This window comes from Actinia tenebrosa, unplaced genomic scaffold (assembly GCF_029948245.1).
Source record: "Actinia tenebrosa isolate PJP-AT-01 unplaced genomic scaffold, QUT_ActTen_1.0 PGA_scaffold7__59_contigs__length_16204524, whole genome shotgun sequence".
In the NCBI taxonomy this organism is placed as follows: Eukaryota; Metazoa; Cnidaria; class Anthozoa; order Actiniaria; family Actiniidae; genus Actinia; species Actinia tenebrosa.
Genome location: NW_028292584.1, coordinates 1,511,504 through 1,582,928, shown reverse-complemented (window position 1 = coordinate 1,582,928; position 71,425 = coordinate 1,511,504). Strand labels below are relative to the sequence as shown.

The window sequence follows — 71,425 nt, the reverse complement described above, 5'->3', positions numbered from 1 at the left end:
AAAGATTCTTTAAGTTTCGAGATCTGTGAATTAGTTTTCTTCTTTGACTAATACCCTATAGAAATGCGCCAGACGTAGCGTCGTATGATTATCGATTGTCATTGAATTTAAATTTAATTTCGTTCAGAAACAACTCTCCTAAAACGTCACTGGAAAACTCCACCTAGGGGGCTGGCAGTTACGTTACTTTGAAAGTCGTACCAAAAAAAATCCTAAAAGAATACTACCAGTTATGTTATCCCAAAGAAAATTGAAATTCTACCAGTCATTAATGATACTAAGCTATCTGTACACTTGTGTTATTTATATTATTCAAAATAAAAGAGTTGAATAGGCTAGGACTAACATTCTCACATAACCGTATATCCATTCCGTAACGTATGAAGTCGTTCTAGAAGTATTAATCTTCGTTGTCTTTCAAGTTCTTTATCTGCGCACAATCGTTGTTCTTCTAGAATGAGCTGGTGCACAAACTCTCGGGATTTTTTAAGTATTGCCACTTTTGGAGCGCGTTCGTTCTCTTCCAGTTCTGGAATACAGTCTCTAAGAAGCTGAAAACGGCATTTCAGATCTTCACGCCTCTGACGTTCAAGAACGTTATGAGTTGCCCGACTTATTTCGCTGTCCTCCGAGTCTTCGTTTTCGATGCTTTCTCGCCGCTGAGGAGAGTTGCGACTGCCGCGTCTTGTTTTTCGGGGTCTTTTACAGTTTATGTTTTCAATTCTTGGAGGCGCGAACTCTTCTTGCTGTGGTGGCCTTGCACAATTTACTGCTTGTGAAGAATTAGCCTCAACTGGAAAAAAAAGAAAAAGAATAAGTTTTTCTTTTTTTTATTATGATTATTAATATTTCCCAAGTTGTTTGAATTTCTCAGTAATTAAATGAACAAAACTAACGTTTACCGTGAAGATCAAAAATTAATTTTTTGATCATTTTGAGAAGAAATCTTTCTGTTTTAATTCGTAGTCTTAACGCAATTTCACTGTTTTCGTATAATTACTATTTTCCAAATAGTAATTTCCAAAGCACAGTTGTCAATATATAAGGTAATTGGTAGCACACACTGAGATTATCTGTTTTTTACTGCACAAAAAATTAAGAGCTTCTCAATTTGATTTCAACGTCATCCTAAAACCTCCAAAAATGGCAGTAAATTCTGCGAATCTTTTATTTTACTCAAGTCTAGCTCATAGATTAGGGATTTAGTTTGTTAGTTATTGCAATACTATTGAAACTACGAAAGGCTTCTTGAACACAATGGAAACGTAGCTCAAACAACCATCAAAATACAGCAGAAGATAAGTGCGTTAAATCTGGAATATTGAAGGTCTTGCCACTCCTTAGTACTTAAAAAAATCATTTCTTCAAAGACACTTGTATTTAGAAATAAAACGCTAAACGAATTGGATAAGCCATATAGTAAAAAAATCCTTTAAACTTATAGTTACAGATGTGAAATAGAAGTAAAGAGTTCTGCGTCATGCGACGACAACTTGTTGCATGTGTCTGTGTTTCAAGCTCCCAAAACCATTGAATAATAAAGCTGTTTAGTGGTATGAAACAAGTCTAGACAATAAAAAAGACCCACCAAGAAAATACTGCTTGCTCTCCATTTTACGTGAACTATCATGTTTTGGAGTTGTAAATATCACTGCTGTCTAAAAGTATGCTCTGCTAGAAAAAGCTGTGCAAATACGTAGACATTCATCTAAAGAGTTGCCAAGCTCTCCATCAATGACGTGAGCACCTTAATTTTGATGTTCTACACACCAAGCCGCGAAATTCGTACAATTATTCCGCGCTCAAGCAAATAAACACTATATCTCTTTCGAAAGTAAGAGAGAACAGAAGCGAAAGTTCGTTACCTGCGTAAGGTGCCCAGTTTTGAGGAGGTTGTTGTTGGTGTTGTTGATTCATACAGCTCTTTTGTACTGGTAGACCTTGTGGGAATGTATGGTACTCTCTGAAATGCTTTTCAGGCTGGGAGTATAATGTTTGAGACTCCCTCATGCTATCTAGCTGGCAGACTGGAGCTCGGATCTGTGGAATAGTAGTATTTGGGTCCAACTCATGTTCACTCCATACACAGTCATTACCTAAGGTACTGGAGGTAAGACGTTCCATTTCAGCATCAGAAAGAACCATAGGTAGATCAGATGAAAGGTCTTCAGGAAAATCGTCCGGGACTACTTGGAGGTTGTTCTGAGGGTGTTGAGAGAAGACGTGGGTTTTGGAAGTGTTGGAATACGTCTCGGGTGAATACGGCGGTGTCGGTAGGGCAAAACGTTTCCACATGTCTTCGCTTTGAATGGAGGGATTGTAGAGATCCTCGTTGATGGTATCCGAAATAAGTTCTTGATTTGTAGTGTCTGCCATGGTTGCCCCTCGTTGTATGATGTTATTATCGAAAAACATGTTGCAGCACAATCTAGAAACAAGGAAGAATCAAAGTCAATGACCTAAAGTCCAAAAGAAAGAGTCTCGTAGTAAATGTACACTTGTAAAAACCAAAAATCAAAGATAGAAAAGTTAGAGGTTACCTAATCTAAGACTATCCTGCTTCAAATAGCTGTGTACTAGGCTAGAAAGGGCGCGAAACGTAAGACGAATGAATTTGACTGCGCCTTGCTTGGTACTACGGAGGTAGTATAGTAACAACCTTACTGGGTGCTTTCTGAGCACTCTCTCATCAATGAAGACTATACGAGTTCTCAATGAATGAATATGAATATGCGATGCTATCACAATGGACTAATTTGCATATTCAAACATGAATAATAATTATTGCGTGGGGTCTTTACTTCGTCTCGAGATCAACGAATGTATTACTAATTGATTATAGCAAGCAGATTTAAGAGTTATCTTAGGCAGTAATATTTGATCCAAACTAATGAACCTGATTAAAAACAACTGTGTTGTTTGTTAGTATCAAAGAGTTAGAGTCACTGAAGCCGAGGATCTAGAGGGTTACAAGATTGTTGAATATTAATAAATAGCCACAAACAGAACAAGAGAAAACCTGTAAGATTTTTAGTACCCGTGAACCGTATTGTGTTTAGCGCATAGGTATTTTGCTTCTAACGAAGCTACCTGTTTTTTGCAATCGAACAAAACGAACTTTCATTTTCCTCGACACTTTCATTTTGCCTTCAAAACAAAGTCCTGCGTCAATTCAAAATGTTCCCTTTGCAAGCGTTAACTCAATTGCAGAGAAGCAACTCCAGATTTTAAAGTCCATTAAGTGCGTCGGAATTCTAAGTTTTGGAAACTCTACTCAGCTGTGTTTATAATAAAGATTTGTCTGCAGTGATACGGGTTAGTGAAAGAGTTGAAGAACACAGCTGTCGGGATCTTCAAACTGGTCCTTTGACAATATCATTATCAAGAATAAAGAAATGGAAAAATTTGAATAGCCCGTATCAGCAAATAGTTTCAGGTATTAGTTTCTAAGCAACAAGCCTACAAAATTCATCACCAGCCAATTTATTCGATAAATGCAATAAAATTGTTGGGATTGTAATTTCATTAGTTGCACAGTTCGACTCTCTTGTTCACTCTGGGGAAAAGAGCAGTGCTTGGGAGCGCGCGCGCGTTCATTAAGCGAATTACTTCTACGACCGTGAAATAAAATCCCTTTCAGAATGGCACCCGTTGGATTTCCTACTTTTTGGTTTACAAAGAAATTTTGATACTTGAATTTTTAGATAGCACAGATAACTAGAGGACTTGTTTTATATTTAGCAGCAACAACATTGTCCATAGTATCGGCACGCGCGGTAAATAAAATACTAATACTTACAATGACGCACTTGTAAGCATTTCCTCAACTGGATTGTCCTTCGCTTAAACCTTCTAAGTTTTCTTCGTAAAGGATTTTTTTCAGTAGCTAAATGCTTCTGGATGCAGTAGCTTGGTTGGGAACGGTATAGACCTTAGCTGTGCTTGGTATGTATGAAGTCTTAGAGCACACAAATGCCTGGATCACCGCTGCATTGATCTTAAATTATGCAGCCGTTTACAATGGATACATAATTAGTATATCGAAAGACCAAGCCGCACCCAAAGGAATTGAATGAAAGCGAAATAAAACAGTGTTAGCTCACGGAATCCTTGTATAATAGTCTACCGAGGAAACACAGAACACACACAACAGTATTTTCGGTTTTATTTTCGAAAACGGATCATGAAAAAATGAGTTATAAACACTGACAAGTTTGAAGACTTTTTGATTTTTGGATATTTTTACTTAATTAGAACTCTGAGGGTTCCAAGGTCATTACAGAGTAATTCAATGCTATTGTTAACCTAAACCCGCAGTAATAGAGCTATGCATATCATAAGGCATGATAGAAACCCTCTGCACAAGTTGAATTTAAAAATTAAAGCTTTGGACCACAGTTAGCTCATTGTAGCTTTCTTCTTTATTAAAAGCAGTAAGTCATACTGGTAAATAAGCTGATGCACTTTTGAAGAGGTTGTCGCGTGGCTAGTCTAATTACTGACGTTATCTGGGTTGATTTTCGCTCACTTGGCACGCGCGCCTTCAAATAATTCTTTTTCCACCCTCTGTAGTCTTTTTCCATCATCCCCATAACTGTCCAATTTGGAGATGTTCGCACTCATTTTAAACATTGTTGACGCATTTTGAGGTTTTTCAGTCTGCAGGATGTATCGGCATTTTTGATGGGAGAAAAAGGCATAGTTTCGTGTTGTGGCAGCAAGGATCCCTGCAGAGAAGCATCAATATTTTTTGCAAGCAAACAATCGGCCCGCGCATCAAACTTTCCGTGACAACAACAATCTCTTAAAATCTTAATGCAGCGCTATTCATTTTTCTTTTTTACAAAAATTAAACCCAATTAAGCTCTTAAAATAAACCTCTCTTACATTTCTTCTAGCAATTAGACCTCATTTTCAATGCTTAGTAAATCAACAGCAAAGGAGTTAATCCCGGGGCAGAAGAATATTTAGGAATCTCAAGAAGTTTTTAATTGTTTTACGTGCTTAAGTGCGAATATGGCACGCGCAGAGATGAGTCTGTCAGTCATTGAAGTAACGCCACATAATCCTGCCTTTTATGATGCAGATCAAGACTAGAGGCTTTTATTAGCGCGATTGTCAATGTTTACTCGACCCTTGGTAAATCATATCCCTAGAGTAATTGACAGTTGGTATGGGGTTTGGAGGCAAGCCACTTCAGTGCCAGCTGGCCTTAGAGTTATTCGACTTGAAACTTGCGTAAGATACTAGGAATTTGACGCAATTAAATTGATGTAACATTGATTTTTCACGTTATTTGTGAAGTGTGCAAAGAAATGTCATCGCGAATATCAAACACACTTTCAAACAAAAACCCGGTTATTTATAAAGAAACAAAAGCGCCTTCTCTTCAGTAAAGTTTAATGAAACTATGATTAAAACTCCTGCAATCTCGGCCAAGAATCAAAATTTCACTAAGTTTTTAAATAAACTATTAAAGTTTTAAGAAATATAGTCTAAACTCTCAAATATCAAAATAGATTTCAGATAGCGTAGCTATCAGTGTGGTTACCAGTTAATTATAAGTTGGTTTGCGTATCTTTTTCAACATATTTGCTTCGTTTTTGATTCATTCAGTCGTTGAAGATAGAAATGAGATTCATCTTTAATTGAAAGCATCAATTGTACTCTGCAAGTTAATTACCGAACAGAAAAATTAACAAAAAGCAAAAACTTACTAAAAGTTTATGGAACAAGTACAGAAGATTTTTTATTGCACTTCAAATCAGCCTGAGTCTTCCAACATTAAGCATAAGTAAATATTTCAGTATATCTAGGTTGTTTTTGTTATGCTATCTCTTACTGTTTTCCTTTTTTTCAATATCTTTTAATTGGCCTGTTGTGAAAAAGACATTCTAGCGCTTCAAAACTCGAAAAAGTATAGAACAATGGTAACGTCAGGCCTGGAACCGTTTGTCAAAGGTTTTCCATACGAATACATCGTCAAATTTCAACCCGAAAGCAAAAGTTTTAAACAAGCGTTCTCTTTTAAACAACACATAAAAACACAATTAAAGTGTTTTCTGATAAGAAACCAAAATCAATGAAAACATTTGCATCTAAATCTATATACATTTGTTAAGATTCGAGATGCTTTTGAAGCATTTGAAGTCTTTTTAATGAAGAAAAATAGACTCCGAAGTTAAATCAAAGTTTGACAAGAAGAATTATGACAACAGCTACAGTTAATCTTCTGAGCATTAAGCTAATTTGTATAATAAGCGACAGAAATGTTTAGGCCAGCTGCAGAGAACAAAGGCTCTATTTTTGAGCCATTGATTTACCACCTGCCCATAGCTTTATTGTAGAACATTACCATAACAATCACAAATTCTCGCATATGTAAACACTAAAAATCACTGAACCGGAAGTCGTTTGAAAACTGGACGCGTGGTTGTGGCGCGTGGAGATAGTTTGCTTTAATCGTAGTGTAAACGCTAAGAAGCTTAATGTTTTAAAAAACTTTATGGATCTGAGATGGTCAAGTTTTCCCCCCTTGTCACCTACATGCAAACTCGGAAACCTCTACTAAAATCTTCTTGCACGTTTGCAAACACGTTCGTAGTCTTCATCATTTAGTTTCACATTTGCAGAACTCGAACTACGGCATGAAGTCTTTTGAAGCAATTTTTGCTACGCATCAACAATCATAAAAGCTAAACGGCAACTTAATTTGCGGAGTTTCCTATACAAGGAAATTGCGTAACTCTTAAAATATCCACACAAAAATCATATGAAAAATTCCTCGGGGAGAGCTCAGACCATTACAAATTAAATTGGACGCTTTCAAGATATAATTTATCATTTGAAAATAAATGCAGATGAATTCTAGGGTATGCAAGATTACGAGTCAATTTAACCAATGACTACATGTCAATCATGTCGTGGTATATAAAACTGAAGAGGCTGGCTTTACATCATACAATTGACTTTTACGACTTTACTTGCTAGATACAATTTTCCCTCGAATGTTTTTTTGTTTTTTTTTTTTTTTTTGTTTGTTTGTTTGGAGAGTTCAATTAGTAAAAACCTAAAAACTTTTAAGGCTTTTTCAGAGCAGAGTAATAACCAAGCCTATTTGTTAATTTAGAGACATCATTTTGCGTCAAATGTTTTTTTACTATTGCAAGCGCTGAAGCTAGTCAATGTGTATTCTGCATCTATGTAACTAACATTCATTCTCCACTCTCAAAAAAAACTGAAAAAATAAATGATAAATTTGAATTTTTCCTCATTGAGCATTTCCCTTACAAACTTTTTACTTTCCTTTTTAAAATTTTTAATAAATTGGTTAAATAGAATGGTTAATTATTCTGAAATATCCAAGATAAAAAATAACCTGCCAAATAATACCCTTGACATTTCAATATTTCCTCGTTTTTATTCTTATTAAAACCAGTTTAGTTTGTTAGATGCCACTTATTTTAATTTGGGTAATAAATCAAGATTAATATATTCGTTATTCATGTATTTAAGATAAAACATTAGTATGTAAGGGTGAAATTTCATTGATCGGGTATTGCATTGTTAGTTGAATGGATGTTAGTGAAACAAAGCATCTTTTCAATGAAAGACTCTGATAAACTATGTTCTTATGAATTACCTCAACTACACCCAGTTTTTAAAAAAATAACACAGTTTACTTCTTTTGATTCCTTTCTTTTTCATTTCCTTTCATTTATTTGCTTTTCATAGCGAAAAAGTGCGTATAAAAATTGAAATTCTAATAACAATTTTACCAGTTGAGCAAGCCATTCATTTTACGGCTTTTTGCTTGGCTATTCATTGTAGTCTATTGAATTGCTAGAGATGTAGCTAAAATTCTCTTAACTTTATCGATTTCTAAATAGTGTGAGCTTTACAAGTGCTTGGGTTGCTTTGTGTATGTACAAATTTCTTATTGAAGCTTGTGCGCTGATCTCTTTTTACAGACATGCTATAATTATTTCAATTTGATGATTTTCTAACTAACTGACACCAAAGACTACGGGTCAACGCAGCCCTCCTACGCCTGCTAAGCAAATGATGATTCAGCTAAACTTGAGCGTCAGTTAGATCTACAATTACATGAAAATATATAAATCCATGATATAAAGCCTTCTAAATATTACAATTTCAAAACTAGTACTCTAATGCTTAGCTAGTGGATTATTTATTTAGTTGTTCAATTGTTCATTGCTGTTGACTAGCCGTGTTTAATAATAGCAGTTTTTTCAACAGTTGAGTATTAGCTTTCTTTTGCTTTTCGAGTTCTCCTACGAGGCGAACCTCTTCTCTTTTTAAGAAGCTAATGTGTTCCCATGATTTTCGAAGAATTGATACCTTAGGGGCTCGATCGTTGTCTTTCAGTTCAGGAACAGCATCACGCAGTCTTTGAAACTTTAGCTTTAGATCATTACGTCTCTTTCTTTCCAAAACATTATGCGTAGCCCGCGTGTACTCACTGTCGTTTTCAGATTCATCGCTTTCTCCAGAACCAACGCTACTATTTTTCGATGCTTTTCTTCCCTGCTTGTAAAACGTAAGTTCATGCGAGTATGTTTTTCGAGATCGTCTTGCGCGTATTTTTCCATTTAATTCCGTTTTTTCGTCTTCAAAATCCTCAAAACGCGACCCGTCTGATGGGGTAGGACTTGGGACTTCAGCTCCATCGAATGAATCGGCATCGTCAGCTAGAGCACTGATATTAGGATGTATTTTACCCTCCACATTGTCGGTTTTGGAACTGTTTTCAATTGTAACGACATCTACTTCAACTTCCTCTTCTTCTGATAAAGCAAATGTACACAAATAAGTTAGGTGATTCTGAATTGAGAAAATTTACATCTCGATCTATGAGCTAGCGACCGGGGCAATGAATTTATTTGAATCCATTTCCTGCAGGAACTAAATGGTCTACTCGATGTGAACAAAACACTTTGATGTAATTTACACTCCAATTTCAATTACAGCTTATTGCCGCACAGCGACGCTCACTACTTACTCAGAAAAAATACTGTTACGAACCCTCTGCTCAGTCACGCGCTAGTTTACACACTTCACTGACTTTTATGAATGGATCAATGAACGGTCTTGGAAAATCAAGACTGAGTATTTCTAGTAATCATTGATCTTCAGACGGGCATGGAAAATATATTATCTGATGAATTATTACTTATTAAACACAAACACTTACCAGAATCACTAGCTGCCATTTCGCTGTGATCGTTGACTGTCTCTGAAGAAACAGGAAAAGGGAAGATTTCAGCAGGATCCACGCTTAAGACTCTCGCAGTGTACTCAGTGATCGGCGGTGTCTGACATAGAAGTCGGATCTTTTCGAACCGGCTTTGCTGTTGTCTGGATTTTTGCTGCAAGGTTTTGTCCTTATCTTTCTCAATTCCTTCAAAAACAGCGCCGTTCCACATACAATCTTTTATGAGTATTTCCTTCAAGTTGTCTTCTTGGAAATAGAGCGATTTTTCGTCTGCAAAACTGAGTTCGTCATCGAATTCATCACAAATCGGATGTAAACGCTCCAAGTCCCCTGTCTCAGAAGCAAGTGGCGAGCATCCAGGCGAAATTGGCGGAGTAGGTGGAAAAGCATAGATCCTTAAGTCCTCATCTTCAGTCTTTGTTACAGATTTATCCTTCATATCGTAACAATCTGCGTGAAAGTCTTTGAAGAGTGAAGACGGAAGGGATTCAAAGTCGGTCCCAAAAGTATCCAGTACGATCTGTTCAGCGGCAAGAGTCATCTGTGATGCGGAACAAGAATCAATCAGTAAAACGTAAAAGTTGACTTACGACATGATTCACACGTTTTTTCCTGTCTAGTAAAACGTGAATAAAATATAAACATCTCTAAGAAGTGTCGGCCTAGTAAAAATCAAGTGCTTTATACCTTTTTGAGTTTTGTTAAGGTGATATTACTCTGATTACGATCGACCTAGCCTGGGTTGGCCAATCTTTGCTCCGCGGGCAATTTCGAATGTACTCAAGCCGGCGTACACCGAAAATGTGAAAAACTCCTAGCTTACTCAGATTCAAATTCATTCATTCAAAGGCCGAAGACAATACCCGCCTACGTAACCGAGATGAATATATATATAAGCGTCTCGCGCTTGGTCAAGTGTGACTGCGCGCGGACGCCGTCCACCCTCGCGGATACCAGTCAAGTAGCTAGTTAGTTTGGTTAATGATTTGATCGTTTGCTTATGAGAGAGATATAGTTAATGCGATGTAATGGATCGATTGTCGTTCTGTAGAAGTCTTTAAAATTCTTTAATCAATAGTCACACCAACAGTACTGCCTGAATATGCATGATTGATTTCAGCCTGTTTCACTGTTGGATATTTTCTCTCTCTCTCTCACTATCTCTATCTCTCTCTCTCTCTCTCTCTCTCTCTCTCTCTCGTGGAGCCCTTTGACATTGACGTGCAGCTGTATTCACACGCAAGGAATTATGGGAGCTTTGTACACATTCTATAAAACCACACGTTTTGGGATTTTTTGAATACAATAACGAACCAATCATCCCTTTCTCAATGGATCATTGCGTTTTCCTATTTGCCACCTGCAGACTTGCCATCTGTCGTCCATAGAAATCACTTAATACTTCACTCATCCTTTTGTTCTTGGAAAGAGCTCTTCAAAACCGTGCAAAGAATTGCACAATTTTATATCTGCTCGCCAAATTTATCCTCAACTAACGCAAAGCCTTTCGGACTTATGTAAAATACAAGCAGAAGTTTATTTTGCTTTGTGAGTCTGTTTACACAGCATTTGTTGTATGCTCAACGTTCTAGAGTCTGACATCCAACCTTTAAAATCCGACACACAGTTATTGCTTTGCCTTAGTAATTTACTTAATGAACTTTCTATGAGTAAATTAATTGCCATTCACTCGTCTTTAGTTTTGTTTTTTCTGGGTCTGCTGTGAGTCGAAAAAAGAAATTTACTCATTCAATGGACTTTAAATTAGGAGAAATGTCAACTTGCCTGAAAGAGCAACTCGATACACTAAAAAGCTGTCACTACTAGTTGAAGTCTTAATCAAAGTTTAGACTGTGGAAATCACTTGAATCTTATGCTTACGTGAAATGAAACTTAAACTGAAGATAGCTAAACGAGGCTTTAATGATTGAAAACAGGGCGTCTTCAAGGCATTCAAATCAACGATCAAATCGAGATTCAACCAAAGTCACTGATAAACATAACAACGTTGAATCAAATTTTAATTCCTAGACAACTTACAGATTATAAGTCAGCCTGACCGACACATGCATCCAATATCAATTAATGGATTATTTTTCGCACAAACCAATATTTTATGTGCTTGTCCGTTACTACATACCAAAAAGAACACGAAAGAGTGAACCTTTTTGAATCTTACGCGCTTCAAGCACAGTGGGAGACTGCTCATTCTTGAAGACCTGATGAGTGAAAGTTTAAAAACTTTTCCAACTTTGCCCTCGGAGCAATCAAAATACAATCAATGACAAACAAAATACAATACACAATGTGCAGATTAAATTGTAAAAATTAGCTTTAGATAACGCAAGGGAATATCGATATTAACACTTTTAAACATTGTATCATCTTTGACAAAGAGTTAACTTGCGAGTTATGGTTTGCTGGGCATTATTCAAAGTCAGCCATATTAAAATAGAATTTGTAGTGAGTTCAGTCGTTTGGTTATAGTTTTAGACCAATGATTGGCAATATTCCAGTTGGATACAAGAAAGTACTAGTAGGTATTGATAAAGGTGTTAGCGAATGTAAATGTCATACTGTGGACTCGCACCTGTGTTTACAGTCGCTACGTCCAACCCAGCTGGGAGCTTGTGGTACTTCAGGTTCTTTGTGAAATAAAATGAAGTGAACACCACTATTATAAGACCAAAAAATGCAACTGTCGTACTATTCTTTCAAGCATTTTAAAATCCAGCTCATTGTACAGATTGAGATCTAACTACATCATAGTCTTTTCTCTTTTGAAGACCCTTTAAAAACTGTTGATGACTATGAGTGCAGTTGCATACTTTTGGAACTGCAAAGCCTTAGTTAAAAGATCAAGAAGTGCCGCTTTGTTTTTCAATGCGCTTTTTATTCAAATCTTTAATGACATGAAATGAGCAGTGTTCGCTGTAAAGACACAACCCTAGCTACAATAAGAACTATCTTCTACGTTGCCGATCATTGTATTTTCTGCTCCCCTGGGTTTTGAAACCTAGGAAGTCTAAAGCCTACAAAATACAAGGTTCGCGATTCGTTGCACCATAAATTTTAAACTATGGCTGCAAAGTCAAATCAGTCAATATTTTTCAACCACATATCTTTTGTTCCATCTTTTGTTAGTCCAAACGGTTGTGCTTTTGACGGACAAATAATTGAAATCTACATCTCCTGATTTAGGGTTCAATTTTCTAGGTCTTGTTAAGGATTACCCTGGAAATTGTGTCTTGAATCAAAGGGTTTTATTCTAGAATAACTAGATTAAGCTAGAGCGAAGACTGTCAGCTGCAGGAGGAGATCAGTTAATTAAGCCGTATCCATAAAGGCATAATCATTAACACAGCTACGACTATCAATTATTCAAAAATAAAATACCGAGATTGTAATGATTTCGAAATAAGCTTAAATAAATGAGTTGATTAGTTTCAAATATCACAATCAGTTATTTAAAAAAATCAAAATTTTAAAGAAAAAACTGGAATTGTTTTGCTGCTGTTGATTCGCTCACTCACTATTTCAATCAACGGATTTTTAGTTTCAGTTAAAGTTTTAAAATATTGCTCTTTTTTCTGAGGTTACAAAATCAAAATAAACAAGGTTTGAGTTTTCGTGAATAAATCAAAAAGAGCGTCAGTTTTCAGTTGCACAATTTTTGATTTATTGTATTGTGTAAGAATATGAATGAGTAGTTTTGAATACAATCCCGGTCCAGTTGGTTTCATTCCAATGTAGCCACCAGCTAATGCCAAAAGACAAGCCTCCCGTCAGAAAGATTGACTGTCAGGTGTTGAAAACAATAGTAGCACCAGGGTAAATCAAGACATTATAATGTATCAAAATTTCATTTAGAAATTTAGTGCATATTTCAGCTTGAAACAAGGCAACCAGGCGACGAGCTATTTCATAAATGAAAAAGAAATAGCTTAGGGAAATATCGTCAGTTTCGCAATGAATGATATGAAGGAATGAATTTTAAAAAGTTGAGCTTCATTAATCATTGTTGTTTGTTATAGCTATCTTGCCTTTTTTGTTTTCTTCGTCTACTCTTGGAGAAAAAATATTAACCTTGGGTTTTTGGGGGTAATATTGTTTTTATTTTTATTTATTTATTTATTTATTTATTTATTTATTTTTTTGCAGAAAGTTTGGGCAAAGCTTTTGACATTCTAATTGATGTAGGACTAAATTCAGAAAAATTTCATTTCATGATCTAGTGATAAACGATGAAAACAAAAATTTAAAAAAAAAATAATTATCGTCGATAAGCATTTTTGCTCTGGCTGTGTTATCTTTGTTCCTACTCAGTTCTGCTGATTGACAACAGCAAGAATCTTCAAAACAATCTTAAACCCTAAGTAGCCTCAAAACAAAATGGAAATACATCATGTTTTAATGTTAGTGAACATTACAGCCATCTTTAAAAGTCTGCAAGTTTACAGGTCCTTTTTGGCAAGCCATTATCTTCTCGGAAAATGTTGATTAATATTAATTCTTAAAATGGATTTTTGCTAATGTTTGAAAATGAAACAAAAACAGAACGAAAAAGGTTGAATCTTGTAATATTGCCTTATATTACATCATCTATTATCTATATCTAATTTATCGTTTAAATTGTTATTACAACTTTTCGTCGACATTTTTCCTACTAAATTTAACCAATATTTGTAATAATTATAAATTTTTTTTTTAATGGTGTAAAAGAGACTTGATAAAATACTACATTTGCTACAAATCAGCAGCCGCGCTTGAATCCAGGCAAAAATGCTACTTTTTTTCGAACCGGCCGTACTGCTTCTTTTAAAATTTTGACCGTTTTCCCGAAAAGGGAACTAAACCTGTCTGGATTCACGCCTGATAAGCGAAGTTTTTTCAATTCTGCACTGCTTTCAGGGAGGGGCTGTGAAACAAAGCCAGTTGATGAAGTTGAAAATTGGTGTCAAAGCAAAAAAAGACAGTTCTCGCTGATGACCGTGAATGCGAGTTAGGTTACTGGTTACTTTTCATTTCTGAACTGCGATTATTTACGGTGTCTTCATCTCTGACTGAAAAACAAAGTAAACATTATAGAGTTTATGTATGTTTTCAAATTAGAAAATATAACGAATCAAAAGGCTTTTAGAGATTTTATTCGTACTGGTGTATGGGCCGAAGACCTCCAAACTCAACTGAGGAGAATCGATTTATTATTGGAAACAATTACGGTAAACAATGTATTTGTTATTTGTTTTTTGTTTTTTGTTTTCTTTTTCTTTTTTTATGCTCGAAAGCTTGGCTTGATTCATAATTAAAAAGCTGATGAATCATAACTATCATGAATGTATTTGTTGATCAAGGTGTTATTGATTCATTTGGGCAACGGGTCTAATGACAAGTTGCTTTGATGAAAAACAACCAATGAAGGCGTGGTTTTGATTCATCACAACGCTAACTAGAAGATGACTTACAAAAACAAGCCTGCTGTTACATGGCTTTTTAGACATCAGACATTGTTCATGAATAAAGTATCGACTGAAATACATTCTTAGCTGTGTATAATCTCATTGTTAATGTTATAACCACAACCACCCCCAAAACTCCAACTCTTCTATGACGGGGTCAGCAAGTAAGATGCTGTGGATCTTAGAGAATAAAATACTTATTAATCAAATTGAATAGACTTTAATTTTTTTTTAAACTGTCTTTCTTACTCTGAATTATTCATATGGCACTCTAGACCTCTAACAGTATAAAGAGAACTACAAGTGAATCAAATTGAATCAGAAATCTTACATGCAATACTGAACTTTCATACCTCAACTGCTTGACTATTATGCGTTGGGACGTCTAACGACAAGTTATTTTGACTGCACAACAATCCGTGAAGACGGGGTAATAATTCAAGGCATCTAATTGCGTGAAAATTGCAATGTAAAAAAGGAACAATACTCCAGTTTTCAGTTCTCTTTGCTCAGCCTTAGCCTCAATTGTACTTTATAATATTAAGCTATTCAACAAAAACCCGTTGCATTTCAATCAACTTGTATTGTTCCGTAGTGCTTACATTCCTTACTATACAATGGACCTTAATAAGAGAAATGAACAAATTTGTACAAAAGCGAGGCTGAGCAAAGGCTTCCATGGCATCATCTATTTTGTAATAACTTTTAATGCAATTTAGTTCTGATGGAGACACGTTTCAAAGGATTTTTGATTTTGGTTTCAATTCGTTAATAATAATAAATTACAGAGACTGTGGTAAATGGTGAGTTGTGTTGTTAATTAGTGTAATGGTTAAACATGAACATAGTAGCCTTTATCTGTTTTGGCCGCGATATTGTTGGTTTTTGAGACTTGCATATGGAACTAGCTTGAGGAGTGGTTTTTATTTTTTCCGGCAAACTAGTTTCACCGGTAGTTAGTGGTCAAGAGTAGAAACCTGTATTGTGGTATTACCATTTTTGCACCATAATTTGAGTTCATAAATTCAGAATGTTAGGAACGTTTTCTACTTGTCATTATATGCTAAGTGAGCTCAAGCTATTTTATACTATAATACTAATAATAAAACGACAACTGACATCTATGTTACCTGTGAAAGGCCAAATGCCAGCTTTACTGTTGTTGTTAACAATAAAAGGAATTGCTATTGGCTTGCTAAACTAAACACTGAAACACCTTGAACCAACAATGAAATTAGAATGATTCAATTATCTATCGTCAAGTGTAAAAGTGTCAACACTAAGAACTGTTTCAAGTAAGAATATTGCTAATAGACCCCTTGCAGAACGTCGGAATGGACTTATTTTGAGGCCATAACAATAGGTTTCCAATTCTCAGACAATTGATTATTTTGTTTTGTCTTCCAATTCAAATTGAGCTGCTTTTGGGTGCTAATCGTCGTGGATCCACACTACTTTGACAATATGATAGCGCAATTTATTTTCAATAGGAGGACTATCACATTAAAAAACTGATGTAAATTTGTTGAGTCGATGAAATGTGATAATTTCTAAGAATTCTTACCAATGCTGTTATTTCCAGATGTGAAAATATTATGTAATACCTTCACATGTGAAGATATCACTTTTAGTAATAGAGAAAAATAGATATTTCATCGATGAATATAAAGTTTTTATCTTTGTAAAAATGGCCTCATGTGATAAAGGTCCTTGCTTAAAAGTGAAAAATGAGAAGAGGAAAGAGGTTACACATTGAAAACAATTACAAGGTTTTAAAACATTTCATTAGCATAATATTAGAATCAAGAAGGTCGAAATTTCGATAAGGTCTTTATATTGCTATGACAACGTTCAACGCTTTCTAAATATTGTTAAATATTGTTCAAATAATCAATATTTTTCAAATAGCCTAAAGATTCTATTTGATGTGTAGGGATTTTGGAATAAAACTGTTTCTCCATTGTATAACGGTTAAATAAGAACTCTTTGGGTTCGTGTTGCGTCATAGCCGCCATTTTGGTTGACTTTTGACAAATTTGGTCTTGGTGTTTGTTTGTCATGTAAAACAATATGACGGCTACCTCTTTTGTCCTTTTATTCCATGGAAAGGGATGCAAACCACCAGTAAGAAAGAAAGAAGAAAGAAAGAAAGAGGGTAAACACAAACCGAAACCACAAGAAAACGAGAGAGAGAGAGACTGAGAAAGAAACAAAAACAAACAAACAATCTTTGCTTTGCACCATTTTAAAACAAACTTAATATTAGTTGTGGCAGCTTTTTATTGTAATGGAAACCAGAGGTAAAAACTACAATATCTTTGTAATCAAAATTTCAGTAGATGCCAAATATCATTGAATGGAGTAGTATTGAAAACTTCTTAGATTTTTGTCATTTGTTTCATACACAAGCTTCTAAATGAGTCCTTGTCCACTAAAACTCTCCAGCAAGAATAATTTGAAAAACTTCTCAATGCGGAACCAGAAAGGTTTTTTTTTTTTTTTTTTTTTTTTTTCTTCTAGAATAAGTTCTTCAAAAAGGTGAAATCTATTCTTTAAGTTATAGTGCAGTTCAGACACCAAAAATTAAGGGGATCTTGGTCAGAGGTTTCCATGGAAACGAGTCGCTTTCGGTGTCATCTCAAGAGGGAGAAAGTGTTCACAATTACTATTCAAAAGTCTTTTTAAGCATTTCAAAACAAATTTCTAATTTTCGGCTTTTAGCAAGACATACCATTTCATCTCTGCCCGGAAGAAATTGTGTAGATATATAGTTTTTGTTTTAATTCTTTTGTTACCATTGAATTAAACAATCAAACATTCCTTTCTAAGGAGGATGGTTACCAAGGTATGCCTGCCCATCTGATATCCAAACTGAGTGCTTGAGCTTTTATTTCTTAAAAAAGGTTTTAATATAGAGGAAAGAGAGGTGTTGATGGATACGTGTTAATATTGTATGTTGGTATATGTAAAGTTGATTGATATAACCGAATATTCCCGCTCATTATTGACGAGGATAGATAAGTCAGAAGTCGAAGCTGTATGGAGCCAGTTGAAGAGTTGTCCACTGAAAAAAGTTAAATGTATGAATTGCCCTGAGTGGGTAACGTATGATGTTTTATTCATATTTCTCGTGCGCTATCCTCGAGCCTCGTCTGAAACAAACTATGAGAAAGAAAGGAAGGAAGGAAGGAAGGAAGAAAGAAAGACTTGCATGCGTTGACAACACTACTGAAGTTAGCAATCATTTGAGCAATTATTTATATGAAAGCTTTTGCTCGTTAAAGTCCTCGGCCGGCTTTGTACGAAAGGTGGATAGCGCTATCCGACGGACAAATCTTATCCAGTGGATAAATTTATTGGATATCAGCATTGACTTATCCACCCTTCGGATGACCGCGGGACCTGATTTTTTCCATCACATAATTTATTCTTTATTTGTACTCGATCTTTTCTTAACGCGGAATTAAATCCTTTTTTCTTTTCAATAAGCTGATAGTTTTCATAATGATCTACTCGGTAAGCAGGTCACCTGAGCCAACTTAGTGCTATTGATGGAGGCTTATTGTTTGACCAGGTGCTATACGCTTTACAGAGATTCCATCGTAATATAGAATAATATGTCCATGCAGGATGTGAATGATCTAATAGAGCTGATTGTTTGTCTGGGATTAGCTAAACCGAAAAGCGTCAATTAATTAAACCTGTAAACGGTAAAAAGTTTAATGAACAGCTAGCTACGCGATGAACGTAAACCTGCAAACCTGATTAAAGCTTCGATTCTATTTTAAAATATTTTAAGCAAAGTAAACTTATATTTTTGAGAGTTGAGATATCAATTTTGTAATATTTATGAATGTATTTGTTGTTTAGCTTAAACTAAACATTAAACTTTCATGTCTTTTTCTTTGGAAGCACGAAGCTGCTCTACTCATGATACAATTTGGATCGAAAGTAATTCAAAACTAAGACATTGAGTAGACAGTCAAAATATAAATCTCATAGAAGTGTAACAAGCCCAGAAAGAAATGTTTTTTTAGGTGATATGTATATATCAAATATTATATTGAATTCGAAAGCCTTATGAATTTTTAAAAAATCTTTTGATAAGTCGATCGGCCAGACAACAAAGAAGAACTATTATTTTGTTATGTTATAATGTTTTCGAGTGATCATTGTAAATGCATTTTGGAATTATTAGCAAGCACTTTGGGACTTGCATCAATCAATATGGTTGATATTTTTCTTAACTTTTTTTGTATTTATTAGGAATTTGGTTTCTCAAAGTGTTTTAGTAAAAAGTCAGTCGGGAAACTTTGTTGAATTCTGCAAGATGATCAGACCTTCTGCACACGAATAGCTTCGTGTTGGCTACTAAAAATATTTTGACTTCTTTACTGGGTTGAATGACTTGAATAAATCTGTAAGATTCTTTCTTTATGGCAGAACGGACCTAGACGTTTTCCTTTTTCTTTTTTTTTTTTTTTTTTTTTTTTTTTTTTTTTTTTTTTTTTTCATTCAACCAGTTACTCTTTCGATTACCAGGCTGTGGGACAAGGGAATCGCAGCTAAGAATTAATGAGTTCTGAGAAATAAGGATATAACTTAACAGGGAATCCACTGTCAAATCTTCATCATCATTATTATTATCATTTTATTTCAACCTCGGGATTATTAATAATATTACAATTATTAATTTCCTGGTAAAAATATTTGCCAGGTGACCTATCCGCCCACCTACTGCAGTTGCGTTACTATATTTTTATCAACTTTCCTTGATATTCTGGCACTTCATAAGATTGCATGCAGTTTGGTGAAGTGTTGCTCTCCTGTTCCTGTTGCTTATATCATATCCAGTACCTAACGAACTTGCATAATTCTTTAAGGCACAATTACACATAGCAAGTCTCTGCAGCTTGACTCGCAACGGTGTTGCGACACAAGTTGCATGGAGCATTGCAGCGTGTAACCTACAGCACAATTTTAAAAATGCGAGGCAAGCTGCAGCAATTGTTTGCGTCTCCGTTGCACCGTTTAAACAGTCAACGTTACAATTTTATGTAATATTTCAAAGCCGGCAATGAGGATTGGATGGATTTCAAGTGCAAGCACTAATTATGGAACTAATTATGCGGACTTGAATTCTCGTCCAGTCCGATATTGGAGGCTTTGAAATGACTTCTCATGCTCATTAATTATTCGACTTGGAGTAGCTGGAACAAAATTAATTCAGTCCTAGGACTGAATTAATTTTGTTCCAGTTACTACAGACTGAATTCAGTCGTTTCACATAAGTTTACCAGATTTCAAGTAACATCATATGACCCAAAAATAGCCCATTGATTGGCTGGTTTCCTCATGAACTATTAATGAGTATTAGAAATTAATTTTTCATAACTGACTGTGACACTGAACCTCAGCTTCCTACTACCACTGGTACTATATCAACATTTGTCTTCTATAACGTCTTTAATTCTATCGCGAGGTTCTGGTATTTTGCTATATTTTCAACCTCTTTGACTTCAATCCTTCAGTCAGAAGGCAGAGCTACATCGATAATGCAGGTCTTGTTTGAATCCTTTTTAACCAGCAATATATGTAGACATCGAAGCTCGGATTATCCTATATGACCTTTATCTATTTGAATGGTCAAATCCCACAGCACTTCCACTTCATGGTCCTCCATCACACTATCAGGAACATCATACCATTTGTCATGACATTTAATATTTTTTGCACTTTACTCATTTTTGCACAGCTTCCAGTGCAAAAGTACAGAAGTGAATCATGCCCACGCTTGTACTTCTTCTGTGCAATTTCTGATTCTAGACTATAATTTTCTGACATTAGTGCTTAGCATCATCATCACCACCATCATCATCACCACCACCATCATCACCATCATCCTATCATCAGCACAGCAGCACAGCGCAGCAGCACAGCACACACACACCACCACCAGCACCAACAAACAGCAGCAGCACCAGCAGCAGCAGCAGCGCACCGAGCAGCACCACCACCAAACAGCAGGAGCAGCGGCACCAGAGCAGAAGCACCAGCACCAGCACCAACAAACAGCAGAACAACACAGCCACCAGCAGCGCACCAGCAGCAGCAGCACCATCATCACACCAACATAGACCACATCATCACCACCATCATCAGCATCTGCTCTTCTTCACCATCATCATCACATCATCATCACCATCACTACCACTACCACCACCATCATCATCATCATCATCATCATCATCATCACCAACAACATCATCATCACCACCACCATCACCATCACCAACATCATCATCATCAACACCACCATCACCATCGCCATCACCAACATCATCATCATAACCATCATCAGAGAGTACTAGTAATCCATGGTCATAATAAAAAGGGGCCCTTTCGAACGGCACTTTTGCTCTGTTCGTCTCTTATTAAGCAAATTTGTAATATCTTTTCATTCAAAACAAATTTCACCAATCGTAGTTAATTGTTTCTCAGAGTTCCAATGTTTTTAGTAGTGGTTGCCCGTGGAAACATCAAAGTATAGTAAATCAATAAGGCGACAAGGGTTTTCCCTGATGTCTAGAATAGGATCTAGAAGAATAACTTTACAATAACCTTCATGTGAACCTAAAATATTGTACCTACGTGCTTGTAATCCCTGAATAAGCAGCGTTTACTTATCGACTTCTTAGCGAAGAATTCGAACAGTGATTTGAAAAAGTTGCAAAATAATGGGCCTTTTTTGCGCTAAAAAAGTTTCATTTCACACCAAAATCTTCAATACTCCCAGTATTTTATAAACCGAGTGGTCATTGGAAATTTGGTGATTGACAAAGAACAAAATATGAATTTTACTCCACAAACGCGATGGCCGCGCGGTCAAACATTCCTTCATCTTCAAGGTCAAAATAACTGGACTTTTTTAAATTTCACAATTGCAAAATATTTACCATTTCTAGATAGCACAATAAATAGATGAATGTAGATTTCATGAAGGTTCAAGTAGAACTGATTTTATTGCTTATTCAGACCCCAGTCCAAGGCTTTTCATTAATTTTTCAAACAGCTTTTAGCGCCAAACTGTCTGTCGCTTGGTAAGATAAACACGTGATTAGACCACGCCCACTACATCTGCTGTAGCTTGGTATGCTTGTATAAGATATTTCCCATGCATGTGAATTTGCTAGCTTTTCCCGCCATCTAATCTGAATCTCAAGGCGTCATGCAGGCAGTCAATATGATGCAAAAGACGCAAAGATCAAGTCATTTAGAATTAGTATTACTAAAATTAGTTTCACAAACGTCACACAAGCCAATATATTATGGAAGAATCAAACATCTTTCATCAAAATTTACAGTCTTTTTAATTCCAGGCTCAGTAATTCCAGGCTCAGTAATTCCAGGCTATGTAATTCCAGGCTCAGTAATTCCAGGCTCAGTAATTCCAGGCTATGTAATTCCAGGCTCAGTAATTCCAGGCTTAGTAATTCCAGGCTTAGTAATTCCAGGCTTAGTAATTCCAGACTCAGTAATTCCAGACTCAGTAATTCCAGGCTCAGTAATTTCGGGTTCAGTCATTCCAGGCTCAGTAATTCCAGGCTCAGTAATTTCGGGTTCAGTCATTCCAGGCTCAGTCATTCCAGGCTCAGTAATTCCAGGCTCAGTAATTCCAGGATCAGTAATTCCAGGCTCAGTAATTCCAGGCTCAGTAATTCCAGGTTCAGTAATTCAAGGTTCAGTAATTCCAGGCTCAGTAATACCAGGCTCAGTAATTCCAGGCTCAGTAATTCCAGGCTCAGTAATTCCAGGCTCAGTAATTCCAGGCTCAGTAATTCCAGGCTCAGTAATTCCAGGCTCAGTAATTCCAGGCTCAGTAATTCCAGGCTCAGTAATTCCAGGTTCAGTAATTCCAGGCTCAGTAATTCCAGGCTCAGTAAAACCAGGCTCAGTAATTCCGGGCTAGAAGGAGAGTGCATGGGCACCCTGTCTGCCACTGATTTATATATATATGAGATCTAGACAAACTCAGATCTAGACCTGCTAAAAAAAGTCCTGAGTGAGGACACTCGAGACTCGGTTATTAGGCAAATTAAGATTCCCGTTTTTCCTTCCCGCAAACGGCAAACGTGACCACGTTTTCATCGCTTTCCTACATTTCACTTTACCTTTTGCAAACCTTCTCGACAAAGACAAGTATTCTTTTGCTTATCCACTACTTGGAGATTTTGCGATTCCTTTTCGTGGCCAAGTGACGTTTCACGTTTTCCGTAAACGAGAATCTTAAACTCTCTATTATTTCCTGAATTTTATAAGGTTTCAAACCCCCGGCTAAGAGGCTAAGAGTTCAAAATACACCAAGTGATCAAAATAAATCTTATTTCACATTTATTGGAATGATTTGCAGTTTGTATTTTTTTTTTTTTTTTTAAAGTGACAGAAAAAATCGAAGTGTTCACGGTTTGTGCCTACTAAAGTCACCGTGATGAGCATTGGCCGGCACTCATTTCAAGTAGTGGACGTTATTAACGACCACTGAAAACCACGCAGTCTTGTATCGTATGTTTATAACACTGATGTCGTTCACCATGATGTATAGTGACGTGATATGATGTAACTGATAAGAAGGGCTGAGAATAATCAGCGGTTGGGGGTTAACTCGCGGGTTCCGAACCTTGGTATCAGAACCTGGTTGGCTAACACTTTTACTTAGATCAGCTGGGTGCAATAAGGGAATTAGTATGATACCTCCAGACGTATTGGTAAATGGAAAATTAAGGCAAGCCATGAGAAATGTTCTTTTGCCACTACTTTATAACACTAAAAATGATAATACAATATAAAGGATAAATAAAAATGAACTATTTGTTTCGCTTTCATTTGCGTCAATTTTTTTTTTTTTTTTTTTTTTTTTTTTTTGATGTGGGCTCCCTGTGTTTAAAATCGCTCGTAATTAAGTCGTTCAAGGAAAGTAGAATCACAAAGAGATCGACCTGGCGAGCACGTGAAGCCCTCGAACCTAGCCACAAGAAAATATCTATATAACAAGCATTTCTCTTACCTAGCCAAAGACTTGACGAATCGAGAAGGGATCCATGCATCTGATGCATATTCGAGAACTCTAACCAATAAGCGCCACCCATCCTTTCACCCGCCGTGTAAGTTAGCTACTTACTCGCAAATTTAAGCACATTCTACGAGTGCTTTATAAAAGTTGTTAATTTTAAGGAAATACTTGTTAAGTAAAGTTAAGTAAACATATCCTGAAGTTTGCCTGGATTATCCATTACGATATCTATGATAAAGTCGCTTAATCTCGGTGCTGAGTTTCAGGGATTTACCGGTCTCACTTTAGGAGATTTACTATATAAAACTATTTTCATTCTGCTTAGTTATCCTTGATCTATCCCGTTTTTCAGTTGGTCCTACAGGAAAAAAATTTCTATCTCGGTGCTAGTTAAAATAATAAATTTCGCAATATTAATCACTAATAGGCCCTTTGCAGTACTGCTGAGCAAAATATTTTCATTTATTTTAAATTAGTGATTCTTTTTAGGTACTTGTAAAGAACTGAATGAAACGATGTGTAACCAGTGTGTTACGAAATGCAATTTTATTTAGATCTCTCGAAACAGGTTGTAGAAAGTTTGTTTGCTCACCAGGATATTTCGCCCATGGGAATCAAGTTGTTCATTCATTTGCTCTCAGTGAATTAATCAGCACGTGATTACTGAGCTGCAAATGGCCTATTCAGTTTTGAAATTTGCGTCTCTTGTCGCTTTTCTCAATAACAAAACTCTGGTATATAACCTTTCAAGTTACAAATTTATTAACCAGATTTTCAGTCATGCAGCCACCGCAAAGATGGGGTGTTCGACGGTGAATGACTGAATATTATTTTAGAAAAAGAGACGAAGAAGAAGGTGAATCTCTCAATATTACATTAGGAAAAGAGCTTTTTTAAACTGAAAAAGATTTTTTTATAAAAGAAATATATATCGTCAATTTTGCTTTAAACTTCAACATGGTTTTCTTCCTCGTTTGTTTATTTATTTCATAATTTGTTAAAGTATTTTGTATAAAAATAAACTTTTTGAAATTCATGAAGTTATATTAAAACTTCACAAATAAAAAGTCATTCTAGTTTAAAGTCATTGATTGCAACCTCGTAATCAAACCTGGAACCGGCACAATCAACCATCAAAGCCAGCTATTTCATTCCGAGACGACGAAAAGACTTCAGCTCATAAATGATGCGTAAACCATAATTAGATTGATGATATTGACCCGCATTTTCGCGGTTTTTCGGACTGTAAATTCAAACCACGGTATGGTTTGTTAATGATATTAGATCTCCATGTTTCACGTTAATCGAACCAAAGTGGCTATCCAATTTGGCGCCAATTTTTCATCTCCGCTAGCGCGCGCTCGCAATAAATATTAATGACCATTAGTTGATGTCTAGCCAGCGTTGAGCTATGACATCGATTAGATCTGACAACCTGTCTTGCCAAAGCACTCGCAAATTAAGTTTGAATCTTTTATAGTCCAAAGATATCATTTGAATATTATCTTCGTAGAACCCTTGAACTGAGCTAACAGTCATATAAGATGATTTTAAATCTCGTTATTAGGCAAGCGTCTTTTTCACTCAAATCATTTTTATGAATGAATCAAATTATGTTACGACTTGGAGTTCGTGATATCTGACCATCTAATCTTGCATTAAATATTCAGCACTATTATTACTTGGCAGAAAATCTGTTTTCATATAAAACGAGTTGCTCCGTAATGTCCGACCAAAAACTACTCTTCCCCTAAGATAACTGGAGAGACAAACCAAACAAACACAAGGCAATTCCTATACTAAATAGAAAAAATAACAAATAATTTAATTGCTAAGAAAGCACAGAATCACGAAAATCAGTAGTTAAAAAATCGCCATTTACTGAAATAACACAGGACTGAGAAGGGCAATGAAAATGTAGGACAGTTGACTGATTGAACAATAAGGTCGTCATTCACTGTCTTGAAAATATTTTCATACTACAAAACTGAAGGTTTGATTCAGTATTTCGAATCCATACACCTCTTGTTTATTTTACCAAAATAACTAAATATTTATACGGAAATACACTGAACGTAGTCAGAAAAATAAATCATGCAGTATTTCATGTTAAGTATTTTATTCCTTCGTTTCTGTGTTTATTTTATTTCAAGTCTGATGATCTAGCGTCTATTAGTAATAAGAAAAGAATTTGTGCCCCGCAGCACCAACTCAATCTAGAAGCGGATCTTTCTCGTGATCACAGTTTACAACACTGATACTATGAGCGTCGCTTGAATATAGTAAACAGAAAGTAGTTTCTACATTGTTTCATGCTTTGGCGCCTTTTTACACGAACACCTGCTTTCATTCACTTAACTGATGTTCATTCATAAGACATTTTCGCGCGTTTTCTAAATGGGCGCGCCCGCGTCTATTTTCCCGCGCTTTTATCAACACACCTGCATGATATTGTAAACATTATTTCAAGTCATGAAACGGCGTCTCATAAATATTTCATTCTTGCCGTCACTCTCTTTGAAGTTGATAATCAACATAAAAAATACATTTGAAATAAGGCGTTAATTCCCAGAAATTCCATCCTTACCTAAAAAAAATTATAATTTCAAAAATATTAAGTCATAAGATAAACAAAGAGAAAAAATTTCCTCGCGCGAATAGTGAGGTGATCGACACGTTGTCAAGGGCTTCCCGCCGCGTACGCTTTCTCTTTGGCGGGCTTTTATCTTACCAGATGTTAGCATTTGTAGTCTGTTTATTGGCGATGAATTAAGGAGTTCTACTACTAAGACTTTTTCATATCTTGGATCTTTGTTTCGAGATTAAAAAACTAATCTCGATAGATTTTATCGTTAATACGTTAATTGAAATTTCTTCATTGACTGCTTTTTTTACCAATTATAGCAAATATAGTATATGAGGCATAATAAATGAATAAAAACTGCGGGCTCATGAATTATTGGTCTCACTTACTCAATGTATATCCGTGTATAATTATGTATGTGGTTAAATATGGGTAATCATTTGAAGAGGCCGAGCCAGCAGGGGTAGAAACTACGTCATTTGTTATTGGCATTTTTTCATAGTTACAGCGTCTGTACATTAATTTGTTGCTTCCTGAGTACTGACTGAGAGCTTAACATATATATATATATATATATATATATATATATATATATATATATATTGATTGGCATCAGTTTCGAGTTCCTTTTTCAATGTTTGTCGATTTAGTCTTCTTAGGTATTTTTAGACCAAAGTTTATTTTTAACTACTTCAACTAAGGTACGACGCCATTCACTTGTCTTCTCGGCATTAAACTCTTCCTTTACATCGGTTTGTTGATCATGAGCAAACAAAGCCGCTAGACTTTGAACAATCCCTGTATTTCCGGCAGGGTCGCTATATTTTACTTTTGTCCTTCACTCATGCCGCTCCTCCGAGGATATAAGACTAGGTACTATTCCTAACACGGACAAACTAACCAAAGCAGTATAACATAATCATTTATGGAGGGAGAGGGGGGTGGAATAAGTGCAAAATCCTATCGAGTTGAATGTTGTATGTTGTATGTTGTAAATATAAAATGTGTTGTAGTGCGGGTGGGGCGAACGTCACAGAAGAACCCCGGCTAACCGGGAAACCCCATCCACTACAGCCCCTTATTTAGAACCTTACTAAAACATGGAATGGGGAATGGGAGAAGACCGGGAATGGGGAATGTAAGACTGGGACGAGTGATCAGCGGTATGACCCTTAAAAATTGCCATGGCGCTTAACCTTGTGATCTATCGTACTAAAAATGTTCGATAAAAAGGAGAATGACAATCAGAAAGTATTACTTTTAGTATTTAGATTCATATTCAGCTAATTCATGACCGTTCTTCGCCCACCATATATGAAGCAACATTGCATAATAATATGCACTAATTATTTTATATTGAATATCTTAGGCTTGGATCAGTGTTAATAAATATATGACTAGAGAAACTACAATTAACATTGTTAACTTCAATAACTCAAGCTAGACTGTTATTATAAGATATTCAATATAACATACTTAGTGCATATTATTATACAATATTGTTTCATATATGTGCGAAGTAAAGTCTATCTAGTTTGTGTATAAAGTTAATAATGTCAATAGTAGTTTCTTTAGTCATAGATGTAAAAGATCAAAGCCTGACAGGGACCGCGGAGCCGGGGGGACCGGGGGGATGGGAAGCAGCAGCCCCCTCACGTTTTAAAATACGAACATAAATAAAAAGCGTTTTTTTCCCCGAAATGGGATTGAGAATATGGCTGCTTAATTTTCAAATGCCAGCCCCCCCCCCCCCCCCCCCCCCACACACACACACACACACACGCTTTTTAATATGCTCCGCGGTATGATCTATGCCTAAGATATTCAATACACCTATTTAGTGCATTTATTATTATCATTAATTAACTATTATTAACTTACTATAGTAAAAAAGTCATTATTATAATAAATAATAATAATGTTTTACAGAATTCATTTAGCTAAGAAAAGGTGGAAAACCAACTGACAAAAATATGTATCTTTTAATTCTTAACACGACCAAAGTTATCATGCAAAGAAAACTTTTAGACCATACATATAAATATACAAAATGTTCAGAAAAAGTCCAGAATGCCTTATTTCCTTCTAAGTTTACAGAAAATTATGAATGAAATATTTTAAATATATACAGTAGTTGGAAATGATGATTTATTTTTGAAAAGAAGGGACTGTATATGTATATCAGCGGTAATTGAGGTAAAATGAATGTATGTTTTGTCTGTACGTTACAGATGAGCTCATTGCAAAGCCAGAGGAATCAAATGCCATGACAATCGACCCAAAACAAAATAACAAATGAAAATTAATTCGTATTTAATATTAATATCATTATTTCCTGTCATAATAAATACAACATCCTCAACGAGAGTCAAATATTTATTGACCTTACAGTTATCGACTTTAATATACAAATTAAGATTGATTTTTTTGATATTATTTACAGTTTATCTTTATAATGTTCTTTCGTTTTAATTTTGACAATTATGAAAAAAATCACATAACATTCTCAATAAATTTGAAAAAGAATGTTAAAGTTTTGCATTCTTTATGTATATTGTATTTAAATATATATTTAATTTTTAGATATATTTTTCCAAATAGTAGTGCAAAATTTTCAGTTTGCTGAGAGTTCTATGTCTGTCGAAAGACTAGTCAGTACTCAGGTAATGAAGTTCGTCCAGCGGAACGGCTCGTAGTTTTGAATTATTTTGAATCTTGAAATTATATTTCCCCCTTTTCAGGTCACGTCACGTCTTTCTTCTCTTCTAGCTTGTTTGGTGAGATCTTTTCCTTTGATTCGTTAGACCTGAAATAGTACTTTTCGTAGTTAGGCTAGATTCTGCAGAAACTGGTGCAACATCACACTCAACTGCTACGTTATTCTTTGTTTTGCTCCTCTCGTGGCAATCATCTGCTTCGTAAGAGCAGCAGAGAGTAGAAAGTTCAATATCCAAGTGATCTAAATGTGTTTGTAGTTTTCGTTTCTTGACAGTGAGTGAACCACAATCGTTGTCTTTTACCATTCCTTTGAAATGACTACTATGACAGCTCACATTCAAAGCACACGAGTCATCTTCACTATCTTCTTCGTCGCTGTCACTAAAGTCTGACGCCGATCCGAGAACAAATTTTTCCAAATCCTCGTCGAATATTGTCGTTTCTGCAATAGGAACCATCGTTTGGCCAAATTGAGCCTCAAAGAATTAATATTTTTTTGTAAAGGAAATTCCAGCTCTTTGCTATTTGGGCTCAAAAAATTGAATGGATCTCGATCCGTTTGGTTATGAATAAATACTCTTTATTCTCTTGGGACGCCGCTTTCAAATTGATCAATATTATTTCTGTTGCTATGGGAATTAATATATGCGAGTCATGACTTTTTCATAGACGAGGTGTTTCGTGACAGGATTGGCTCAACTGGAAGCTCCAGGAGGCGATTTTTACGATGAAAACATAGTTTGGTTGAATGACTCACTCAATTCTAGAAAGATCAAAAAAAATAAGATTGATTAGAAACACGTCATGAAGTAAATTCGGCTTTTATTTTGCAAAAAAAAATGCACAAAGAATCATTGGATATCTCGCTAAAATTCCCGCCAAAATACAGTGTATCAACATTGAGTCAGCTTGCGAGAAAAATTCATACGCGTAATCAGTCAATCGTTGACAAAATACGGATGAATAAAATCACAAACGCGCAGGTCTCAAACATTATATTTCAACTTTATAGAAATCGAAGGACAATAGTTCAGTGGTTTCTTCTGATTTATTTGCATCCGGGAAAAACGAATGAAATACACTACCCTGTCGACTCTTACGCTGAAGCCGAACCTTGCCGTACAATAAGCAAGGCTAGGATTAGTCTTGGTACGATGAATCTCCACGCAATGCGGGTATTTTTAAACTAATAGCGCAGCGCGGTTATACTAAAAATAGATGTCACGAGATCGGACCCCCCGCATGACTCAGACAAACAGAACACAAAGGTCATAGTAAATGTAAAGCGGTTTTCATTACGCTCGCTAGTTTCTTTATATTTTCTCGTCGTTTTTTTTTGACAAAATGGTCAGTACGAAACATTGCTGCTGGGGAAGATGTAATAGTGATTCAAGATACCCCGATAGACTTCCAGAATCGCTCAAAGAAATGGAGAAATTGGGCCAAAAGATCTTCATTCCATTCATCAAGCCATCACAAGACCTCGAGCGTTGTCAGAGGTGGATCAATGCTTGTTCTCGAGAAGCGTTTTCGCTAAAGAACATTACCAGAAACACTTATATATGTGCTCTCCATTGGGTTGGAGAAAGAGGTCCAACAGATGAGTTTCCCGACCCTCTCAAAGCCAATCTGAGAGATAATGAAACCAAGAAAGCTTGCCGTACCAAAAGGAAGGCGCCAAAGGAAAGAGATATTTACAAACCTTGTTTGAAGAAGTCGAATTCAGACAACGAGAAAGATTGCATTTGCACCGTTAACGAGCCCTGTGAGTTGGAGGAAGAACTAATTATTGAAGACAACGAGCCAGGTAATAACAAGGCTACACAGACTAATATCTCTAAGTATGAGTTGGCGATCAAGGTAGAGACATTGATTCTTCGTAATCAAGCTAAACTACCAGAAGAAAAGATAAAAATTGTAAGTAATCTTTCTTATGAAGTGATCAGTAAAGACCCCAACCTAATGAAGTACTATGTTGGCCTAACTTCGTCTCAGTTTGACATCCTCTACGATTTTTTGAACGAAGTTTGTCCTTTGGACACAATATCATTTTGGGGTTGTAAAGGAAACCGAGTTATAAAAGTTAAGTGCTCGCGGCGTCTCTCGAAATGGTCATCCAGAGAGAAACTGTTCATTTGCCTCCTAAGACTCAAAATGGGCTTTAACATTAAAACACTGGCGCACCTATTAAGTACCCCTGACAAGGAAATAAAGGATACCCATATCAGGACCATCTTTACTACGTACATTCAGCTAATGTTCAAGATATTCCGCCAAATGCAGAAAATAATTTTTCCTACCAAGGAATTTTTGCGACGTTTCCTTCCAAAAGTATTCAAGTCAATCAAAAATGTTCGATGTAGTATAGACTGCACAGAGTTTCGAGTTGAAACCTCCAGAAACTTTGCCCAGCAAGGAAATACATATTCAAGTTACAAGCACAGCAATACTTTCAAGTGCCTTATTGCCTGTACCCCTACTGGTGGAGCTTGTTTTGTGTCCGATTTATTTGAAGGGGACGTCTCAGATGTGCAGATATTTGAAGAAAGTGGCATCCTCAAAGACTTGGAGCCAAATGATGTCATTCTTGCAGACAGGGGATTTACTGTCCAACATTTAGTTAACCCCCTGCAGGTTAAACTCAAAATCCCAGCCTTTTTAAAGGGAAGAAAGTCTCTGACAGCTAAAGAGGAGTTGGAAACCAGAAAAATTGCCAAAGCAAGAATTCACATTGAACGTTTTAATCAAAGACTCAAACAATTTAAACTAGTAGGGAGAAAAATTCCCCTCAGCCTTGCACCGCTTGCCACTCAAATGGTTGTTGTGGCCTGTGCTCTTGTGAATTTTCAAGAAGTTCTTTGTAAATAAATACATGCATATAATAATACACATAAGTTTCACTTTCAGGACTGTCATATTTTACTAACATGTACATAATGTAAATAGAAGAGTCACTCATTTACACAGGTTGTAACTAATATAGACTGACTGGTATATTTTGCAATCACTCTATAAAAAATCCTTATTTCTTAATTCATCAATTTATTAATTCATAATTATTCAAAGTGTACTCTAGATTATTACTGAGCTGCAGCATAGATAACATGGCTTAGTTTATATCCCATTGGGCTTGCCTTGAATACTGATAGTCCAGAATGTGGATTTCTGTGCTCTTTAAGTCCATCATAAATATAACATGTGCCATGATGAATTATGATGCTAATGTAGTGGCCTTCATTCCATAAAGTGGCACTGTGAAGGTATAACTAGGTGGAATTGATAACAAGGGTCGCTGGTAAATCTTCCCATTCTAGATGACCTGCTCTACTGAGTAAGTCCACACAAAAGACAAAGACATTATTAAAGCAAACAAATTGTCTGGGTGAATTTGCTCGCAGTCCAGAACAGTACCAGGCAAGGTATTGCTTTCCATTGCAATCAGTGACAGTATCTTGCAAACAAGGAATGCCTGTAAGTGGTTTGTTCTGAAATCTTCTTCGGCAGAGGGAAACACTTGGATTCAGCCATTCATGAAAGGCACTTTGAAATGTGGTTATACCTGGACAACAACTAAGATTGATGTTGCATGTTCTATAGATTTTAACTGGTGAAGGGCAGTTAGGCAGACCACAAGTTGATATAAATTCAGTGGTCAAGACTGACTTCAGAAGCGGCAAAAAAAAATCTGCTTCATTTCCATACAAATCAATATCACCAGAGTTGTTGAACTGAGCTGCTGCTTGTGGTATTACAGCAACCTTTGCATCACCATATTGGTGAAGTTCTAATAAATGCAATGAGGTTTTAATAATAGCACCCCCTCCATATACATTATCAAGGTTTAGTCTGTTCGACTTTGCTAAACTTTGAAATATCATGATCCAGTTGTCAATGGGGCAAGTGTTCGTAAGTGATATCCCACCTGATGTGACACACCCCCAAGGCAAAATGACGAGATTAGTGCTAGATGCAGCAAACATGGTTGTGTAGCCCGTACTGCTAAAAGAAGTGCATGTGGTTGGGTAGCTAGTACTGCCAGACGCCGCACACGTGGTTGGGTAGCTAGTACTGCCAGCAGAAGTGCATGTGGTTGGGTAGCTCGTACTGCTAGGAGAAGTGCATGTGGTTGGGTAGCTAGTACTGCCAGGAGAAGTGCATGTGGTTGGGTAGCTCGTACTGCTAGGAGAAGTGCATGTGGTTGGGTAGCTCGTACTGCTAGGAGAAGTGCATGTGGTTGGGTAGCTAGTACTGCCAGGAGAAGTGCATGTGGTTGGGTAGCTCGTACTGCTAGGAGAAGTGCATGTGGTTGGGTAGCTAGTACTGCCAGACGAGGTACATGTGGTTGGGTAGCTAGTACTGCCAGGAGAAGTGCATGTGGTTGGGTAGCTCGTAATGCTAGGAGATGTGGTTGGGTAGCTAGTACTGCCAGACGAGGTACATGTGGTTGGGTAGCTAGTACTGCCAGGAGAAGTGCATGTGGTTGGGTTGGTTGAACAGCTACCGCTGCTAGAAACTGAAGCATATGTGTGATCATGTGATAACACGAATGGCAAAAGATCTCTTGGAATCCTCATTTCAAAGACTTCAGGTGCAACTACTCTTGTCCAGAAAGCTGTAAGGGAGAGTAGTATGTCTGATATGCATGATTCGTCCCTGTAAATCCTCTCAGCAGACACTGGACCTTCCTTTGCATACAATACAAAGTCACAATACTTCCTTTCTGTTACAAGGAGTTGCATTTGTGTTTGATAGTAATATGAATGACTGTGCTTTAAAAGACATTCGTTGTCTTTTATGTAAAAGCACTGCCTTTTCATGACTTCCTGTGATAGAACAGACTCTTGGATCACACTTTGAATAGTGTGATCATGAAAAACCTTTAGACTCTTAATCTCTAGCAAACCATCTTCTTCCACAAGACCATCAGGAGAACATGCTAGCCAGGGGTATTTGGGATTAACCCACAATCCAGATGCCACAACTTGATGCTTTGTTTGAGCTTGGTATTTCAATATAGCATCGGCTTCATTTTCTAAGCCTCTTGCCATCCAAACAGACTGGTAGTTTTCACTCTCCATATTCCATTTGTAAGATGATATAAACTTCGCACTTCGACTGGCTGCACTTTTGGATCCATCAAGTACAAGTTTTCCAATCTTAACAGCTTCAAGGCATTTGGAGGCGGTTAGTCGAAGCCATCTCTCAGAGTGCCATTTTTCACTTTGGCTCTGTTGCTCTGTGTCAGAAAGTTGGGTGAGTGATGAGGGAGTTAAGTTCTTAACAAGGATTTCTACCTTCTCTCTTAACAAAGGCAAGCAAATATCGTCTACTGAGTAATCATTATATGAAACCTTCAGTTGTGTCGTCCACATAGAAATTTTCCCGGTCTTAGCATTTTCATATTGTAGCCGAGAGACAAAGTTATTGGTCATTGACGATGTTACCTGTCTGTATTGAGGCGGTCGTGGATCGAAATCTATAACTTGAACTTGTGTTTTCTTTTTTTTGGAGGGATATTTGGCATCTGAGAGTCTTTTGGGATTTTTCTTTCTCTTTTTTCCTTTGTTCCATGAACACTCCTGGCTAGTACATGGTGTAGTTACGATATGTCCGTGTTCTTTGACGTGGTCTAATAACAACAGCAAAACCGCAACTACGTGGCTGCATCGGCCAAGTTCTGACGCTTTGCATGGCTCACACAATGCATGTATAACTGCGCCACTTTGAATCGATAAAATTATCAATACGTTGTGAGGAAGATCTGTTTTCATTGAGGGCCAAACGTGCGCGCGAAGGAAATAATAATCACTGTTCTTGTTGTCAGTAACGTCGTGTACGAAGCCAGAGTCAACATATTTACGTCCGTTCTTGAAAGGCTTGTCAGTCATATGTCCGAGTCCGTGTCCCTTTGCTTCATCATCACTATCATCAGACGTTTGATCTACGACTTCACTTTCTGATCGTGATGGAAGCGATTCTAAAGCATAGAAATAAACGTGTCCATAGTTGAACTGCGCCGGTATGTCATTGGATGGAAAGTTTTTCCAGCCCGATGTAGGTATTTCAGGGACTTTATTCTTTGGCTCTTTGATTATTTTTCCGTCCTTGCTGTATTCCTTGGATACCTTAATATCGAGCCACCTACCTCCATCTATACTCGGATCAAGAATGCGGTAATTTCCAGCGTTTATACAATCCTGAACACGTGCGAGCAGTTCGCTACGCTTTCCAGTGACTTTTAGGCCTCTGCATTTAAGCCAACGCTTTAACTGGTAGACAGTATAGTTTCCCGGGTCAGCATCAAACCTGGATCCAGGAACTCCATCATTTTCAGTCAAGTTTGTAGCTGTTTTAAGTGGATTTAGATACGAAGTATTTATATTTGCAGTCATTCCTCTTCTACTGAGATGGTTTGTTTGTCTGAGTCACGCGAAAGGTATCATATTTCGTGACGTAATAACCGCGCTGCGCTATTCATCCGGTCACGTTATTCAAACGATAATTAAACCTCAGAAATCATCTGACACTCAAGCAGTGTCGTAGAATGAATATTTTAGGTGATGGTCGATGTTCGGAAAATAAAACATTCACGGATAACTCATATTCGGGTTCTGAAATTTTGTAATTACCGTCTTCTACGCGTTGCATCACATTTGTACGAAACTCATTGCGAACTAAACTACAAAATTCATAAATTTGTAACGTCAGCTAACACTCTAAGATATGAGACTATGAGTCATCTTTAATACCATATCAGTAAAAACACAAACCACAGGCAGGCTGATTAGTTTTGTGTCAAAAATTATTATCTACAAAGCAATGTTACCAGTGGTAGTTAGAGGATAGGGGTTTGGAAGGATGTCGATCGAGCAGTATTTTTTAAGCGCAAACCCTGGATATTTATTTCTTACACTTCATGGATAATCTATATACGATATCGATATTGATATTACGATGTATATGAATATAGTTATTATATAGAGGCACATTCCACATATATTTGTAATTTAGCAAATGAAACGATGATGTCACGAGCTATGAGTTCATAGTCATGACTCCGTGTAATGACTCAGTACTTATCTGAACCACAGGGAACCCATAAAATAGTATGACTCACTATATAGAGAAATAATTTATAAATTTCTAATTTATGAATCCAAATAATTCTGTCAGTTTATGAGGTGATTCTACTTTAGAATGTAAACCACAGGGATCCTATAAATAGCTATCACGTGTTACTGTATAACTTAGGTCCATGCTGCCATGGTCAATGTTCCAGTGAGTAGTTCATTTAATACACGATCACGAATGGCAATGATTAAGTTATTTTTATCTGTTTGATTCTTCAAAAGGACAGCCGGGCTTCTAACGAGGAACAAGCGAAATTTCATTGATTCAGTCCAGCTGCCGGCAAATTTCAGTCTCTCTCAATCAGTATCAATTATTTAGACCACAGGTAGCCAAGAAAGAAAGTTATTCGTTTGGGCATTGTCAGCATACTCGACGTGATGAGAGTAATGATTAATTCTCTAATCGGTAGTTCCGACTTAATGCCATACTATCACGAATAAAAGGAGCTCTGTTTTAAAAATATCCATATAATCCTGAATACGTCACGGGTATCACGAAATATTGGGCAGTCACGAATACTTGTGGACGCCCATGCATTGACCATTTCGTAATGACAAGCTGTCGAGTGCATCACAAAAAATTATAAAATGCTAGTCAGTTCACTCCTCAATAACCTTACAATAAAACAATAACACTATATCTACTGATCCTTTTGAGGTTTAATGCAATTTTAAACATTTTATTTTAACTTCAGTAACGTAATACTGAAAGTCTTTTACATATAGTGGTCTAAGGAGCAAGCCTCGAGGCATAGAAAGTTAAGAAGCCTACATACAAAAGCCGTGTACATTAGGCAATATTTATTGATCTTATCTTTAATAACCTTTAGCTAGTGTTCAGTTATCTTTTTGTTAGTGACCCTTATAAGCTGCACATTAATGAGCAACCATAGCAACCATTATAACACCTTATACTAAGCCGTGCACATTAATGAGCAGCCATAGCAACCATTAATACCATGGCAACGCTCACACATGTCCAACACACCAGATTTCGTTGGCAAAGATATTTCTCCAGTAGATTTGTCAAATCCATCGGGTAGATCTACAGGAACAGTTCATTACGTATTCCGGTGGTGATCTGGCGGCGCAACAGGCAATCCATCGTAATTTTTACAAAAACATAAGATATCAGAGTGCCCACAAGATGGTAGGCGACCTCTAATTAAGCCTAAAACAAACTTCTGGCCATTCTGTTATATCAGGGGAAAATTACTAGACGATCCCAACTCGATCTATTTCACTGGTCCATCAGATTGTTAGCTTGGCTAAAAATTACTCACGCGCTTATAAATGGGTTGGTGGCAGTGAGTTGTTAGATGTTGATTAGGTATTAATGGTTACTATTGGTTACTAATGAGCAATTTACAAGGTGTTGATTAGGTACTAATGGTTACTATTGGTTACTAATAAGCAATTTACAAGGCGTTGATTAGGTACTAATAGTTACTATTGGTTACTAATAAGCAATTTACAAGGTGTTGATTAGGTACTAATGGTTACTATTGGTTACAAATAAGCAACTTACAAGGTGTTGATTAGGTACTAATGGTTACTATTGGTTACAAATAAGCAACTTACAAGGTGTTGATTAGGTACTAATGGTTACTATTGGTTACTAATGAGCAACTTACAAGGTGTTGATTAGGTACTAATGGTTACTATTGGTAACAAATAAGCAACTTACAAGGTGTTGATTAGGTACTGATGGTTACTATTGGTTACTAATAAGCAACTTACAAGGTGTTGATTAGGTACTAATGGTTACTATTGGTTACTAATGAGCAACTTACAAGGTGTTGATTAGGTACTAATGGTTACTATTGGTTACTGATGAGCAACTTACAAGGTGTTGATTAGGTACTAATGGTTACTATTGGTTACAAATAAGCAACTTACAAGGTGTTGATTAGGTACTAATGGTTACTATTGGTTACTGATGAGCAACTTACAAGGTGTTGATTAGGTACTAATGGTTGCTATTGGTTACAAATAAGCAACTTACAAGGTGTTGATTAGGTACTGATGGTTACTATTGGTTACTTATGAGCAACTTACAAGGTGTTGATTAGGTACTAATGGTTACTATTGGTTATTGATGAGCAACTTACAAGGTGTTGATTAGGTACTGATGGTTACTATTGGTTACTGATTAGAAACTTACAAGGTGTTGATTAGGGAGTAATCGTGACTATTGGTTACTGATGAGCAACTTACAAGGTGTTGATTAGGTACTAATAGTCACTATTGGTTACTGATGAGCAACTTACAAGGTGTTGATTAGGTACTAATAGTTACTATTGGTTACTGATGAGCAACTTACAAGGTGTTGATTAGGTACTAATGGTTACTATTGGTTACTGATGAGCAACTTACAAGGTGTTGATTAGGTACTGATGGTTACTATTGGTTACTGAATATTTATACAATATTAGTGATGAAATCATGACTGCAGACAAGTCTACCATTGAACATTTCTATATCGTGTGGTATGTACGATGTTGCTTTTGTTATGAACAAAAAGAATACACCGTTAACTTTAGTCAATAGCTAGTACGCATGCGCTCCGCATCAAAAGCGAGGAATTCCTGTTCTTCGTCATACAGTTCACCACTGACCAAGGTAAAGTTTATCTAAAAACGTGCTGAAAACTGATTAAAAGATACTGTTTATGTGTCTGTCAAAAATGCAAATGAAAATAAAAACATTGGTGCAAAATTAACACCACTGTTCTTATGAAGAATTAATGAAAAAAAACCACGTGCATTTGATGTTAGTGGCTTAGGCCCTGCACATGGGAGGATGATGATCCTACGGATAGAATCTTACTTGCAGGCAAATCAATCTACCGACTTTATATTTATTGCTTTCTGTTTACATACACATTGGCAGGCTTCTTTCTGGTACTAGGATCTTCCTAGCAGTAGAATCTTCCTGTCTCGCAGACAGGAAGATCCTAGTACTAGGATTGTGTTTGACTCTAGCAAAACACATGTAAACGAAAAAAGAGAGATAACTCGCCTACTAAGGGCTAAGAGATATTTATCTTGGGACTTCTGTGGTGTGAATGTGAATAATTACGGTCCTTTCAATTCGTGTCGTTCTCATGTAAACTAAACGCAAAAGTTATTTCGCCTGCAAGGAAGATCCAACCAGATGGATCATCCTCCTCCCATGTAAACAGGGACTTAATCACGCCGAGTGCGTAGCACGATAAATGCAAATGCTATTTTCATGATATAATTAATTCTTCGAGACCAAATGCGGTATTTCCTTTTAATAATACGTCTACTTAAAATAGACGTCTCTGAAATAAGTAGAAGCTATAGTTTCCGGCTCTGTTTTTCGTTTTCAAACAAAAACACACAGCGAGAGGGTTTTTTTTCTTGCTTTTTTCTCGTGTTCCCAATAAACGTCAATAAATGGTAACCGTGCGCTGGATTCAGAATCGTTTGGGATGCTTTGCGGTTCAGTCCTGACACAAATTCTTTAAACACCCGTTATTCTCTTAGGATCATATCGAAGATAAGTCCAATGATATGACCGAGTGTGCCAACGACAACGGACATGTACCATGGAAACACCCTGGAACCAAGGATCTTTTCTGGAAAGGAAAAAAGAATCCTCAATAGAGGTTTTGCACCATCACGTGCCCACGTCAATTATACAACTTGGGCTGCCTGTGGTTAGATGGCAGAGCAATAAAATCACTTTGCTCTCGGGAATTGAATTTTTTCTTATGTAAAACGATTGTATTGTTATTCCTGCGTTCTAACATGGCTGCCGTCACGTAATGGTGCAAAACCTCTATTATTTCTTCTGGTTGATATTTGTAGTTGTTGTTATAACAACAAGTTAATTAATTAGTTGTAGTGTTAGCAGTATAACAGTTTAATGGGAAGCATGGGTGGCGTAGCGGTGAATGCGACCCGAATTCGAGTCCCGCCGAGCTCGGTGTCGTATGTGAGTAGAGTTGCATTGTTTGTTGGTTCTCTCCTGTGCTTCCAGGGTTTTACGGCTTAATTTCCTCCCTTTGTAAAAAAAACTTCTAAATTTCAATTGGAGTCCAGTGGAAAAAGAGTCACTCGGTGGAATCCACTGTTTCTTCACATGACTCAAAATCCCTTGAGATATAACAAACAATGAAACAGCCACCATGCTGGTTGATCTAACAAAAGAAGCTAATGAGGAATGCTTTATTATCGTCAACCAACATGACGTCAATGTACCTCAAGCCAATGATCACGGTGGTAACCCTGTGGTGAAGGAAGCCATTTATACAAACTGGAACAGTAACGATTGAATAGTTACAGGTAACCAGCAAACATGACAACGGAACACGTGCACCGTACCCTTGCCACCATGAGTGCCGTTGTTCTTGTTTGACAGATCGATCGAGCCGCACAAAGTGAAGGAATGGGATGGTCTGAATGAATCGCCAAGAACGTGTGAAACAATTAACGTAAGCTAGATGTGCCAGGCTGTTCAGCTTAGTACATGAGCTTCGTAGAGTAAACCATTAAATAAACAAAAATATCCATAAACAAACAACAGGTCAGTATGGAAATATACATAGCATTTTACTTGGTCCATAAAACTGTACCTGTCTGTTACTAACAATCAAGTAAAGCAAAAGAAAATCATGGAATACGCCAGTTTCGCATTCGAATTCAATGAATACCGCTGTTTTTGAAGACCACAGACTCATTTAAAGTGCCTAGTATTATACCATTAGACCCGTAGCCCGAGTGGACTACGAGTCAATAGCCCATGAATAGCCAAAGTCCAAATGGGCTATATTGACTCGTAGACCATATGACGTCGACGGCGAAAGTTCTATTTGTTTTAGTATAAAGCTAGTAATAGGTCTAATAAATGAGACGAAAAATATTGAATTTAATCCAAATAAATTATTTTTGTGTTTGTTGGTTTTCAAAACCGCTACTTTTCGCTACTAGTGGTATATCACTAATAGACTACTAGTACCTCAGCCAATCAGAGTGCAGGGTTTGTGACTTACCATTAGTAGGTTTGTATAACTACTAATATGTATATTATGCATGGTTACTATTTTTCACGGGCCAAGTAAAATCACTTCCTTTTGGACTAAAAATGACTAGTGGTCACAAGATGGACATCAGTGGTGTGATGAATACAACAAGTGAATGAGAATGACTAGTGGTTACTAGTTGGGACTGTGTTGGTGTGATGAATACAACATGTGAATAAGAATAAATAGTGGTTACTAGTTGGGACTGTGTTGGTGTGTTGAATACAACAAGTGAATAAGAATAAATAGTGGTTACTAGTTGGGACTGTGTTGGTGTGATGAATACAACAAGTGAATAAGAATGACTAGTGGTTAGTAGTTGGGACTATGTTGGTGTGATGAATACAACAAGTGAATAAGAATTACTAGTGGTTACTAGTTGGGACTTTGTTGGTGTGATGAATACAACATGTGAATGAGAATTACTAGTGGTTACTAGTTGGGACTTTGTTGGTGTGTTGAATACAACAAGTAAATAAGAATGACTAGTGGTCACAGGTTGGAACATCAGTGGCATGATGAATGCAACAGGTGAATGTGATGACTACAACAAGAATTTTAAATAATATTTCAAAAACGAGTAAGAATGTTTCATTAGGGTTTCCAAACACGAGAAAACATTTGAAAGCACGAGGCCGTGGAAACCCTATTGAAACACTAGGTTCATCAGGTTTCAAAACCCATCCACGTAATCCGAAAAGTGCCCATCCATTGGTTGCTGAGCTTAATAATAGTAATAATAATAATAATATACATTATATGCTAAATCAAAGTTTATCAGAGTTTAGTTGTAAATGTTTCAACTGATGGAGAAGTTCTAATGTTATCAGGTATAGAGTTCCAGAGTTCAGCAGCTGCGTACGAGTAGGCCCGCTGGCCATAGGTGACGGTATTGATCTTGGGAAGATTAAGGAGTAATTTGTTAGAAGATCTAAGGCCCCTTCCACACTATGCCGGATAAATTTGAATCCAAATTTGGTTCCATTTCGAAAATTCATTTTCGGTGAAGAATTGTTCCGGATTCGCCCGGACTAGATTGGACGGTAGGCCTAACCGAATAAATAAAAATTCGGATTCAAATTTATCCGGCATAGTGTGGACGGGGCCTCAGACATCTTGTGAATTATTAATGAGTTTGAGAAGACATTTTAAACCTGACCGTAACGTTTTCGGACATTAGTCCTTTGAAGTTTAACGTGCCGGTATTCATTCATGACTTGTCACATGCTTAGATTAATATGACACAAATTAAATCCAATTGATTTTTATTTTACAGCAGCAAATTTATACCTATATTTTATATGTATATACATGTCCCTTATTTATAAAAGCCCATTATGATAGCTTCCTCAATGTATAAGTTTGACAAAAAAATCCCTTAGGATTCTATTATAATGCATTGAAAAAATCTAACAGACATTCATATATCAGTTAGCAACCAAGAAAGCTAACAAAACTGCGGCCGATAAGGATTATGGGTAAGTTTGTGTGTTTCCACTTTCAAGATAATATTGGTCGCAAAATCATTATTTTTAGGATGACGAAATTTCAGCTTGTGCAGTTGGCGACTAACATATGCATAGAATGGCGTAATTTTAGTTTTTCTTTCTCAGGCTATATAATATTTACAATTAAATATATATATATATATATATATACATATGACTTGAAAATTATTTGCAATGTCGCAATACTGATGACGTTTTATTCATATGTAAATCCTGTAAAATACGTTGCTTGTCAGTTTTTTTCAGCTTACTTGTTTGCATAAAAATTTTTCCCTGCACTCCCTGCACTCAGAAGGAAGTCCAGTTCTGCGTGGCCTTACGTTATCTTCGTTTACTCGCTCTGGTTAGTTTGACAATTTTCCTCAGAAGTTCAGCATTTCTTTGTCTTTCAAGGACTTTCTCTTTGATCAATCTTTTCTCTTCTTTCTCTGCAGCTGCGACAAGTTCGTATGCTTTCCTTAGTATTGTTATTTTTGCAGCTTTCTCGTTGTTCATCAAAGATGGAACGCTTTCTCTCAGAGCATTAAAACGATTTCGCAGCTCGTTGCGTCGCTTTCGTTCCAAGTCGTTGTGCGAGATTCGTGTGTTTTCGCAGTCGCTGTCTGACGTCGAACTGTCTTCTTTCTTGTCTTTGCTTTTTTGTGATATTATTTTTGGTTTTAGCTGGGTAGTTTCGACATTCTTTACTAGAGGTTCAGGGTCATCTTGTTTAGTAGATATACACTTCCCTCGTATTAATTTCTTGCTTTCTTGTTTAGAACATGTCTGTATGGTTACAACATCTATTTCTTCCTCTGTTGAGAAGCAACATCAACGAAAAGAGCGTTAGAAGACTAAGATATTATTCATAAAAAACGAGATGAGAACTCTTACTATGAATAAAACGAGTAAGGAACTGAGACGTACTGAACTACACAAATTATCCTAACTTAAAACTACAGAATACCGACTCAAAAGATATATTAGGGTAGCCTGACGTCAAACGGTTGCATTGAACTTTACATGATCCGAACCTAATGGCAAAAAGAACACCCCATGCGGCTCATGTGAATTTCGTCGTTTAACCTTAATTATTCCTAATACCATCAAGTGACTGATTATGATTTGCTATGCGGATTCTCTATTGCGTTTGTTGAGTCAACCATTCTATTCAAATTAAAACCAGTCGGTAACTGAGCACTTCAGTGTCCAGACAGTCGTTGGCTGGTGGTAGGCTGGTCTGGCATACTCACATGTTTACCAGTAAATACAATTCCGGCAAGCCCACATACACACGGAAAACAGGCCATTGATTGATTGGATGAATAGTATTTATATTATTAGAGTGAAGGCATTTAACCCGTGAAATATAAAATACTAGTCAACGTGTAATAGTCAAATAGACACAAAAGAAAACAATGGAATTAAGGTCTACCAATGTGTATTAGTCTAATATCTATTTCACGGGTTAAATGCCTTCACTCTAGTCTCTTCCAATTCCCGTCATTATTTAGAATAAAAACAACTGTTAACTCACACATCGAATTGCAATTTAGCTGGTTGCTTTGATGGCAGTGAAGTTAAACGAAACACAATAGTGTCCCCGGCTTAATGATGTGACAATCAATACACAATCAATCCGCGCACCGTCAATGATCATAGTCTTCTCGAAAACATAATAAAATCCCGGCAATTCATATCAGTGGTTTTGATTGAAGTAAGACATCTGCTATACGATGCTTTTGGTCACATATAAAACAAAATAAAACTGATTAAAAAATTCGAATTCGAATAATATCAGTATACGAGAAAATGTGGTATGGACATTGAACTTAAGATTTCGTAGCAAAAAAAACGATTTTTCAATTTAATCGATGAGCAGTTCTCTTCACATAACATCAATACGGCTTTTTCTTTTAGTTGGACAAAGCTACTTTTGGCAACAAAATGCTAGGATCGAACAAAAGACGAAACTGGAAAAAAAAGTGCGATTAAAATAAAAAACAAGAAAACGTGCACGAAAAAAAAAAAAAGAAAGAAAGAAAGAAAGAAAGAATAAAAGATGGCAAAAAAGCTGGTATTACACTTGAAAGTACCTTATTTTGTAGGTTTTTTTTTTTTTTTTTTTTTTTAGTCTTAATACTAATTTCCGCACGATAGCGGGTGGGCTGGTTAGTTCCATTGTACATTGTAGCCTTAGTAAATGAATAACCTTATCAATATATGCTTTTTTAATTCCACAAAGTAATTGTGTGCGAAAGCCTACTTCGCGATCAGATGTTTTGTGAAGCATAAATTGTTTGGTAACAACTTCTCAATAGTAGATGAGGAATTCAACAAACTACTTTATTATGTCTTTAATTATATTTCAAGTTATTCGATATTTTCATTGAGAAAACGACAGCCGTTCATAAAAAGATAAAAATTGAAAATTAAGTGTCAATGTTTTATTTTGATTCTTATAATGGACTCCCAATATTTATAATTTTGATTGTGTACAGCATTTCTTCAAAATAGCGAAAAACATACCACATTTTCTATTGTTTTGGATTTTTTAATGTATTCTGTGTTTTAAAATATTATTGAATGGAGAACATTATGAAATTAGCCATATAAGAGAAAATTCCATTCCTTAAAACTATCAAACTAATTTGTAGTTTTTGTCTACGTTTACCGGCTTTTTCGAAAGCAGATTTTTTATCCATTGAGTCTATGATTTTTTTTGATTTTTTCATCAGAAAAACTTTGGATTAATCTGAAACTGCATGAAGCTGTCTATAAATAAATAGCAAATCACATTAACAAAAATAAAATTATAACTTAACTTTTTAAACTTAAAAAAAGTTTTGTTGATATGACTACTGACCTGAATCGGATATGTCTTGGAATGGACTTGAAGCGATGTTTTCGTCATGTCTATCACTGCCATCATCGTCTTCGTGTGATTCAAGTAACGAGAATGAAAAAAACTCCTCACTCTCCACAAATGTGTTGGCTATCGGCTGTTCAAATGCTATGGGAGTTGAATTAAGATGGAAACGTACATCTATATCCATAGCGGAGTCGGGTCTTTTAGCTCGTTGACTGGCCTCATTCCACATAATGTCGTTCAAAATAGCCGGCGACTCAGATCTCCCGTAGCTATTTGCTCTCGTGTTTGAAAACAGCTCGTCAGGAAGCTCGTCACGAATACTTGATAAGTGTGTAATGACTTCCTTGTCGCTTGAAGCTGTATCAACTGGAGACAAAGGAGGAGTTGCAAATGTAAGTCCGTTCCAAACCGTACTCTCTGAACAAGGGAAGAACAAGACTTCTTCATCAGGAAGATAAGTAGGCGAGTCACCTAGTAAGGTAACTTTCTTCAAATCCATTATTAAAAGCGTTTCTTCACAGTTCAGTTGTTCTAGTCTCTACGCGTCTATGTGTCTAATATATCATATATGTACTACAACCCTGCACTAGTCGTAGCTTAAATGACCCTATGTCCTTTTAAAGCCCGGTCTTTATATTCTTAAAGAAATGCAAATATTCCTTTATGCGTCAGTAGATGAATGCCTACGCTAAAAAAGCGTACAAAAAGAACAATTGCTCTTTTTACCCTATTCGTCAGATAAACACGACTTTGTACGCAGTAAAGAATACAAGTTGTACTCTTTAGAGCTTAACTTCCAAACTTATTGCTATAAATCTCCAAAGGAGTATTTAAAATGCTCTTAGTTGACGAGCACGTTGTCTACATGCAAGGTTCTACGGTAATTATTTCGTTATTTACTTAAAGAAGAACACAGCACCTGTATATACCTCCCGGCACTACTATCCCTTCAATAGAATACCTGCGAGCTTTATCCCCGCCCATGCATGCAGTGCCCGCAAACAATCTACAATCACAGGCTCATACTTCAGTTTATTTCTATGAAAAGTCTTCAAGTTTGGTGAAAGTTCATCCGAAAGGACTGAAGTCATGCTTTGCGTCCGGATGATGGCAGAGTTGATTTACTTGGCTAAATAGTTAATTTTTTTTTTTTTTCCAGCGGAATCAAAAGGAATTCGAATCATCAATATATATAATACCTGCTTGCCAACATATTGAAACAACGTGCAACAAAAAAACAAAATGTTCTATAATTTCGCTAATGCAAGAAAAAAATCATAGTTTTAGCAATAAAAACTACTTCTAGCACGAGCTTTTTTGACTGCGTTTTTTTCAAAAACCGAAAAAAGAGGACTGAAGAAAGAATTTTAATGACAAACTTTGCAAAACTGTAGAATATTTTGCTTATTTAAATTTGCCTTCATTAAAATCTGACCGTTGCTGTTTAATGACAGACAAAACTGAACAAAAGGGAGCAGGTAGAGGTCGAACTTCATTCAAGTTTGGACTTAGAAATGGATAATAAGCCATAAAACGTCAGTAAGATCTCGGAGAATTGAAAAATGCAAGCTACTCTGATGACTCTTGGAAAGAAGGTCACTTTTGGTAACCAGTATATGCTTGAAAATCTCAAATAATTTTAAAAACTACTGAAACATGTCAGAGCTGCGAGAAACAGCTGCAGATACCACACAAAAAACAAAACTCAATTGTTTAGCATATGTGTTAAAATCATTTCAAGTTTTTAAATATTACAAGTATGCACTTAAAAACCTGTATTATTCACTTTAAAAATAAAGTATAAAAGTAAAAGGGAGATAGGTGAAGAGGAAAAATTGAATAGACTCTCAAAGCAAAAAGAGCTCAGTAGCAACATTAATATGATAATAATAACGAAAACAATAAAGCCCCCAAAAGTTAAATTCATTGTTGTAGATGTGCTTCGATGAATTTTTAAAAACCCAATTGCATGTTCGATCTTTACCCTAATAGACCGTAAAATCCTATTAGCGTTTCGTTGCCGTTGGTTTCACACAACCGTCCTACGCAGGGGCTTTATCAACGGTAAAGTAGCGGGATATCCTCCATCAGCAGCAAACCTCGCTCCTCTTGGCAATGCAAATTGTCCTATGCCCAACTGTGGAATCATCCCATAGGTGTGCGAGTCATTCAGATGACTTGGAAATCTTAAAATATACAATAGTTCGCACCATCTCCACCACACCGGTCTTCGAATTGGTCTTCACAAACTCAAACTTCAAATTCCTCGTTACACTCTAGTCCGCAGCCAATGGTTGTAACAAAGAAAACTCCAGTACACAAGTACACAGAATTACAATTAAAAACTGAACTTTTTGAGTTTTAGTATGCTTACTTTTGGAGTTTATATGCTAATCCTTCAATATAAATACTCCCCCGTTCCCAATCCCTTGGGTTCTTTTAAGGCCGGTTTAGACGGTACGATTTTCGCCAACAACTATCGTATACAACACGCTCGCGTTTGTCGTAGGCGAGTTAAAGGCTTGGTTTACACGCTACGTCTGGAGTTGTAGGATGGCGCGTTGTGCCATAAGTTGGAAAACAATAAATAAATAAATACAATTTTAAAATGTTGTATATCTTTATGATTGTCAGTCAGAAATAATGTTTTTAGAATTTCTCCTTGTCAATGAGTTTTTTTGAGACGATAACTGTACCTTTTTTCGTCCACTAGAATTTGAAATTCCTGCAGTCAATAGCGCAGCGCAACCGTGACGTCATAAAAACGAAGACAAAGGCGAAATTCGGATAAACAAACTTACGAGTTTACTTTCAGCAGATAATTTTCACAGCCGATCGCAGTTGATCTTAGTTTACATGGGTTATATGTAACTTTAAGTAAAAATAATAAAATCGGTTTGTATAATCCTCGTAGTGGTTAAACAGAATGCAATGTTTGTCAGAATCTTTAAGCTATTTTTAGAATCAGTGCGCTGCGCCATTATAATATATATTGAACAATGGATTTTGAAACTTTTCAGAAAAATCGATCGAATAAAGATCAAGCTATTTTGAATGAACGTACGAGAAATAGGTATATTTGATATATATGATATAGCTGACCAAACAAGCAAATAAAATCAAAATTTAGCGGCCTAATCTTTGAGTACAAAGCAGGTTATTCGATATGTATGAAAGAATCAAAATGAACTGTCAGTATTAGCCAAACATACCTTTGTCCTATATTTTCAATTTCAAACAGTGCTAATACATCTTTCGACAAAAAAAAAGAAAAAAAAGAAAGAAAGAAAGGACTTGCGGGAAAAGGAAGGCGTTGCGCAAAAAAGCCATGTAATGTATTAGTGTGTTCTTTTTTTATTCAAATACTACTTTAATTGATTTTATATCATATCAAACTTATGGTTTTGTTCTCATTCACTTAACTCGAACAATAAATTCCAATTCAGCCGGAATTCCGCTAAATCGGAAAACCCTACTTGAATGATTTGCTAATGAATATATATGAATATATTTACTAGTATTGAATAGTAACAGAAAATAACAATATGTAGATGATGGCTAGTAAACACTAGCGTGGACTGCGTCGGTGTTTCTAATGAAACAGTTATCGTAGATTGATAAGTTTTACACCGTAGTGAAAATAGGAACTGACGTTTCGGACGTTAGTCCTTCGTCGGAGTCAATATAAAGTAAGAGTGAGAGAGATGTTTATATAGTAGAGGAGAGAGAAAACAAACCAATAAGAAAAAAGCAAGCCATAAAACAAAGGGAAAAAAAAGGATCGAAAGCAACAATAGGTGAGAAATACCTTAATTATAAGCGAAGCGTTCGTTCATCCCTTGGGGATTAACGGTGCCAAGTGAATGAATTAAGCGCATTTCTTTTGTTTTACGATGATTGTTGCTGCCGTGGGTTAAACACAGACCAAAAACAATAGCATTAAGCTCAGAGTGATTAGCAGAGTTAAAGTGCCGAGCAACTGGTTTAGATAAATCTTTCTTGCGAATGTCGTAAAGGTGGTCTCTAAAACGATCACCTAATCGGCGGCCAGTTTCTCCAACATAGAGCATGTTACAGCGTGAACATTGAATGCAGTAGATGACGTTAGAAGAAGTACAATCAAAATGATCTGTAATATTAAAGGTGGATTTGGGACCTTTCATAGAAGTTTGTGAAGCAACAAAGGGGCAAGTGTAGCAACGTTTGCGAGAGCAGCGAAAAGTACCGGGTTCTTTATTAGAAGGAAGTACACCTTTAACTAAGAAAGAGCGTAAATTACGGTCCCTTTTGAACGAAAAAAGAGGGCGTTCTTTGAAAATGTTGGACGTGGTGGGATCAGAGTTGAGTAAATTGAAGTTGCGATTAATGACAGGTTTGATAGAGTAAATAGGATGGTAAGTGATAGTGAATGGAATGCGGTTAAGGTTAGAATTGTGTGATTTAGGGGTGAGAGCAGTGTTACGATCTATGGAAGAAGCTTTAAGCATAGCACGGTCGATGATGGTAATAGGGTAACCACGATTAAGAAAAAAGGAACGCATTTCTTGACATTTGTAAGAAAAATCAGTGTCGTCACTACAAAGACGGCGCAAACGTAAGAATTGCGAAAAAGGAATAGAATTGAGAGTGTGTTTAGGGTGTGAGGAGGAATAAAGTAAATATGAATGAGAGTCTGTGGGCTTATAATGAATAGTGGTATTGAGATGATTAGCAGAAATACTCACAGAAATGTCAAGAAATGTGGCAGAAGTTTCACTAATGTCCCAAGTGAATTCAAGAGCTGGGTGAAAAGAATTGACATAGAGAATAAAAGGATCTAGGTCTTGTTTTGAACAAGAAGTAGCACCAATACAATCATCAATGTAGCGACCAAAAAGTTCAGGTTTAATGCCTGGATAGAGATCAAAAATCTGTTGCTCGATGTAACCAACAAATAAATTAGCATAGCTAGGTCCCATTTTGGTGCCCATAGCTACACCGTTAATCTGTCGAAAAAAGCGGTCGCCAAAGGAAAAACAATTAAGGGTGAGAACAAGTTCAGCTAAACGCAATAAAGTAGGAGTGCTAGGTTCTAAAACGGTGCGACGATCAAAAAAATGTTTGAGAGCATTGAGACCTTCATCATTAGGAATGACGGTATATAAAGATTTAACATCCATGGTAAATAAAAACTTGGATTGAGAATTTTGAAAATGAAAGTCATTAAAAATCCTGAGGGCGTGATTAGTGTCTTTAATGTAGGTGGGTAGAGTCTGAACGATAGGTGACATAAGAGAGTCAAGAAAGCTAGAAATAAGTTCGGTGGGACAACTACAAGCTGATACAATAGGACGGCCAGGATTATTAGGTTTGTGAATTTTAGGTAAAAAGTAAACATGAGAGGTGCGGGGAGTGTTAATGATAAGATTGACCTCACTCCTACCTACCAGCAAACTGTCAAAGACACTATTAACTCTTTTATTTCTGACGGCAGTCTTCCAGCTACTGCCAACAATCTTTTTGTTTTTTATTTTGTTTGTTTGTTTGTTTGTTTGTTTGGTTTGGTTTGGTTTGGTTTGGTTTGGTTTGGTTTGGTTTGGTTTGGTTTGGTTTGGGTTTGGTTTGGTTGGGTTGGTTTGGTGGTTGGGTTGGTTTTTTTTTTGTTGGTTTGGTTTGGTATGTTTGGTTTATTTTTGGATTTTTAGGGAGTTGTTTTTCTTGGAGGGGAGAGGGAGGGGGAGGGGGAGGGATGGGAGGTAGGGAGTGATGGAGCTTGAGGATTTCTTATATTTAGGCTTTAGTATGAGTGAGGGATTCCTTTAGGGGTAGAGATAGAGTTCTTATCTTCTTTTTTTTATTTTCTTTTCTTTTCCTTCTTTCTTTCTTTCTTTTCTTTTCTTTCTTTTTTCTTTCTCTTTCTTTCTTTCTCTCTTTCTTTCTTCTTTCTGCCTTCTTTTCTGCCTTTCTTTCTGCCTTTCTTTCTGCCTTTCTTTCTGCCTTTCTTTCTGCCTTTCTTTCTGCCTTTCTTTCTGCCTTTCTTTCTGCCTTTCTTTCTGCCTTTCTTTCTGCCTTTCTTTCTGCCTTTCTTTCTGCCTTTCTTTCTGCCTTTCTTTCTGCCTTTCTTTCTGCCTTTCTTTCTGCCTTTCTTTCTGCCTTTCTTTCTGCCTCTTTCTTTCTGCCTTTCTTTCTGCCTTTCTTTCTGCCTTTCTTTCTGCCTTTCTTTCTGCCTTTCTTTCTGCCTTTCTTTCTGCCTTTCTTTCTGCCTTTCTTTATGCCTTTCTTTCTGCCTTCTTCTGCCTTTCTTTCTGCCTTTCTTTCTGCCTTTCTTTCTGCCTTTCTTTCTGCCTTTCTTTCTGCCTTTCTTCTGCCTTTCTTCTGCCTTTCTTTCTGCCTTTCTTTCTGCCTTTCTTTCTGCCTTTCTTTCTGCCTTTCTTTCTGCCTTTCATTTTTATGCACGCATGTGATAATCTCTCACTATATGTCAATTTCACTGTGTTTATACCTTATCAGAGTTAATAGACTCTATTAACGGCACACACAAGGTCAAGCCACGGTAACGGCACTGCCAGGCCAATCACATTGCGCGAGAAAAAAATTAGCTAAATAAAATTCTAGAAAACATCACGGTCACGGTCACGGCACGGTCACGGTCACGGTCACGGTCACGGCACGGCACGCTTACTGGGTAGCGGCGATTTGGAGAGTGGAAGGGCGATGGGGCCTGGGAAGGGGAAGGGGAAGGGTAGTGGGGGGAGAGAGAGGAGGAGAGCTGCACTTAGCTTTACATAGTCATGCGAAAACTGCTCTACATATTAATCAAGTGACGCGACGGACCCAAAAGGATGTTCCAAGGCGGTGGGGTAGGGGGTAGATGTTACATACTAAGACACAATATAGCCATGGTCCTTTTTAGATTTGAGCTTCTTAATTCTTATCTTTAAACTCCAAAGGGAGTGGCTAGTCACCGAATTCCCTCCATTTAAATAAGAAAGAAAAATTGCGAAGCGTTTTGGTAGTGATATTAAAATGACGCCATCATGGAAACGGCCTATTATCTTTAAGCAATGGTCAATGCTTAGCGTGCGTATCTCATCGTATTGATGGTGCACGCGGATAGTTGGAGGAGCACGATGGTAGTGTAAGAGTTGCACGAGGCGGAGCCGACCAAACCTGCGGCCTCACGATCGAGTTTTTTAAACCCTCCTCGCCATTTCGAAACTTTGATAAAACACTTGAACTCGTTTTGCTCAGTCAAGAGAATATGAAGTACTTCATATTCTCTTTGATCAGTATTAGCAACGGGTCGTCTTGTTTTCTGATTGGTTTTCAGTTTGAGCTGTGACGTCAGTGAAGAACAGTTCCAAGTCCGAATTTAAAAGTAGTTCTATCAGAAGATTTTTATTTCTTTTTCTTCAAAAAAGGATATTTATGTCAATTTTTTTATCTTAGATCATAATATATAGCATTTCGAACCGGAAATATCGTCACAAGTACACTGGCACCAATTGCAAAGGCTTTTGAGTAAGTGTTTATATAATTACAAATATATAAATTTTAATTCTGTATGTTATCCTATATAGGTTGACGTCGTTTTTCCTTTGACAATATTTTGTAACCTCTTCAATAATTTTTGGTTGTATTCCTTTTCTCTAGTCTTGATTATTTCAAGGGTTTGTTCCTCTTGTTCTAAATATGTGATATATTTCCAAGCTTGCTTCAAGATTTGTACTTTTGGTGTTTTTTCTACATTTTCGATTTTGGGGATAACTTGCCGTAGGTTTTCAAAACGAGTCTTCATGTCATCCCTCCTTTGTTTCTCAGTGTCGTTGTGAATATTTCTCGTATCGTGATGTGTTTTTCCCCTGGTAGCTATTTTACGTACCTCGCTTGACATTTCTACATCACTTTCCATGTAATTCTTCTCGAATAATGAAATATTTACGCAACTTTCTTTTTTTAAAGTCTCCGAATGGCTTAATAAATGTTTGAAGTTTTGGTTATCAAATTTTCTCGGTTCTGCTTGTTTTTCATCGTTTTTAGTGTTGGCTGTTCGTTCTTGATTTTGAACATGATGAGGAATAGTTTTACTGTCTTCCCTAAACACGTTGATAGCTGTGCTCAGTTTTCCTTGCGGTTCTTCTTTGATCGCCTCTCTCTTATCGCTTGAATTGTCTTTGTTTTCCGTATGTAAATAATCTTTTTTATCGCAGTTCAAAGAAATGCTTCCATTAGGAATGTTTTGACAAATATTGGCTGGTTTTCCACGTGCTTCTTTTAGCGGGAAACATCTCTGGTTTGACAATTCGAGCAAAAATGGCGGGAAAGAAGATTCGTTTAAAGAACTGCTTTCAGAGTAGTCGCTCGGTTTTTGAAACTCAGTTGTATTTGATAAAATAGATGGTATATTGCTAGGGCTATCGTTGTTTGTCTGTATTCGAGATTCTGGTTCTAAGTGATGGCTAGCTAGACGATGACTCAATCCCATGTTCGTATTCAAAAAACAATGACATTTTTGTTCAAACAAATCGTTGCTATGGTATGGATTTAAATTCCTGTCGTTCCCTGATTCAATATTCAAACCTTCGTGATGACTCAAGCTACAAAGTTGAATTTCAAATGCGTTTGAATCATCGAGTCCTTCGTTTTCTTGATTTGCTTGTACATTGGATTCTGAACATTCCAGCGGAGTTGTCATTTTCTCCGGAGGAAATTGAAAGATTATATTGTTTTGGCTTTCTAATGTACTGTACAAGTCTTCCACTTTAGTTGGAGTAATAACACAAGGTTTCAAGTAAACATCAAGACTATCTGTATCTGAATGCCGTCTCTCTGGACCTGTAGCATTTTCCTCTGTATTTATCTCTGCCGAGATACTATCGATTCTTTCTTCCTTTTCTGGCAAACAAGCTAAACTTTCACCAAGTTTTCCAAGATTTTCCTCAGGTTGATAAGTAGTAGCACTGTCGTTGTTTTGGTGGAAACCGATGTGTTCGTAATCAATGTGTGAAAAGAAAGAGTCGGCGAAGACATCGTCGTCAAAACTCGGCACTACTTGCAGGCCCATATTCCGATCTAAATCAGAACTGCAGGCAGAGTCTGTGTCATAGCCCAAGGTCTGTTGAGATAGAAATGAATTTTGGCCACCTTTAAAGTCATAGAAGTTCATGTCAAGACTCGAATCTTGTCCTAATTCAGTGAAATTTCTAGTCTGATCTTTTTGTTGCTTCTTTGGGTCCATATTATGAAGTTATTTATACTACTAGCCTCCTCGATCTAACTACAGTGCCGCCGCACTGTCTGAAGACCCGACGGAGAAACCGTTTCAACTCATAATGTTGTTTTTCATTTTTTTTGCTGATTCAAGACTTTCGTTATTTGTTTTTGAAAAGTGTCAATACCATTTAAAAATCAGCCAATCAGCTTCATGTATGTGGGTGTAAATGTTGAAATGAGATGCTGAAGTCTTCTATCATACAATTACTCAACGGCTTATTACGAACAATAGCCCTTAAATTATCTTAACGTTTGAAGGAGAAAAACAATTATTTTACAACGCAAAAAAATATAAACGAATATTTAAATAACAAAAGCATTTAGACGAAGACGATGTCTCGAAATCTTGAAGGTTTTGCTGTTGGTTTTAGGACCTTTATTTTGTTTTTTTCCATTTGATAGTTTAGTTTCACCTGCTTATGTTCCAACCTCGTGATCGTCGTGTGATAGATGCCACCCGCAAAGGCCATCAGTCAGAACAGGGACTTAAACAGCCAAAGACCTGGCCAGTGGAATTATAAAAAATACCATATTTAAACTCTTCAAAAAAAACGTGGTAATTGGTCATTACATTTTCCTCATTGATGGAGGAATGGCAACGAAAAGAAAAGCAACAGAAAAAAATATAAAGGCGAAACAAAACACTTGAAATTCGACTTGCCTAATGACATGGCCAAGGGGAAAATAATGAAATAAAATCATTGAAATAATTAATCTAATAATAGGGGGGAGGGGGGCTCATGAGTGCGAGTGAGAACGAAAGGAAACGAGAATGGGAAATAGAAAAAGACAGGGGATAGAGACACGCACACAGAGAAAGAGAGAAAGAGAACTAATAGTTGTTTTAGAATACTTTCCACGTTACTGAATCGTGATTTCTGGCAGAACTGCTATGCCAGTTGTCTTTCAATATTGATGGCAAATCTCACACAGGCTACCCGGCTGATACCACGATGATTTAACGTGCATTGATCAGTGGAACTCGATACAGGGTGTCCCACATATGGAAGAAAATACTAGTACTTTTCAATTATTACTTGATGCATCTTTAATGCCACGTCGCAGACATCGACGTTATTCCAAATCCGTTGAGGGATAATTAGCAATTAGTCCTTGAGCCCGAATGGGCTAAAGAAAACCGTCCTTTTTTCACGAGTATAGCACTTAATAGCCAGTGGCTAACAAACCTGTGGCCCTCATTCCGTGATCGAATTGGAATTTAGGAGTTGATTTTTGCGGAGGGAGGAAAATCCTCGAAGCACAGGAGAGAACCAACAAACAACTCTACTCAAATACAACACCGAACCGGCGGGAATCGAGCTCGGGTCGCATTGATGAGAGGTGAGTGCTCTCAACGCTACGCCACCCGTGCTTCCTGTAGTGACTCATAGGCCATGAGGGCGAGAGGGCTATTTTTTTTAGTCAAATACAACTAGTTGGTCAAAGATATAAATGCAAACAAATTTTAAACTAAAGTTGAATGGAATGTTTTCGCTTTCAAAGCAGGCACTTTTCACTATGCATGCTTATCCAATCAGAACGCAGCATTGATGGTAGATCGTTAGTTGGATTTGACTAATAGACATTAGTCAAATCCAACTAGGGGTATATCATCAATGCTGCGTTATGTTCGGATAAGCTACCATTTGGCTATAAGTAATAGCCTACTAGTAGCGAAAAGTGCCAGCTTTGAATTTAAAAACATTGAATTTATTATGTAATAACTTTTATTTAAAACTCGTTTGCATCTATGTCTTTGACCAACTAGTTGCATTTGACTAAATGGGAAGCACCGGTGGCGTGCGCTGCTAATGCGCCGTCTCTCACCAATGAGGCACGAGCTCGAGTCCTGCCGATGTCGTATGTGAGTAGAGTTGTTTGTTGGTTCTCTCCAGTGCTTCGAGGGTTTTTCTCCGGGTTCTCCGGTTTTCCTCCCTCCTCAAAAATCAACTTCTAAATTCTAATTCCATCTTTGGGCTTTCACTTAGTTTGGAGCCTAGATCGGTTGTGATTGTCCCACGCTGTGATACGACAGTGAAAAGCTTTGTAGATTTTTTTTTTTAATAGATAAAAAATAATTAATAGTGCTCCATGCAGCCCGAATGGCCTGTGACTCACTTTGTGTTTGAGGACTAATTGATAAATAGTCGTTGGGACATGCTAACAAGGGATAACAGGCAAAATAGTCGTATGGACATACTAACAAGGGATAACAGGCAAAATAGTCGTATGGACATACTAACAAGGGATAACCGGCAAAATAGTCGTATGGACATACTAACAAGGGACAACAGGCAAAATAGTCGTATGGACATACTAACAAGGGGTAATAGACAAAATAGTCGTATGGACATACTAACAAGGGACAACAGGCAAAATAGTCGTATGGACATACTAACAAGGGATAACAGGCAAAATAGTCGTATGGACATACTAACAAGGGATAACAGACAAAATAGTCGTATGGACATACTAACAAGGGATAACAGGCAAAATAGTCGTATGCACATACTAACAAGGGATAATAGGCAAAATAGTCGTATGCACATACTAACAAGGGATAACAGGCAAAATAGTCGTATGGACATACTAACAAGGGATAACAGACAAAATAGTCGTATGGACATACTAACAAGGGATAACAGGCAAAATAGTCGTATGGACATACTAACAAGGGATAACAGGCAAAATAGTCGTATGGACATACTAACAAGGGATAACAGACAAAATAGTCGTATGGACATACTAACAAGGGATAACAGGCAAAATAGTCGTATGGACATACTAACAAGGGATAACAGGCAAAATAGTCGTATGGACATACTAACAAGGGATAACAGGCAAAATAGTAGACATAGAGACAACTCTTTGTTTTAAAAAATTCATCAAGAACATAATCAACTAGTATCAAATATACTACTTTTATTTCATGTACTGTACATTCTCGTAGCCACACTCTTCATATTTCTAGCGAGAAATCAAGAGGTTGTGTACGGGAATCATTTACACTAGCGTTGTTCGTTTACACTTTTACAAATTAATGAGGAATAAAATGATAAAAATAAGATTTTTTTAACTATCACAAGAAAGATGTAGGAATTTCTTTAATTACTTTTCGTGACGATTTTTGAGCGTAGTCACATACACGCGATAATGTTTTGTACACTCGTCTTGAGAAAGTTGCAGGTTGTAAAGCCTTTTCGTGCGCGTAGCATATTGCTCGCGATACTTGCATATTCCTTTTTTCCCACAGGAATAGAATGGGAAAACTACTTTCTATTTGCTGCAAATAGTCCTTTTCCCATGAGAGCTAAATACCCCTATGATACTTGATACAATTGTACAATTGAATGTCAACTGAATTAAAAACAGTGCGAGTACCAGTATACCAACCAAGGCCATCCCCAGACACATTTTCATGCAAATTAGCCAATCACGATTGAGTATTAAATTTTAAACAAGAGAATTTGCACAACTTTTAACATTTTCCCTTTAATAGCATATACATTTCATTTATAAATGTGTTTTTGATCAGGAGTGGACAAGAAAAAGTTTCAACTCCAGAATTCGCCACCATCCTGTTATATTCAGCGTCAAAATGTGATTTGCGACCTTGATTATAAATGTTTGGCTGGCGGCTGGGTTAATGTAGTCGCACTGTAATGGTTAGTATCTAATGGATACTTATCTTATAAACTAGGCAAAATAAACTAGCATAAATAAGTATACGATTCTTAAAAATAAATTGGAAAGAAGACCTCTGCATCGATTTTCTGTACGAGACAGTTTGCAATGGACATTTATTCAAACGGCAGCTATGTTGACTGGAACAATCAGATTTCCCACGCGTGGGCCCGCATTCAAGCGCCTCAGCATCACGTGGTGAAACAAAGGTTTTATTCTCACGCGGCGTGATAAATGTCCATTAGCGCGTGTAAAAAGTTCTTGAAACCTGCGAGAGTTTCTTTGAACGAAAAATTATCACGTGAATACACCGCAAAATAATTTTTAATATTAAAATCCTTCCCTCCCCTCCCTATTACTTTTTAAATGTAGACCAATTTCTTCTTCATTGATAAGACTGTTTTTACTCCTGCTATTTTTTTAAGTGCAGGTCCTTAATTTTAAAAGTCTGTCATGTACAATCTCGGTTAAATAATTCCTTTCATTTCCCGGTTCCCATTATTTTACTTCTATCCCCTTCCACCCCCCCCCCCCCCCCCCCCTATAACCAGTCTAAAACCACTTTAGATGACATCAAAATTCAAACTTTTTTACTTCTTTTACTTCCCTTTCAGTCATTTTCCAGAATTCTGGTAGCCTCAGACAAATTTCCCTCCCTCCCATAAAATAAGCGTCAAATCGCTTATTCAAACTTGGTAAAAACTTGCCCTCTTCGCCTCCCCCCCCCCCCCCCCCCCCCCCCCCCCCCTCCCCCTTCCTTCCCGCGGAATCAATTCCCTAAAGTAGGCCCATCGGTCAGGGACCCTTCATGACTTTTGTCCAATAAATGAGTAATCTGATTCAGATTCAAAACGGCATTTTTCGTCTTGACAGCAGCACGTAGCTTGGCCGAGCGACATCGAGGATTGAAAAATACTTCCTGATTAGATGGGCATATTACTTTCTTATGTAGCGGTAGCCAAGTAGATAAAGATGGTTTTACCTTTGGGCTACCTGTGTTAGGTCTCCTAGAGATGGAGTCAGCCGGAGGAGTCCTAAGGAAATGTTTGACGATAGTATCTTCCACAGAATGAAATGTTATAACCACAAGTCTTCCACCAGGAACAAGAAGTTTTTGAGCAGCTTTTAAAGCTTTATGAAGTTCATTTAATTCATCATTGACAAGTATTCGTAGTGCTTGGAATGACTTGGTGGCTGGATGAGCGAAGCGGTTTAGTTTGTCCTTACGGCCAAATCCAACTGCGTTAGACACAATGTTCGCTAGTTGTTTGGTAGTGCTAATTGGGTGTTTTTCTCTTGCTTTGACAATGGCTCGTGATATTCTCCCTAGTAGAGAAAAAGCATAATTGAATGCCTAACAGGTCACGTGACCCTAACATCTTTTAAAATGAACACAAGGACTAGAAAGAGTACATCAGAAAAAGCTTGAAATGGCATTAAACATAAAATATAATATTTTACTGTGGCTTTTTTTGGAAAAATAATCATTTTAACAAACAAGGTGCATTGTGGTCTATCTTGGGTACAAGCAACACAATATATAGCATGGTTAACAAAGGAATTTTGTACTTAAGCTAGACATTAATGACAATGACAATGAATGACAACGCCAACGACAATGACAATTTTGTCTTTTTTCTCTTCATTCTATGTCTGAAGAATTGTCTGTCTGGCTGTGAGTGTCTGCCTGCTTGTCATTCCAAAAAATTAAAGGCCTTGGTAACACACAAACTGGAAGACCCAGATCCTAGGTCATCAGATATGCGCATGCTCGACATATTGAATCTTACTTCTTACTTCTTCAAAAGAACAACAATCAAGTTTATCTATACATCATTTATGGAACAGTTTATTTGTCTGTGATTAACATTCTGAAAAAATGAGCAATTTAGCGAGACCCTCTGATGTGTATGGTAAGGTATTCAAATTCTAACCACTGAGAATGGAACGTATAGCATAACTGACCTTGCTGTAGGTTAAAAAAGCCTGAATTTGCCTTAATTTCATGAGCAGAAGTACAGCTGCTTGTGAAATAAAATAAGCCTTGATAAACTTTGCTCTTAAACTGTACCTTTTTAGTATATTTGCCATTTTGCAAACAGATGATCATGCAAAAAAATAATTCAAACCAATCATATTAACGGTCTGTTTGTGTGTTACCAGAGCCTTTGCTTTTTCACAAGAAAGCTGATAGGAAGCCTTCAGGTAAGAGGATTGGTCTGCTTGCATTCAATCTCTTTATTTGCTTGCCTTTATGCTTGATTGTCTGTCTGTTTGTGTTCCGGGGGGGTACTCCCATATGTGGACTATACGGGGATGATCCGCTGAACAGGGTATGGTTTTTCAAGCTTCTTGTCATAAACAGGGTATGCAATTTCACTCAAGTTCCAAGTTCTCCCTGAGTTTCCTGTCAAATTCAGGGTTTCTACTTTTGTATTGACCGAAACTGGTTATCATGGTCATAAAAAAATGATACACGAGATGACATGATTAATTGAAACAGGAACTCAGTGCAATTAATTATATCTTTTGTCATAAATATGGTCTACAAATTTGATTTTTCTTTTGTCATAAACAAGGTACCCCTTTAAGAATCCCAACGGAACACCCCTACCCAAATCCTGGTGGAGTACCCCCCCCCCCCCCCCCCCCCCGGGTTTGTGTGCATGTCTGTCTGTCTGTCTGTCCCTACTTTTGTTTTCTTTCTTTATCTTTTATTTTGTGTATCCAATAATTAAGGCATACCTGCATCCTTCTCTCCTCCATAGTGCCGCAGAACTGTCATCAGCTCATGTTCACTGATAGAATTCACAACATCTGCAGCAGTGAAAGCTGAATTTCTCTTGTTTTCACTATCATTCTTATTATTCATCCGCATATCAAGAGGGCCTTCTTTATTTACAGAAAACCCTCTTGAAGGATCATCAAGCTGCATTGAAGATGGTCCAATATCTAGTAATATTCCATGTACTGAATCCTCTTTGATATCATTAGTTCTTGCTAGTTCCAGAAGTTGGCTAAATTTGCCATGCAGTGGTTTGAGTCGGCCCTTGTATTCCTGCCGAGTGGACAAGACTTGTGCTATTTCAACTGCCATTGGATCTCTATCAACAGCATATACTTGGCATTTTGCTGTGTTAAGTATTGCACATGTGTGACCTCCTGCACCAAAGGTTGCATCAATAAATACCTAGAAGAATGTTATACACAGGAGATTATATGTAATAATCAGTTTAGAAACAACAACAGACCCCAAGTTATACAATTGGCCACTTTAGAAACGAGCAAGAGACTGGGGCAAGTTTTGAATTTTAATCACATTATAAAAAAACTTTCGTCATTTGAGAAAGAATCTTAACATTATTAATAGTAAGTCTGGCAAATTTGAACATGATTGGATAAAAAGAACTAGAGTTACTGGCCTTCAAAAGTCTAAATTCACAAAGAATGTATGGTTACGGGGGACAAGGGTCAAGGACAAGCGTCCCCTGTAACCATACATTCTTTGTAAATTTTTCAGGCTTTTGAAGGCCAGTAACTCTTGTTCTTTTTATCCAATCATGTTCAAATTTGCCAGACTTACTAATATTGAGGTGCTTTATCAGATGACAAAATTATTTTGCTAATTAAATTAAAATTCAAAACCCTCCCTAGTCTTTTGCACTTTTCTAAAGTGTTTTCAAAATAATAAAAGGGTGTTCTCACCCCCTGTGTCATGTGTGTTATAAAAATAAAGATATATCTATCTTTTGAACTTTTGAATAATAGTTTAAACTACACAAATACCATGATCAGTAAAACCAACTTTATTAAAAAGAATTAATTATAGGGATTTGTACAAGATTTGTACAAAGGAAGTTTAGCATTCCCCCTTCCGTGGACTGATAGTTAATAAACACGAGACTTTTACGACTCTTACCTCGTTATCCTTTGGCGATAAAAAACCTAAACACTCTCTGCTCATCACAGGAATGTGTAAAGTATGAGATTCACCTTGAAGAAACCGGATCTGGACCTTTCTTTGGCAGATAATTGAACAAGTTTTCGACAAATTCGTCCACAACAAATGCGCCGCCATTTTGAAAATTTTTCTTTCAAATGGTCACCAGTCTTACTCGATAGTCACGTAAACAATAAATATTTAAAAGATGACGTCATTGCTATGGGACACAGGAAGCCCAAGCTTGGGAGTTGGAAGGAAAAAAATTAATAAATAAATAAATATATATATATATATATATGTAAAGTTTTTGAAACTGATCTTGAGTATGTGGTTTTAAAGGTTCTAATATAACAATAGAGCCTCGGGCTAAAATGAGCCTTGGTTGGGCCCAGGTACGTTTACGCCCAAGAGCATCAACTCTATACTATCTTATAAAATAACTGTTATGAATGTCGCGTTCTGATTGGTTTGGAGCGCGTGCTTTATGAGAGCACATTGCACGCGCGCGCACTCCTTTCCGAAAGAACGAAATAAAGAAAAGAACGAAAGAACGAAGAACGTGAAAGAAACGAAAGAACGAAAAACGAAAAGAACGAAAGAACGAAAGAACGAAAGAACGAAAGAACGAAAGAAACAAGAACGAAAGAACGAATAACGAAGAACGAAAGAACGAAAGAACGAAAGAACGAATAACTGAAAGAACGAAATAACGAAAGAACGAAAGAACGAAAGAACTAAAGAACGAATAACGAAAGAACTAAAGAACTTAAATAACTAAATAACTAAATAACTAAATAAACTAAATAAACTAAATAACTTAAATAACTAAATAACTAAATAACTAAATAACTAAATAACTAAATAACTAAATAACTAAATAACTAAATAACTAAATAACTAAATAACTAAATAACTAAATAACTAAATAACTAAATAACTAAATAACTAAATAACTAAATAACTAAATAACTAAATAACTAAATGAATGAATGAATGATTGAATCAATGAATGAATGAATGGATAGATAAATAAATAAATAAATAAATAAAGTGAAACAGGAAGTCAAATAAAGCTAAGAAACATGCATTTGGCGCGCATCGATTTTTCTTTATGTTTTAGCTCGCTAACCCTGTCCAAATACTTTATTTGCACCACAAAGGTGAAACCCATAGGAAAACCTATAAATATACGTCAGCATTAATTAAAGTGAATTTTAGACCCACACGTGTTTGCCTTTTTTCTATTTTCTATTTTTTAATGATCCGACCTGGTTCCTTCACCACCCCTCCCACTCCCCCACAGTCCTTTTAAGTACTCATTAATGAGCCCATCACAACCACCTCGCCCCATCCCATAGATCTGTTCAGTGAACATAAACTCATTGCAGCCACCCCTTCATCTTGACTGTAAATCCACACTCGGCTAATTAATTTATAGGTTGCCTGTGGTGTTTAGATGTAACGCACTTTTTATCAAAGATTGCTTAGTGGATAGCATGGCAAGATTAGATAGATTGCGTTACCAACGGTTATTAATCTGAATTTAATTGCCTATTTAATTACAATCTGGATCAGAACATAGGTCATGCATCAATCGATCTCAAAACCACAGAAAACCCACTAAGTGCAAAGTTACCCAAGAGAAATCAAACAGGCTCTGAAAGTCGGGTTCCCTGTGGAAACATTTAGTAAAATCGATCGGCTATAATCACTTAAATTGACCGACTTGACACAACGAGACTTGCCACATTCTCAGCAGGCATATTCATTGAAGATGAAAATTAAATTGCTTGAAATACCAAACCTGATAATTCGATGAAAAAAAGCAAGTTAATCTATTTGTTTAAAAAGACAAAATCAGTAACAACTTCATCTTCATCAATATTTGTCTGCTAGAACAACTCGGTCTATATAAAGTTAATTTTCATCTTATCATTCTTGAGTGCCAAGCAGTCATGACCCATTCACAAGTGTTTTGTTTTCGATGATTGAAATGAACCGGCTGTGCACGAAGTGGTTCTGCATTGTAAATATTCCTATATTTTGTAAGAGTTCCGCCTCAATGTATCTGATTAATCTTTGCATACACGCCTCTCTAACCACTAACAATCAATCTTTGTGCTTTTCAAATTCTTTTCTTTTCAATTTCTGCGCTAAACAGGAAAGTGATGACGAGTCTTTTACTCGCGGAAAAAATATATTTGTCAAACTCATTGAAATAAAGTATAAATACTGACGCACTTGCAAACAAATGTTTGTGCTCATACACATAAATTGAGAACAGCTGTAAGGCTGATGACGATCCCAACAATTGCTCGAGGGAAAATGGATTTCTAAGTTATAGAAATAACGTATTTCCTGATGTAGTTTAATGATGCAAGTCTCATTATTAGCCAATGGCAACGGAATTGATTAGGTTTTAACCGGAGCTTATGAGCTGACTGTCTGATAGAGTAATGGCTTCCAAAATGAAAGGATACACTGCCGCTAATGATAAACTTTTTAATCAATACTAAAAAAAGATGAAAATCGGCTTGAGGTTTAATTGTTTTGGGTAAAATAAAGTTTTTGGTTTTCCAAATGCATTATACATACCTACTTAGCTTTGTTGTCATCAGTAAACGTGGTTTTCCTTCGATAAACCTAGTGCCGATAAATTTAGTGCCGCTCGAGTACCAAGCATTGACAAGTGAACCTATCTTTAATCAAAGTACCCATAAACCACAAATAAAAAATACTTCAAAACAATAGTTTTATTTGTCCGTAAAGCTGAGGCGTAGGCAGTTGAATGCATCACTAAAATAATGTTGTCCATATATGACGATATTTAACCACAAGTGCCTGAGTCACTGGACGAAACGCCTGCCACTGACGAGGCTAATGTATACGTGTATATTACCTGTATATAATCACCCATCTTATCCCATCTTCAATAACATGATCAAGATTCTTTGTTATGCGGTTTTCAGAAAATTTTCAAGCATTTTTTTGGACCCTGAAACAACCTTTTGTTCGATCTAGGTAAGTCAGTTTATGCCTAACTCCCAGATGGAACTCTGAAGCAACCTGCTACCCTATTTTGGGCTCTCATTACTGATCCAAGTCGTTATGCCATGATTAACAGGACTTAGAGCCAGATCGAACTCCGAAACAACCTGCTCTAAGCTGTTCTAAGTCAGCGGGGCAAGGCTAACTCACAGCAAATCGAACCCTGAAACAACCTCTGGGCTGATCAAAGTCAGTTCATGGCCAGCTCACAAATGGAACCCTGAAACAACCTCTGGGCTGATCCAAGTCAGGTCATGGCCAGCTCACAAATGGAACCCCGGAAACAGCCTCTGGGCTGAAATTTAGGGCATGGCAAACTCAACGGAATTTATCTTGTTACCGGGTTTGGCTCCCTAGTAAATATGTGTCTTAACCTTTCAACAAACAGAAATAAACAGGCCTTCTAGTAGCATAGAAAACGTATACGTTATTGGATAATTTTCCACAACGGTTCATCATTCCAGTCTGGTCTGGAATACTAGCTGATTTTCAAACTGTCATCATTCTTCGTATATATCTACTTTCTTCGCTATAGCTTCACCACCATTCATTCACAAATTGCTGGTGATTGCAAAGATTGTCAAAACTGGTGCAATTTGCATGCAACTTCATTATTAGAAAGGTTTATTCATCATTCAATGGACCAAAACTTTCGTTGGCTTCAGTGAGAGCAGACTGGCTATTTTCTGTTCCATACTGAACGAGATACGCATTAGCCGTATAATACGTAAGCCGTATAATGTAGCTATGAGACAGTCAGTTGTTTGTTGCGTGCCGGTTCCCCATTTTCCTTTGGGAACTCAAGCGAGCGCAATAAGCGTTCTTCCTTTCTGCATATAAATAACTTTTTGAAGGAACTTCGAAAATCAGATTTAAAGTACGCGTATATCGGGGCATTAATGAGCGTACTGAAGCAAAGAGTATACCAAGCAATGATTGGTAGCGATGATGGAATAAGTTCCATCTTGTGCAGAGCTCCCACTATTGTCATGTAAACTAAGGGCATCCAACCCACTACAAAAATGGCTGTAATTACAGCGAAAACTTTGGCCACTTTAGCCTCAGTTGCGAGTCTTTTCCCTTCGTTTATTGCTGCGTCTCGTCGCTTTCGCAAAGTATGTCTGTCACGGCCACCGCACAATTTAGCGACTTTTTGAACTTGTTTGATAACTTCCCGAAAAATTCTTATGTACGCTAGAATTATTAGAACGTATGGGATCAGAATCCCTAAAATTAGGACAAAAAATAAGTAAACGGTGTGGATTGTAGTCATTGGGTTCGCGTGCCAAAGCAATGGTAAAAGAGAAATGACTATAGGTAATACCCAGGCTGTAATAACGATACGACGAAATGATTTCCCCATAAAAGTCACATAAACAAATGGCTTCAACACAGCTAGATATCTGTCAAATGTCGTAGAAAGTAAATTTGTGATGTTGACTAGTAATACCATGGCGATGAGGTAACCATTAGCAGGAGCTGTTTCATCGATGATATGAAAAGGCACCAAAATTGCTCCAAACAGAATGTCAGATACGGCCAGCGAAGCGATAAATCCATTGGTCCAGGTTCGTAAGCTTCGAAAGCGATAAACAATATAACAGACGATGATATTTTCAACTATTATCAACACTCCAATAATAGCTGATGGTAGATCATATAGAGCCGTTGCGTAGGCCATTTTCTGCTCTAAGTGAGGATTTTTTGTTTGCTATTCGTACTGCTTGAAAGTGTCTACTATTTGTCTTGATGCGAACAGCTGTTGATAAAAACCAGCACGACATCAGCCCAATAACAATAGCAAGACGAAATTTCTAACAATTTTTTCCGTCTCCTTGTGCAAATAATCCTATTATGCATATTTTATTGGAAGTTTTCAGTCATTGGATGGCGGCCTTTAGGGTTAGCGATATGCCGCTAGATAGTCATAATCCTCTAGGTCCTTGACATAAAGATGTTTAAGTAAGACAATTCCTCGGCTAATCTTTAAATGAGACTATTAAAAGATACAGTGTTTCCGAGCGTTGATAAGCAATTTAAGTGGAATCATCAACGTGGTTTTTATAGTTCTTTTATGTTGAATACTAAATGATTTTGTTTACAAAAGTCGCGTTAAAAGAAGAGAGTACAGCTTGCATAAAAATTTTCAACTACTTCTCAGTTTTCGCTCGTTTAACAGACAGCTTGCCGATAGACTCTTCATTTGAATTGAGGATAAACTATGACATCGATAACAGATTTAATACAAACAAGTGTCTTCGGCAAGCGTGAGTTATGAACGAATCCACATGCACACAATTACTGCAAGACTCCCGGGAAGTTTCCTCGTTCTTTTAGGAATAAACACCATCGAAACACACCCAGTATTTATTCTATGTGAGATAATAAATATTACTTCTGGAGCAAAAAAGACAAAATTCTAAAAAGAATAATGATATGAAGGCAAATATATATTTCGTGAGGAAAATACTGGTGGAGTAAAATACATTTGGCATGAGGTCAAGCCAGGAACAATTCAATTCAACACCCACTTATCTAGCGTATTTAATTGATCATCAAGCTTGACTTTGTCACTAATGATAACAGAAGGCAGGAACAAGGCAGGGAATGATGTATGTAAATGATGATTGACATATATATGTTACTCTAAGTTCATGATGGAGTAGAATAGATGCGTTTAAAATGTATATTTATTTGACAATATGAACACATAGTCACTCAAGTACCTACTAATTTGTAAATCAAGAACGGGGAGATGTTCTTCCAGTATCCCCTCCAACACCTCCCTCTAATCCGCCATGTCATTCATGTCACTCATCCAATTCAATTCCGGAATTCTATCCAGTCTTATCCCACGCCATCCCAAGTTGTATTCAATATACATAACGAAGGATAGAATCAGCAAAGAATATTGCCTCAGCACAAAGCAAAGACAACTCTCCAATTCCCCCACTCACAAGATTTAAGTATTTGGGAAAAAAAATTCTTAGTGAGTGGGACCAGAGTTCAAACTTCGTCTAATATTACATTATGAACATTATAAGGTATTTTACAGAAAGCAATGATGATATATGTTCAAAATTTGATATTTAAAGGTTTTACAGGCAGCCCAAAATTGCCTTTTTACAGTTAAATGGATTTACCAAACACGGGATGTTTTGCTTCTTATGGGTTTCCTGTGGTGTGTAACGACCTTTCTAATACTAGTCAAAAGAAGAGAACTTTTCTAGAGAGTGCGTTACCAACGGTTATTGATTTGAATTCAATCGCCTATTAGTTTACAGCGCGGATCTGATTACAGCTTGTGTAACGTAAACAGCGATCAGAGGCATCTACAAACCACAGGAAACCGGCAATAAAGTCCGCCATGTTTTTTTTTTTTTTTGTTCCGCGCATTAGGAATTGGGTACTTCCGCAGACCACATGGTGTGAGGGCCCGTGCAACGAAAACATCCATGTTGGTTTGATGGATGATTAACCACAGGTAGCCCAAACTCTCCCCTTGTGGGGGCGTTACTAAATCAGCTTTTGTACCTCAAAAAGTCAGTCAAAACTTGATATAAAATCTTGTTATTCGTGTTTTTTGTAGCCCGTGTACCAAAGTCAAGAAATATCGTCATAAACGAGGTGTCGAAGTATAGTCATACCCATGGGGTTACCTGTGGTATAAGACCCGGTCTGTTATATCCGATAAGACTTGAATGTTTAATCATGTGTTACCTGTGACGCAAGACGGGACCTACAGTTTATCATCCCCCGATAACACTTGAATGTCTAACCCTGGGTTACCTGCGGAACAAGAGGAGTTGTGGTGTCCCTTCCCTCATGGGGGGAATCATAAATCATAAATCAAAAATGTCTGATAACCATGGTTTACCGAACATCGTGGTACGAATAAACCAGCGGAAGGGTAGTAGACAAGATTTACCCATCAGATTTTACTCTTTGTACGGTACATCTTCAGGGTATAGAAGAGAAAAACGTTCGCGCATGCGTGCCTTTCAGCACTTTTACTAAGAATTTTTAAAAGAATATAAGTGAGAAAATGAACGTTTTCTTCACGTATACAAAAAAATCATCACAAGCGTACTTTCGAGAGAGACCAAGATTTTTTTACAATATTTTTTTAATCACATTTTTATTTTTATTTTTGTGAGACCAAAATGACAATTTGCGCATTGCTTGCCATTTCTTAATTATTGTAACATCGAACTGAAGCCTTTGTTGCTGTTATTTTATCTTATTTATTTATCTTTTTGTTGTTGTTGTTGTTCCAATGCTATGCTCATGAAGATGTTGTTTCTGTGTTTTTCAATACGTTGGTAAAGATGGTGGGTAATACAGCCAATATTAGTCAGCATCACACCGATCACAACGGCCGAATATATTTACTAAATTTACTACGCCGGCTTTATTCTTCTTGAAGTTTAAGTTTTCACCGATCTTGATCCCGTGGGCTGTAGAATTATCGCCATATTCCGGATCCTCATAAACTGTATTGACAAAACGTTGTTTTTCAGCGAGGAATGTAAATAGTTGTGTTTGAACTGCACATTTTCTTTCCAGAGACTTAAAAATAAAGATCCCCGCCCTTGGCTTTCTTCCATTCTGGAGTAATAAGAAAAGGCCGTAAGGTTGACGTGATGCGCAGTGGGTTTAGCTGTTACAGGGGCTGCGTCTTTCAACATGCGCATGGGAATAGACCGATTCCGGCTATGTTTGAGTGTCCACCAAGCTTGGCGCGATTACATGGAGCAATTTTCACAATTCACAACTAGTAGAGTTAAAGTCAAAACTATGTATCTTTACTATATCTATATCTTAATAATACCTTATAATCTTTTAATCTTTATCTATATCTATATATCTCTTATTTACTCAGTATTAACGTAACTTTTGTAGAATACCGTGGGAAATTCCCACGGGTTTAGAATATATAAAGGGAAGATCTGAAACATGTAAAGTAGAAGAAGTAGACGAAGAGCTGACGAATAATAAAAACAGTTGACCCGGTACCTCTCTCTTGGGCGAGTGTTTACAAATTGGTGGAGAACCGAAGTTTTCTAGTCAGCTGCTGTGTAAGTATGCTTCACTGATTCTCTGGTGGTCAGTGCTTTGGATTTGGAAGAAACTAGAGGGTATCCCAATCATATAACATGAACATTTAGTGAAATTAAGTTATAGATATATAGACCTAGGCTTGAATCTACGAATACAACTATTTCTAAATAGTAGTTTTCTTTTTGTTGCAAACGTGCTTACCAAGTTGCAAAAAGCTAAACCTAAGGCTACTGAAGCCGAAGCTAATGATAAGGATTCTGTAAGACCATAATCTAAGTCGACGCCTTCAAGAGTTTTCTTTTAAGTCATTAACTCTTGCTAAACCTTAGCTTAATATGCCGCCGGAGTTGCCTAATGTTGGTGATACGGCATCTGAGTATTCCAATGATTCGAGTCATATTTATGATGATGTAACGCCTGTAGGTCCAAAAATGTCTGACGAAACGCTTGTGAACCTTTTGACTAATCGGATGTTAGCAGTGAACAGTGTACCTAAGGGACAGATAGTTTTTCCTGTATTTAGCGTTGATCAGAGCGAAGATGTTAACGAAATTATAAAAAGTTTTGATCGCATTGCGGAATTGTGGTTGGAATGATGAGAAAAAGGCTTTAGGCCTTCCATCATATCTTAAAGATCATGCTAATGTTTGGTATAACTCGCTTGTAAACGCAAGAGATCATTTGTATAGAGAATTGATTGAGGCCTTAGAAGAGCAATTCTTTTTGGGAGCAACAGCATGGCACTTGAGACAAAAATTAAGCCAAAGAAAATACATTTGAATAAATTTCTTGTTGTTGTCGTAGACTCATACATCATCACCATCAGTAATCA

At 36.8% G+C, this 71,425-nt stretch overlaps 8 protein-coding genes across 10 annotated transcripts in view; 1 reads left to right on the top strand and 7 right to left on the bottom strand.

The window, feature by feature from the left end:
• LOC116307311 (uncharacterized) overlaps positions 1-4,002 on the bottom strand; it is a 5,218-nt gene extending 1,216 nt beyond the window's left edge. Inside the window, exons 1-3 of one of the 2 annotated variants that reach the window (XM_031717495.2) lie at positions 3,800-4,002; positions 1,866-2,428; positions 1-793 (exon numbers count right to left, since the gene is read on the bottom strand). The exon at positions 1-793 is cut by the window's left edge and continues 1,216 nt beyond it. In XM_031717495.2, the coding sequence (XP_031573355.1) occupies positions 351-793; positions 1,866-2,428; positions 3,800-3,819 (1,026 nt within the window). In that variant the 5' untranslated portion in view covers positions 3,820-4,002 and the 3' untranslated portion in view covers positions 1-350. Of the gene's footprint in view, positions 794-1,865; positions 2,429-2,540; positions 3,352-3,799 lie in introns of those variants that run through there. The other variant, XM_031717496.2, reaches the window with a different exon arrangement.
• Positions 4,003-7,677: 3,675 nt separating this feature from the next.
• LOC116307314 (myc protein) lies at positions 7,678-10,082 on the bottom strand. 2 transcript variants are annotated; one of them, XM_031717500.2, is made up of 3 exons: positions 9,923-10,082; positions 9,215-9,776; positions 7,678-8,804 (listed from the first exon to the last, which is right to left on the bottom strand). In XM_031717500.2, exons 2-3 carry the CDS (start codon positions 9,774-9,776, stop codon positions 8,212-8,214), a joined length of 1,155 nt encoding a protein of 384 aa, XP_031573360.2. In that variant the 5' UTR covers positions 9,923-10,082; the 3' UTR covers positions 7,678-8,211. The 2 variants fall into 2 exon arrangements, with proteins under 2 accessions (XP_031573360.2, XP_031573359.2); XM_031717499.2 differs by having other exon boundaries at positions 7,678-8,807; positions 9,923-10,081.
• Positions 10,083-30,260: 20,178 nt separating this feature from the next.
• Positions 30,261-32,103, top strand: LOC148905307 (uncharacterized). The gene has a single exon (XM_089040133.1). The coding sequence runs from the start codon at positions 30,411-30,413 to the stop codon at positions 31,932-31,934; it is 1,524 nt and encodes a 507-aa protein (XP_088896259.1). The 5' UTR covers positions 30,261-30,410; the 3' UTR covers positions 31,935-32,103.
• Positions 31,792-35,541, bottom strand: LOC148905306 (uncharacterized). Its single transcript, XM_089040263.1, has one exon. The coding sequence runs from the start codon at positions 35,456-35,458 to the stop codon at positions 32,333-32,335; it is 3,126 nt and encodes a 1,041-aa protein (XP_088896389.1). The 5' UTR covers positions 35,459-35,541; the 3' UTR covers positions 31,792-32,332.
• A 7,000-nt stretch (positions 35,542-42,541) lies between these two features.
• LOC116307313 (uncharacterized) lies at positions 42,542-46,455 on the bottom strand. Its single transcript, XM_031717498.2, has 2 exons — positions 45,600-46,455; positions 42,542-43,548 (listed from the first exon to the last, which is right to left on the bottom strand). Exons 1-2 carry the CDS (start codon positions 46,102-46,104, stop codon positions 43,076-43,078), a joined length of 978 nt encoding a protein of 325 aa, XP_031573358.2. The 5' UTR covers positions 46,105-46,455; the 3' UTR covers positions 42,542-43,075.
• Positions 46,456-49,414: 2,959 nt separating this feature from the next.
• Positions 49,415-50,590, bottom strand: LOC148905305 (uncharacterized). Its single transcript, XM_089040476.1, has one exon. The coding sequence runs from the start codon at positions 50,573-50,575 to the stop codon at positions 49,415-49,417; it is 1,161 nt and encodes a 386-aa protein (XP_088896602.1). The 5' UTR covers positions 50,576-50,590.
• An 8,710-nt stretch (positions 50,591-59,300) lies between these two features.
• On the bottom strand, positions 59,301-62,616 carry LOC116307310 (uncharacterized). Its single transcript, XM_031717493.2, has 3 exons — positions 62,461-62,616; positions 61,287-61,731; positions 59,301-59,867 (listed from the first exon to the last, which is right to left on the bottom strand). The coding sequence occupies exons 1-3, from the start codon at positions 62,503-62,505 to the stop codon at positions 59,311-59,313; spliced, it is 1,047 nt and encodes a 348-aa protein (XP_031573353.1). The 5' UTR covers positions 62,506-62,616; the 3' UTR covers positions 59,301-59,310.
• A 2,635-nt stretch (positions 62,617-65,251) lies between these two features.
• On the bottom strand, positions 65,252-67,325 carry LOC116307312 (beta-1 adrenergic receptor-like). Its single transcript, XM_031717497.2, has one exon. It carries the CDS (start codon positions 67,211-67,213, stop codon positions 66,278-66,280), a length of 936 nt encoding a protein of 311 aa, XP_031573357.1. The 5' UTR covers positions 67,214-67,325; the 3' UTR covers positions 65,252-66,277.
• Positions 67,326-71,425: the final 4,100 nt, after the last annotated feature.

Bases quoted from the DNA above. Each gene is read 5' to 3' on its own strand.
- LOC116307314 (XM_031717499.2), bottom strand. From the start codon at position 9,776: ATGACTCTTGCCGCTGAACAGATCGTACTGGATACTTTTGGGACCGAC. The intron at 8,808-9,214 runs GTAAGTGTTTGT...TTGCTTTATCAG, and splicing joins AATGGCAGCTAGTGATTCTG to AAGAAGAGGAAGTTGAAGTA.
- LOC148905307 (XM_089040133.1), top strand. From the start codon at position 30,411: ATGGTCAGTACGAAACATTGCTGCTGGGGAAGATGTAATAGTGATTCA.
- LOC148905306 (XM_089040263.1), bottom strand. From the start codon at position 35,458: ATGACTGCAAATATAAATACTTCGTATCTAAATCCACTTAAAACAGCT.
- LOC116307313 (XM_031717498.2), bottom strand. From the start codon at position 46,104: ATGGATTTGAAGAAAGTTACCTTACTAGGTGACTCGCCTACTTATCTT. The intron at 43,549-45,599 runs GTCAGTAGTCAT...GCTTCTCAACAG, and splicing joins CCAAGACATATCCGATTCAG to AGGAAGAAATAGATGTTGTA.
- LOC148905305 (XM_089040476.1), bottom strand. From the start codon at position 50,575: ATGGGCACCAAAATGGGACCTAGCTATGCTAATTTATTTGTTGGTTAC.
- LOC116307310 (XM_031717493.2), bottom strand. From the start codon at position 62,505: ATGAGCAGAGAGTGTTTAGGTTTTTTATCGCCAAAGGATAACGAG. The intron at 61,732-62,460 runs GTAAGAGTCGTA...ACATTCTTCTAG, and splicing joins TATCGCCAAAGGATAACGAG to GTATTTATTGATGCAACCTT. The intron at 59,868-61,286 runs GTATGCCTTAAT...TTTCTCTACTAG, and splicing joins TGGAGGAGAGAAGGATGCAG to GGAGAATATCACGAGCCATT.
- LOC116307312 (XM_031717497.2), bottom strand. From the start codon at position 67,213: ATGGCCTACGCAACGGCTCTATATGATCTACCATCAGCTATTATTGGA.